Here is a 71,862-nt window from a genome sequence, read left to right on the forward strand (position 1 = left end):
CCCCGTTTTCTCGCTTCTCTCCGACACAGTGGCTTCGTAAGACTTCTCAAGCTCAATGCAGGTTTTACAATTCATAACCATACTGGGCTGTACCATCAGAGGATAATAGGAGACCCAAAAACAAACAAAAGAAACAAAAACAATTATCATATATTTATATATATTCATATAAGCACCTTTCATGTTGTGATTCATAAAATCTCAACTGGCCTCTCTCGCGGCAGGGAGGGAGGGGTTTCAAGAGGATGAAAAAGGGAAATCTGATTGGCCCGGTTGGCCTGCCAATCTTATCCGAGGCAGAACCTGGCAGGTGTTTTTTCACCTGTCAATCGAGGCTGAAGTGGGCGGGACTGGTGGGATCCCGTCCAAAGAAATATGGGGAACGGATGAGTCCAGCTCTACCTTTCCGAAAACTACAGCCCCCAGAATTCCCCTCGGCATAAAAATCAGGTTTAAAAGGAACACTCCGGCAATTTCCGACATAATCTTGGTCTGACGCTTCTACAGCGCAGAGTCGATTGTCACAGACGATAATTTCATCACATTTAGAAAAAGACAGAAAACAGACTGACTGGCAGCACATTTACAATAGGAGTCAATGGGCAGGTGCTGAAATCTGTAAATAAACATTAATGCAATAGGATTTTGTAAATTAAGCCTCAAATCTGTTCTTTCGGAGATGGAACTGGCTCTCCAGAGGGGAAAAATGTGGTAATTTGTCACCAGTATAGCAGGGTGGGTGGAATAGTCATGGAAACACTGAGAAAAGCAAAAGCAAGCGGAATTCTGTTGCTCCTATGTTGCAAAACTTTGTACAGCTCTGGCAGGACATTCTCATCTTAACACCAGGATCATTTACAGATCAACATCTGAAGGTTTGAAAGTTGTTGGAAGGTTTATGCAACTAGTTGCAGGCTGCTTGCAACATCATTTTGGTGCAACTTGTCAGCTACAAAAAAGCAATACAAAAACAATCAAAAGTCGCAGTTACATGCAACTAGTTGCGAGTTGCCTGTGACATCATTCAGGTGCACACTGACAGTTGCACAAAAACAATACAGAATCAAAAGTTGCATGCAGCTGGTAGCAGCTTGTCTGCAACATCTTTCAGGTGCACCCTGACAGTTACACAAAAGCATTACAAAAACAAAGGTTGCATGCAACTAGTTGTGGGTTGCCTGCAACATCACATTTAGATGCAAGCTGACAGCTACACCAAAGCGATACAAAAACAAAAGTTGCATGCAAATAGTTGCAGGTTGCCTGCAAAATCATGTAGGTGCAACCTGATTGTTACACAAAACCAATACAAAAATAAAAGTTGCATGCAATGCATTACCTCACTAAGTCCAATTTAGCAAGTCATATTCTTTCAGTCAGGGGGAGAAAACAATTTTTTCTTGTTCACTAATCCAGTGAAATGAATGATTTCATCTGTTTCCATTGACTGTTTCAACAAGTTGGCACGCTTTGCAGATGTTGCGACAGTTTCAAGTCGAGTGCAAATAAGTTTCAAGCAGGTTATATGCAACTGAATTTGCTTGAAACCTACATGAAACTTGTTTCATGTGTGCAAAGCCAGCCTCACTGGCAGAATTCAGCAACTGCCTACAGACTTCTTTAATAAATGAGTTTCAAGTAAACAGGTTTTCTCGTCTTATCCAAGCACAAAGAAATGGAGCCAGAATTAGCGTCCATGTTAATCAACTGAACCCTGCAGACTCGGCAGACAGAGATAAAATTATAATTTAAAAAAAAAAAAAAAAAAGGGAAAAAGAAAACAAAAATGCTAGAGTGCTCCTTAAAGTGTTTTAACAACTTTAACAACGCGCCTCTGCTTCATAGACGACCCTGTAAACGAATGAAATGCTGAATAAAGACTCTTGGATCTTCCAAAGTTCCTCTTATACCTGAATATTTACACAGATTCATGTCAGCCAAACTTCTGCATGGGTTTCGTGTGAATCCCAGCACGAAACCCAACTGCTGTAGTGATCGTTCGATGAACATGTGGGAATGCAAGTGCTAAGAAATCATGTGTACCGACACATAACACAGTATGTGCAATAATAATATTAATAATAATAATAATAATAATAATAATAATAATAATAATAACGTTCATATATAAATATAAAGGTATAAGGGGCACCATTTCATACATACTCGCAGTCCAGCCTTAAGACACTTGCACTCTAACGAAACGAACCCAAATAATGGAAGGGCAGCCGGAGTAGTCAAAGGGATTGCGACCAAACGTCCACCCGGTTCGATCGTTAGCTCTTTTCCGTGGATGCCCGTAAAAAGGAATGTCAGAGTTTGCGCCTCGTCGTGCCATGAGGTCATCGGACTGAACCGCAGATCTACGGAAACGGCGGCCTGAACAGATCCAAGAAATCCTGCCTCCCCAGAGATTCTTCATCACAGAACAACAACACTAAATTAAGATGCTGGTAACAAAAGTCTTCATCAACAAACGGCCGGCGGCGATGCGTTCGCAGCTTTAGAAGTGTCTGTGTCGCCCTTGGAAATGGAAACGAAAATGAAAGATTATTAAAAACAAAATAAAAATAATAAATCGGTCAACGGAATTCACAAAGTGCCCAAAAGCTTCTCATGCAGCGTGTCAGTACGGAGGGGCAGGAAGTGTGTCTGAAGGTGAACCGGCGTTTCGCCAACTGTCGCGTTTGCGTGTGAACGTCAGGCTACAAGCCCTTAGAACCAGCACCGTTCATTGGCTCCCCTCTGAATCCCACACAGAGCAGAGAGGCCACCGGCTCCTCCGCTCCCTTCACCCCTTGACCCCTTGCTCACTTGCCCTTACAGCTTCAAACAAGGCTGGACAGATTTTCACTGCAGTGCGTCTGCGGACGCGTGAGAACGTCGCCCTCACGCGTTTCTTAGGCGTCAACTACACATAAATTGCGGTTCTTCAAGGGTTCTTTAGTAAACATAAAAGCTCTCTGTAGAACCATGAACAAAGAACCCTCTCTGCATTGTTAAAAGTTCTTCAGACTGATGGAGAACGTGCCACACATGGTTCTATATAAAACCTTTTCGAAAGGCTTGTAATAATAGAAGAGCCCTTTAAAGGTGCTTTATAGAACCCTTTTCAAAAAAGGTTCTATATCGAACCAGCTGCAGTACATTCTCTAACAGTCTGAAGAATTCCTGCATGAATTAAAGGGTTCTTTGTATTGTGGAAAGGTTCTTGTGCTGTAGATGGTTCTATATAGAGAGACTTGTATAGCACCTAAAAGGGCTCTTCTATTACAATGTTAAGCTTGTGAAGAGCCCTTTTAGGTGCTATACAGAACCCTATATAGAAAAAGGCTCTCTATCTTTTGGTGCTACATAGAACCCTTTTCAAAAAAGGTTCTTTATAGAACCAGCTGCAGCACATTCTCCATCAGTCTAAAGAAGCCTTTGAATGATCAAAGGGTTCTTTGCGTCGCAAAAGTGTCCTCCAGATTGATGGTTCTGCATAGAAACTTTCTGAAATGGTTCTACATAGCACCAAAACAAGTTCTTCTATTATTACAAGCTTTTTGGTGCTAGACAGAACCTTATACACACTCCCCAGAACCATTTCACAATGTCAAAGAACCATTTAATGACGCAGAGGGTTCTTCAGACTGATGGAGATTGTGAAGCAGATGGTTCTACACAAAGCCTTTTTTTGAAAATGGTTCTATGCAGCATCAAAAACGGTTCTGGTACCGCAAGCTTGACATCATAACAGAAGAACCCTTTTTGGTGCTTTACAGAACCATATACGGTTCATTTTCCTTACAAATGAAGAACTCTTTCACAATGCAAAGAACCATTTGACCATGCAAAGCTTTGACTGTTGATGGTTCTATATAGAACCATTTTTTTAATAACAAACCCCTGAAGAACCATCAATAAGAGTGTAGGGGTGGGCAATATGACATTTTATCACCATCAAGAAATCGTTTTACGATGTGTCACGCTTTTCAGAGCATGTCGTGGACGCCGTCGGTGCTTAAAGAACGCGGAACAACTGCACGTCGGGTTACAAACAGAACACAACTAGTCCTGCTGAACGGGATCTGTCGCAGTGCAGTGAAAGAAAACGTTCAATAAGTCACAATATTCAGATTTTGATCGTATTTGGCACCACTGGTTCCTTTACAAGTGCACCAACTCCTCAAAGCTCCAAAAAACTAATGGCACCACGAATACAGCGTATCGTGAATAGCAGTACAGTAGCATCGCGATACGGCACTCGTCATATCGCCCAGCCCGAATGTCCACGTGATCGATGGAGTGCACGGCGTTAAGCATTCAAGCCAGATTGTGCGTGAAAACGAAGATGAACGAAGAACGCCTGATGTTTCTCCTCTCTCTCCACAAACGAACGCCCACCTCACTGGTCGATGCTACAGGACGGCGATCGCTTGACGGAGAGCTCGACAGATCTGAACACCCCCCGCAAATGACACGTTTTGTTGATTTTCGGAGAGAAAATTAGTAAAAACGTCCTCTACAGAAAACACACTTAAATCGGACTTTACATTTTAGTGCACAGATTCCGTTCCTTTGCTATGGGGGGGTTAAAAAAAAAAAAAAAAACATGGCATGGGCTTTATGTCTCGTTTTCCGCCGAATTAGTTCAATTTAGCAAACGAACAGTAATTCTGCCTCATTCATGCTTACAAAATCAACAAAAGCACGGAATTCACCAGGGGGCGCCAAAACTTTTGCACACGCCTGCGGGCATAAACCTCCCTTTGGGCGACGACCCTCCCGTCATGCCAGCAAAGCCATTCGTCGGCTCAGCCGCGCGCGCTGACGTTAGAAACGCTGCTTACGATCAACGAAAGCTAGTGACGATCAACCGGCATCGCACGAGTGCACAAAACGACAGGGGCCCCGACGTCGTGAGCGAAAGGAAGGGAGCGAGGGACAGCGAGCGAAGAGAAGGGAACCTGGACGATGCTCTCTTCCTCTGTGTGAACGGGAGCGAGAGCGCCTCCCTCAGGCTGTTGGAGGCAGTTCTACAGGAGGACGCTAAGCAGCTTCAGCACACTACGCCTCCTCCCCCCCTCATATAATAGTCATCTGTATTCCATTTATAATAAACTTAGTTAAGTATAATAAAGTAGAAAAATATCAAGAGAACATGTACACAGTTAGTTTTTTGTCATTTCTTTTTTCTTTTGTAGTGACTCGTGTTGCTTTGCTTAGTTTTTTTTTTCCTCCTTTGTTTGTTTAGCATATATGTATGTTCTGGGGGCCGTGGGCACCGAACGCATGACTCGGTTGCAAAGTGAAGTGTGAGATTGCAAAATTCCTTTTTCCATTGCTTTTTATTTTCATATTGTTGATGTTCTGTCCATTCCATCTGGGGGAGAGAGAGAGAGAGAGAGAGAGGGAGAGGGAGAGGGAGAAGGAGAAGGAGAAGGAGAAGGAGAGGGAGAAGGAGAGGGAGAAGGAGAGGGAGAGGGAGAAGGAGAGGGAGAAGGAGAGGGAGAAGGAGAGGGAGAAGGAGAGGGAGAAGGAGAGGGAGAAGGAGAGGGAGAGAGAGAGAGAGAGAGAGAGAGAGAGAGAGAGAGAGAGAGAGAGAGAGAGAGAGAGAGAGAGAGAGAGAGAGAGAGAGAGAGAGAGAGAGAGAGAGAGAGAGAATTAGTATGATCTCTAAAAACAAATTTAAAAGCTGTAATCTGTTTCTTAAAGGGGAATTCCACCAATTTTTTCTAAATTTCTGCATAATTCAGTGTGTGAGGTGTAAACAGAGAGATTCCGAGTGGTTTAGTGTGAAATGGTTCAGACGTCTTTACAGTGATGGTGATGGGAACCAGACGTCGCCATGACGACAACACAAATACAGACATTTTATTTACAACCCAGAACCACCAGAGAACCTACACGAGTCTCCTGAGTTTATATGGAATGTTGATGATGGAAAAATAGCGGAAAATCTGCCTCAAAACGCCCTTTAGTATCTCACAGTGGAGTTCCCCTTTAAATCTCGTTTGTCCCAAGTTAAGTTCAGACAAGTTCAAGATAAAACATTTTTCAAAAATTCGTATCACAGAAGTCATCATTCATTATGAGCATGTAAACGCTAATAGTGCTGGTTACTTCCACTGAACTTGCTGTAACAGCTTCCTTAAAACAATTATATTCCGTTTTCAACAGAACGGCTGAAGAGACGGAAAGACAGAAGTTGAGACACTGTTGCGGTTTTCTTTAAAGTTAGTTGAGCGTTTAGAAAATGATGCCTAGTCAAACGCATTAATTATGGAGGCCCTGAATGGGAAAATGGAAGAAATTAAAAAAAAAAAAAATTAGTTCAAGATCCACGATATTCCTCTTTTTCTGCTTGTATAATCAAAAACAGCTGGATAAAATATTTTATCATAACCTTTTACAATTTCAGCCTTTAAAAACCTGCTTTTCTACCTCACTGGTTTTCAGTGCTGTATGAAATAAATGGGAAACGCTCAGCACGTTATACCAGCTTTGACCAGTGGGGGCAGCTCTTAAATGAACCAGGAAAAGGAAAGAAAAAAAAAAAAAAAAAAAAAAAAGTACTGGGGGCCTAATTGGCAAACCATTAGCATGCTAATGCTAAGTATTTCAAACCCCCACCTCATCCTCAGATGGTTATGTTTTTAAAAAACCTTCAGGGCTTCTGTATGAAGTACGATTTTCTTCTGTGGAGCTATTGGATTAGATTATGAAGTTACAGTTGATCTGTAGCAGCTACATAAACTCAGTTCTAACTGAAGTCGTCACGGTGACCAAACAGATCAGACGCCCGACTTATGATGCGTCTGTAATACGGTCAGAAGGTCTGAGGCGGCGGCTGGCCGTACCCTCTAAGGCGTGCTCCGTCATACTGAGGCACAGTGACTCCAGCGTGGGGTTGATCTCCAGATCCGTCCCTGGAACCTGGCATTCTGGAAAAGAAAGGCAAAAGCAAAGCGGTCAGGGAAAGAAAGAGGAGTGCGGAGAGACCGTGCGTTCTGGGAGTCACTGTATTGTTATTTTATTATACAATAATACAACGTATATTTAGATACAAACACACTACATCCCAAAAGGTGCTTTGAGATTTATGATCTACGCACGTATATAAGGCCACGTTTACACAGCAGGTAAAAGTGGCCCGAATCTGATTTGTTTGGCTGTTCAGCTCGTCTTTTAAATGTGGTCTGTATGTGACCGTCTGAACAGATCAGCTCCTAAACTGAGTCGCAAGCACAAAAGAGCAATGCTTCATGTGGCTCGTTCGGAGGTAAACAACGATGACAACTAGCGAACACCAGTTGCTCCCGGTTTCATCTTTGCCAGCATCTCAGGAGCGATTATGAAGTTCCACTGGTTGACAGCTGGACTCATCACCCACAGTGTGTTCGAGTTTGCAGTAAAAAGGGCGCGTTATTCGGCCTCGGCCACTTCTTTGGATCGTGTCCTTGGATTCTGTGAGCTGTTCTCTGACGCTGCAGCCTCGGGCACCTCCGGCCGCGCTCGGCTGTTTCGTTCGAAACCTCGTCAAACTTGGAGCGGCTGCGAAAAGTCACCTCTAATTTTTTGGTACAGAAACATCAGCCTGAATGTTTGAGACTCAGCAGCGTGAAATGATGACGAATGTCGAGTTGGACTGACGTAAAAGTCGCATGAATTCCGATCTGGCTGTTCAGACGGAGCCGCACTGCCGCAGGTCGGATACGGATCGGATTTCAGTTCCACATATGAAAGAGTCTCAAATCGGAATTGAAAATGTCAGATTCAGTGTGTTTATCTGTTCACACTGACACACATGAGGAAGAAGATCGGATCTGGGCCACTTTTACCTGCTGTGTAAACGCAGCCTGGTGAAAACATAATACGCTGTAATTATCTATTTAAAACAAAAAAAATATGAAACTAATTAGAGCCTTAAAACTAGTGAAATAGCTTTGAATGTCACAGGCAGCCAGTGTCATGTTGTCTTTATTAGGATCTGCGCTGCTGCTTTGTACAAGTTGGAAAGGAAGTACTGTTTTCTTAGAAAGTCCAGTAAGAAGACCATTACAGTGATCAACTCTGCTTCTAACAAATGCATGAACAAGTTTCTCTGCATCGCTCTAAGAGAGAAGAGGCTGAACTTTGGCGACATTTCTCAAATAATAAAAAGCTACTTTAGTGACTGTTTACATGCAGATAAAACAGATCTCAGAGTCTAAAATCGCACCCAGGTTTCCTACTGCGAAGCCTCTCATAAAGCAGCTTTATCTAAATTTGAGCACCAATAATGAGCATTTAGACTGTAGAAAGTTGTGTGTCTTCCCTGAGAAATATCCGGCACACAGCTGAGAGTTTGATTTTGATGGATGTGTCTCCTAATGACACCGGCCTTATATATTACTGTAAATGCTGATCTGAGCTGCGGGTGGTGGGACGAGCGCTCAGAGAGCGTCAGCGTGACTGTACCTGGTTGCTGGAACAGAAGCATGGTCTGTGGGGACGTGTGTACTGGTAGAGAATGTGTTCTCTGTACGGAGCTGCGGCTCTGGCTGGGCATGCTGTTACTGCCTCCAGGGTTACCGAACCACAGGTTCTGAAACACAAAATAAACACACACTTTAACAAACTTCACCAGATTTATACGCTTACACAGTCAAGTCTGACTTCACTCTGCAAAAATCGGACGAATCCCATTCAAGGAGCAAGTTGTGTATCTGACCTGTCGGCCCTGCCCTGTGAGCGCGGTGGGGTTGGCGAGCGTGTGCCGCGGCGATGCTCCGGTGATGCCCCCGGGGGTCATGAGGCCAATGCGGGTGGGGGGCAGCGCGCCGCGCGGGGGGATGGGGAACTGCCTCTGCCCCCGTCGGCCCAAACCTCCGCTCACAGAGCCCGCTGTGGGCAGAGAGTTTGAGCCGTATGCCCATCTGCAGCAAGGAGGAGAAAAAAGATCATTTTAAATGCAGTTAATATTATAGAATAATTTGTTATGAGAATAATTAGACAGTATGAGAGGAAAAAAAGGGCCAAAATTAAGAATGTATGAAAGAAAAAGAAAACCAAGAGAAAAATGGACAAAAGAGGGCAATAAATACATTAAAAAAATTGAATGTAAATGTAAAAAATGTAAAAAAGAAGAGAAAAATACGAAAGAATGGAGCAAATAAAGAATTCTAAAAAGAAAAAAGGAAGCGACAAAAAGAAAAATGAACAAAAATTAAAAAAGGAGGAAAAAGAAATTTAAGAATGAAGGGGGAAAAATAGATATGATAAAAATGAGACCTAACGTAAAACAAACGTAAAAAGAAAGACAGGATCGATTGAGACGGACCCTTTCTGACGGTACATGGGCATGTCCAGCATGGCTTTCCGTGGGAAGAGGCGGAGCAACTTCAGCATCTGCTGTTTCCACGACGCCAGCCGCTTCTTCTGCGTCTCTGTGAACGCCTGCAATGACAGAGGACACGTCCCAAATCACAGAGACTGATCATAAACCACATTACAGGTCATTGTGATTTTACAGTGAATGAAGTAATTAGATGTGATATTAAAAACTACATTAAATTGAATTGAACTGCATAATTTAACCATAAGGATATAATTTACACTGAGAGTGGTTTGGTGTGAAATGCTCAGAATTGTTCACAGTGGTGGTGATAGGAACAAGATGTCCACCTCTAAAAGCTCCTCAGAGAAAGTTCCTACATGAAATGGCTACAAATTCACTGCCTGATCACTAAGACACTGTTTTATGATAGTTTTGAGAAAATTTTGGTCTATAATCTAGTTGTAAGGCAATATAGTCCCAATTATTTCAGATTTTCCACTGTTTTCCATCATCAACATTCTATATAATCTATATAATATATCAATATAAACTCAGGAGACTCATGTAGGTTCTCTGGTGGTTCTGGATGGTAAATAAAGTGTCTATATCTGTGTTGTCGTCATGGCAACCCCTGGTTCCCATCACCACCATTGTAAAGACATCTGAACCGTTTCACACCAAACCACCATGAACCTCTCTGCTCACGTCACACACTGAGTTATGGAGGAACTTTTAAAATTCGGTGGAGTTCCCCTTCAATTTCAACATTCATGTGATTGCCCCACAGAAGACTCACCTCATGTGTTAGACACTTCTCTATGAGCTGCAGGTAGCAGCTGATGTTCTCCTCGTCCGGCCTGGACACCAGAAGCTGAGTACACACTGAAACACACAGCCGACTTCATGCAGTGAGCAATACGGTCCAAAACTGTCACAACACACTTTCTAAATGATTCAATGCACATTCATATACGACGTACATTACTGATGCCTATTATACACATTGGATGCTGCTAATTCTGCATGTCACGCAAGCAGCAACTGTTGTTAATTCCAAATATTGCATTTTATGAGTTTATATTCATGCCTGAATCGCTTCTGAACCAGGCAGCTGTTTACTATATGATTCACTCTAAGCAGGTGTGCAACTCAGCACTCAACATGCATCTGGACAGTCTCTTCTTTACAGCAGGCAAGGCAGCAAAAACTGTTTCACTGCAATTTGAAATAAAAAAACATTTGAAATACAACATCCTAATCTTATCATAGTCATGGGGCAAAACTTTGTGATGAGATATAAATCGTGGTCTGGAGGTGAGGGGAACCAGCCCTGTGAGGGGAACCAGCCCTGTGAGGGGAACCAGCCCTGGATGGCTCGAGCATCTCGGCTGACAGTCCATAGCTGAAGAGCCCTTGAGAAAGACACCTAACCCCCAGTTGCTCCCCAGGCGCGGTGGATAGGGCTGCCCACCTCTCTGGGCAAGTGTTCTCACAATAAAGGTTTTATTGTCACAGTGTGTTAACACTGACAAATGGTTCTTAATTCCTAATAATAAATGTATAATTCATTATTAACTAAAATCACAAACTAATGATTTAAAATATTAGTGCAAGTCTGGGAGACCCAGATTAAAGCTAGTCACGAGTCTCCTGACAGGCCGTGACTGAGGTGTCCTTGAGCAAGACACCTAACCCCCAATCGCTCCCCGGGCGCGGTGGATAGGGCTGCCCACCTCTCTGGGCAAGTGTGCTCACTGCCCCCTAGTGTGTGTGTGTTTCACTGCACGGATGGGTTAAATGCAGAGGTCTAATTCCACACAGCTGGCAAAATGGTTCTAAATCTGTATTTATTTATGAAGATGCTCCACGTCGCCATGACATTTTATGACTAGTTTCCCGACTGCTGGAAAACTATTCTTTCACAGTAACCATGGCAACGTTTGAGTTCAGAACACTGCCACCATTTAAAGTGGAACTGGGAAATTTGAACCAGAAGGTGGTGAAGCCAGCTTCAGCCTCGTCCTCTTGTGAACCCAAATATACGATGACCTACATGTTCTGGGGCTCAGTCCTAGTTAGTACTACTGAATAACAGGCTGAGCATCTTACATTCAGGAGATATTCACTGTATATTTAACAAATGCGCGTTTCACAGTGAAGTATAAGTGCGTCTGATGAAGCCGAAGCGCCTCAAAATTGTCCATTTTTGTTTCAGGGCACGCCTTTTTTTAACCAACCAATCAGAGGCTTTGTCACATAGCGCCTTCCTCCACGGAGCTCGTTCAGCTGCCATGTGCACGACACAGTGAATGAACCACTGCGCAATTACGGCATCTCCGCAAGAAACATGCTGAGGTGTTAAAGACAGAGAGGAGACTGCAGGAGTACAGTGAAGTTGTTTACGGTGCCACGGCTACTCCATCGACTCCAAAACACCCACACAGTCCTAACTAGATAGAGAAGCCAAGTTAGGGTTTATTTAGACAACAGATCTGCACCGAGAGTTAATGTTGGAAACATGGTTATAGAACTCAAATCACAAACCGCCGAGCAAAAAGAAACAACCCGGTCGTCGGTCACACTTCGGACCGGGTTCTCAAAAAAGCTGCACACAAAAACCCGAAATCTGAGTTTTCAACCATCTCCAGTCTGGAGAGCCCTTTCAAAAACCTCCGTTTTCAGTGGATGAAAAACGTGTTTCCGTGTGGATGGAAGGCCAAATCAAATCACAGAGGAAAAAACATTTTTAAAAATACATACGCATGCACATCCGCAAGCCTAAGGCACTTTGCTTCCTCACCTTACGATAAGGCCAGCGACAGAAACCTTCTCATCAGAGAGAAACTGCCCCATCTTGTGGACTCAGACTGAAATGCTGTTTGGTAAAGCCTTGGGTTTAAAGATCACAACAGACTGGGAGCCTCACACTGTCCGATTGGTTTGGGCAACTGAAATATCAGGGGGTCCACACTAAACGACTGGGGGTCATGCACTACTCAACTGGGGGCAGTCGTGGGCTGGAGGTTAGGGAACCGGCCCTGTGACCAGAAGGTCGCCGGTTCGATCCCCAGAGGTGACAGTCCATGACTGAGATGTCCTTGAACAAGACACCTAACCCCCAACTGCTCCCCGGGCACTGTGGATAGGGCTGCCCACCGCTCTGGGCAAGCTGCCCACCGCTCTCACTACACCTAGTGTGTGTGTTCACTAGTGTGTATGTGGTGTTTCCCTGCACGGATGGGTTAAATGCAGAGGTGAAATTTCCCTGTTGTGGGAGTAATAAAGGTCACTTAAAAAAAAGAAAAAAAAAATAAATAAATAAATAAAAAAATTAAAAAAAACACGTTACTGGGAGCCCCAAATAAACAAACGTGAAGTGCCTCACTGCCGTTTATGCTGAAATATTAAAAAAAGCAGCAGGTAAACATGTTCAAGTGAGTCTCATGGATTCAAAAATGTGTCCAGTTGGCATTTTTAGAGTTTTAAATGTACATAAACTCAATCATGCCTTAAACTGCGCTCATTAAAAAGCTTCGCTCCACACGCGAGAGACTCCTCTGCGTTTTTCTTTGCTTACTTGCTGCTCCTGCTCTCCGTTTTATTGAGCTGAGGCACAATCGAGTTTCACTTAAAACATGTTCACCTACCGCTTCTTTACTGCGTCAGTGCAAACTGCAGAGAAAGCAGCAGCAGCAGCAGCTCATGTTTGTTTACTTGCGTCTCCTATTAACAGGAGAACGGGAGACTGAGAATCAGGGCTAAAACTGGGGTAGGAGTCGTGTAGTGTAACCCTGGCTTAATGCATCAGTCTAACTGCGGTCAGAATAAACGTTAAATGTTAATAAACCTCAATACTTGAGTCTCTATGAGTGGACAGTAATTCTAAAGCTAAAACCCAGCCATGTTATGCCGTGTTGATGTTTCCCTCCCACCCTCAGTCACTGCCCCCTACCTTTCCCCATCACTCGAGTGAACTGTCCCGGAATATCTCCTTCTGAAATCGGTGTCGTCGACGACTCCCCGTCACACGGAGGAGGATTATGCGTTTGGAATCCCTCCACAGACGTGTCCTTATCTTCCACGGGATTGGCTGCTTTGTCGGTGGGCGTGGCTCCAGGCTCCGCCTCCCTCTGGGCAGCAGTGGGGGGGGTGTAAGCTTTGATTGGGGTAATGATGATCTGCTGCAGCTCCTGCAAAGCGTTCCGAACGTTCCCACCTTCTAGAATATCCTGTAAGAAATGAAATTATGTTAACTGTGACTGTTCTGAAGAAATTTCTTCAAAAAGACACAAGAAAGGAAGGCCTGACTGGAACCAAGGCTGCACAATTTGGACAAAACACTCGTACTGTCACATTCAACATGTCTTACAATATGTTTGAAGTCACTAATAAATCAATTATGCGACATGGTTAAAGTTTTTTTTTTTCTCCACTTAATAAAATAACTGACTTTCAGGTTACACGAGCAAGTTAACTCATTAAAACATCAAAAAATATATATTTCTGAGACAGTGACTGTAAAAACGGAGCCTTCTGCCACATCAGTATTGTGAGAATCAGTATTGAGGTAATGAATATCAAACATCATGCAGCCCTGGTTGGTTTGTGGACGTTGTTGAGTTTGTTTCACCTTCTCGAGGGACTTGAGGACACTTTGCCGCTCCCGCAGCTTCTGGATGCTCAGTGCGATCTTGTGCCGGGCGCCTTTGGTCACGTTCTACAACAGAACATGTAGCACAATTTCAAACAACACTGAGGCAGTGTGATGATGGAAAGCCAAGACTATTACATAAAAAAAATTTAAAAAAAAAAGGATGGTTCTTTAGGGTTCTACAGTATAGAAGATGGTTCTATGGGAACCATAAACACACTCAAAGAACCCACTGCACAATTAAAGGATTCTTTAGATTGATTGAGAATGTGTTTTGTATGGTTCTAAATAGAACCTTTTCGAAAAGGGTTCCTATATCATGACAAGCTTGACATCATTACAGTGGAAGAACCCCTTTTTGGTGCTTTTCAAAAAGGTTCTATATCGGACAGAGGAGGGAATCACTATTACTATTTATTCATAGACATTTTATTTACTCTTTAAAAAAAAAAAAAAAAAAAAGATGGTTCTTCAAGGGTTCTTTAGTAAAGACAATGGTTCTATAAAACATTCACAAAAGCATCTGCATGTTTAAAAGGTTCTCTGCTGGTGAAATAGTTCTTGAGACTGATGGAGAATGTGTTCTATACAGCATCAAAAAGGGTTCTTCTATTGTTTACAAACCTGATACTGTAACAACACTTTTTGGTTCTGTACAGAACCATTTTCGAAAAAGTTCTACATACAGTACGTTCTCCATTAATCTGAAGAACCATTTAATCAAGGGTTGTCTGAGTGTTCATGGTTCTATAGAGAACTACTGTCTTTACTAAAGAACTCTTGAAGAACCATCTTTTTTTGAGTGTAGAAGAGAAAATTAACTAATTTTCTCCTGAATAATTCTGTCTTCCCACAAGGGGGCGCTCAATGAGTATTTTTTCTGCGATCCACACCAACAATAATGCAAATATGGGTGGAGTCATACATTTGAAAAGTAGTAATAATCTAAATCAGCCTAATGATAAAACAGCATACAGACAGAATACAGGCCAAAAATAGCAAACTCAACATCTGGATTTGTTCTCTTATTATTCATATTAGTTAATGGCCTACCGTTTCTGTAAACACAAGAGCCGGTGTCGCAGCTCGTAGCGCAAAGTTAACTCTAACCTGAAGCGAAAGTACCTCTGATCCTCGTCTATGGCCGGTGTTCTCAGAAAAAGGCAATAAATAAATGTCAAATTAACACAATGTTTTATTTACTTTTACTCTTAAAACGTTGAGTGAAATGGGGTCTTTAAAAGCTCTGGTACCATTAACTGCCCAATGTCTCCGCTGTATGGGAGTAAAATGCGCAGTATTTTCTGTACAGATTGTGTCCCACTGGTTAGTTAAATTACACTTACAACACTGCTGTAACGACAGAAAACTCCTTTTAGAGTGGGCAGCGCTTGGGCATGGCTCAGGAAATCACTTGCAGACTGATGTTTCTCCAGCAGGGAGAACTATCACCACATAAGTGTCCACGAATACACGTCAGAAGTTCACGGACGCGCGTTTGCAGTAACGTTTATTACACCAATGATGAAACAATTTTCAGAAGATGTCTGTTTACCCAGCATATTATTTAACAAGTGTACCTTTTATTAAAGATTTTCATTAAAATGGTTACAAAAAGCACATAAAACACAAAAAAAACAAGCAAGTCCAAGCTGCCGAGGGCCACGAGTATCTTTGAGTTCTTTTTTTTGTGTGGAGTGGCAATATTATCAATGATAGCCTGATATTTTTCAGTGAAAATATAGCAAATTATTTTTAGATATTGCCCGGGTCTAGTACACGTGCACACATGAAGGTCTGGAAATTTGCACAACGTACCGCCGAACACACCAGAAGATCGTCTGAGCGTTTCCGTTTGCTGACATGAGTCAGTGGGCGAAGCTCACCTGTGACTCGAGATGCTGTTCAGTCAGGACCATCATCTCCTCGTAGCTCATCTGGGAGAAAAGCGAGGCGTACTTGTGTAGGCGGAGACTCTTCAACCACGTCGGCACGTCTATCAGAGCACATACAGACACCATCACTTTAACCGGTTCAATCTGAAAACTGGCCTCTGTTTTTAGCGCATGTCCTAATGGCATTTACATTCACGGCATTTGGCTGACGCTCTTATCCAGAGAGACTTACAATTTGATTATTTTACACAGGCAGGCCAAGGTGGTGTTAGGAGTCTTGCCCAAGAGGGAGTCTACTGTTACTATTGGTATAGTGTAGGGTGGTTACCCTGGTGGGGGATTGAACCCCAGTCTACAGTGTAGAAGGCAGATGTGTTATCCACTACGCTAACCAACCCAACCACTACTACACTAACCAACCCAACCACTACTACACTATACCAACCCAACCACTACTACACTATACCAACCCAACCACTACTACACTATACCAACCCAACCACTACTACACTAACCAACCCAACCACTACTACACTATACCAACCCAACCACTACTACACTATACCAACCCAATGGCATTAAGCACCATTTACCACACACAACGTGAAAACTAAAAATTCTTTGTTACCTTCCATTAAAACATTGACAGTGCTCAACAATGAATATGCAAATGAATATTATATTTAAACATGATGCTCTCTGACCTTTCATGCCGCTGCCGTCCTCCTGGAAGGTGTTGCGTGTGTTGGTCTGCTCCTCTGTCTGTTCGCTGCCCGATGATGCCACGCTGCCCTGCGGCGAGAGAGGGGCGTGTTCGGCACCGCCCACGCCTTGCCGCACGCCCATGTCATCCTGGCTCAGCCAATCGGAGCCACAGCCCGGCTGAGTGGCGGGAATGAGGGACATGGAGCGCTTCAGAGGGCTCGGCTGCACCTGACCGGGGAGGCCTGAGGAAGCAGTTGATCAGAGAAAACCACAAAAACATAAAAAGCAGAATAACGTTTAACGAACAATTTCTCACTAAAGCGGAAAATGTTTTTAACATGAGGTTAAACGAATAAATAAAAATAAAACGCAAAATAATGAGCGCTGTTGTGAGTGAATGGCTAGACTAGTGTGCAAAAGCTACGCAGCGCCACCCAGTGCTGATCAGATTACTGACAAAATCTGATTTCCTGCAGTGATCGGATTATTAAGTGCATGTAAACATGCTCCTTTTCCATTTATCAGCCAATTCTTCTGCCTCCACATTATTTAATTTTCCAAACTATGCACACACGGTCCCCCACACTACTGACCCGTGCTGTTGCTGATACTGATTGGCGAGGGCACCCCGCCCGTGCCCGGGAAAGCCATGTGCCCGTTCTGTCCGGCAGGCGAGCTGCAGGTCGAGGGGGGCTTATCGTGCCAGCCGTGCGCCTCCAGAGACTCTGTGGGACCGGGCCACTCGTCCGAGCCCTGCCGGGCGTGGTGGTACGGTCCGGGGGGAGGGGGCGGGCGGGCCGACAAATGCTCCTCCAGGTGGTTGAGCCAGAGGGCGAGGTTGGTGCGGTCGTCCAGCGTGGTGGCCGGGTGAATGAGGGCGTACGAGAGCAGCTGGCGGCTTTCCTCCACGAACAGGCTGCTCTCGATGGTGTGGCTCAGCACCTTCTGCAGCAGGTTCATGTACTCGCACTTCGCCTCGCTGTTCCGCGGCTGCAGCAACGGCAGGTGAGACAGCAGCAGAGAGACGGCCTTCTCCTTCGGCTCCTGCTGCCACTGACTGACGATGGCTGGAGGAGGCAGGGTTGAAGGAGAGGAGATGAGAAAGAGAGAGATAAACATTCAGTAATAGATTCAGTATTAAAGACCAAAGAGATTGACCTCACTGGACAAGGATTTCCAATCCTGGGTATCGAAATTACACACTTCTATAGAGGCAGGTGATTTGGAAAAAATATCACTCCAAAAATTTTTTCAGGATACACAATGTCTCTATATATTTGTTTTCTCAGAAAATGATACATAATTAATCACGGTAATGATATACTGCTCAGTCATACTTAGACTGAACAATTTGGTGGTGGGGGGCAAACAAAAAAAATAATTAATGAGTTGGAACAGATGAAACAGAACCTGTAATGACACAAAAAGAGGCTGTAATATTACTTCTACTACTAAAGATAGTAATTATAGCAATAATAATAATAATAATAATAATAATAGCAACAACAACAAATTATTTTTCTCCAGTGTTTCACAAACTGCACTGCACTAAATCCAATCAGGCCCAATTCTGCTCCCTCTGTAATGAAATATGCAGTCAGTGTTCTTTAAGTACCAATACTTAAACATCGACATGCTCAGAAAAGTGTATTGTGGCATACTTTAATGTGATAAGACCTTTCTTGGCCAAAAAGACCAGCACTTTCAGCCCTCATGACAACATTCGTTGTAAAAAGTGCTACAAAAACAAAACAACCAATGCCTTTAGGAAATAAACATGTCATGAAATTACACTGCAGTTACCGAGACACTGTTAAAGAAATATCACAGCCAAGGTGCAGCGTGCAGAAAGAAATATGTTGCTATATTAGTAATCAAGTAATTACACTTTGTTTTGCCATGAATAAAACAATCACAGTTTCAAAAAAGGCCAGGAAAGCTGCACACAGCCTTTCAAAGAACCTACAACAGTTAAAGAGGAAACTACGAAGCCTTTAGAATGACATCGCTGAAATATAAAAATACGAAAAATATGAGAAAACCAGGTCAACGGTTCATATAAATGGCTGTGTGGATCGTAACACATCGAATTACTGTGATGATATATTTTTGCCACCCCATATATCATCACATAAATCATGGACTAATCACTGCCAATTCATCCAGGCTTATTATTAATTTTCTTAATCAAGTTCAATCGTGACAGTCTAATAAACCCCTTTACCTGCATTGTTGGCTTCGGCCTCCAGCAAGTGTATCTCGGTGCAGTCCGCCAGCCAGTGCTCCAGGCAGATGTGCAGGAAGCGCGCCTGTGTCCGCGACACCCTCTTGAGCAGCGACAGCAGCGCCACCGTCTGTTCGCACTCATTCCAGCCTTTAAACCAGTCCGTCAGAATCCCCACCTGGTCCCGGAACATCATGGCTAGCCCTCGACGCTAACGGAAAGCTCTCAGGGGGCGGGGTTAAGGGCCTTTAGTGTAGATGGGGTTTGGGGCGGAGTCTCTGCTCAGGCAGGAGTTAAACAGGGAGCCCCCTACAGGTCTGGAGGGGGGCGTTACCGCAATAGTCCTACAGTCCACTCAGAGCTGCATAAGAAGGGCTTCACATGGTTCTGGCCCGATGCGAAGGGCCACCAGCGCAGGGAGGAGCAGTGAGGTCAACGTCACAGTGCCAAAGGTGAAGTGTTAAGATGTTATCCAGCAAGTGGAACGTCGAAGGCTCTCCTCTATTGCATCTCAGAGACGAAGCCACAGCGACAAGGAGAAAGGCTGGCCAGGGGCTGAAGAGAAGAACGCAGAGAAATTACAAACACAGCCCTATTCGCTGATTAAACACATGGATGTTACGTACAAGAACACAGCCAGTCCAGCACACAGTACCAAAGGTGAAGCGGAAATGAAAGCACGGAAAGGTAAAACTGCATGACCGATACACGCCTCACTCCCTTAGGAGCATCTCTTATTTACGTTTTTTTTGTGGAAACCACAATGATCAAAACTAGGCATCTGGTGGAGCCTATCAGAATAAACTGGGAGGGGAGGGGTGAGACCAAGGCCCAATCCCATTTCACCCCTCACCCTACCTACGTCTTGGGGTGGTGATAAATAATTGCCCCCCTCTTCCCCTCTTTGAAGGCGTATGATCCCTAAATGTAACTAAAGCCCAGCAGTGAGGACCTGAACTTTCCCCTCCTCTGCTGTCCCTGCAGACGGGCAGGGTCGCCTACAGAGCAGCGCTGGTAGCTGTTAATGAAGTGATGCTCTTTGATCAGAGGGTCTCATTTGAGAGGGAAGATCTCAACCACTGCCCTGTAACTCAGTTCCAAGGGAAGAGGGGACACTCAAAAACAAGGGATAGGGGTAAAATTAAGAAATGGGTTTGGGCCTTATGCTGGGGACACACCCACTCTCAAAAGAGTCTTACAAACTCTACGGCGGAGTGGTGAAATGTGACCCTGGAGGGTCGGCGCCCGGCTCAGTTTGGCGATTTTCCTGCTCTTAACACACCTACTGAATCTGGCAATTAGCTGCTGAGTTTAATCAGGAGCGCACAAGTTGGAAAGCCATCAAACGGTGCAGGTGGTGCTACAGGTGCAATTTCTGGGGTTTATTTAGTTAGAAAGCGGCTTCTACTGGAGAACGTGCATTTATATCACAGCCAAACCGCTCTGTGTAAAGAACGAGAGCAGATAAAACAACGAGAATCAATTAAATCTCAGAATGAAAATCGTATCAAACCTAAGAGCATCCATCGCTACACCTGTCGTAACATAACACACATCTGCTCTTCACTCAGTCACACGACTTATCACACAATATATTCCTTATCCTGCTTCCAAAAGGAAAATCATTTACACTTTTGGACTTAAACACGTTTTGGTGACCTAATTAATTTAATTTATCCACATTTGATGTTTAAATAAAGCAGTTTGCAGCAACGTGTTAGCACAGCTTAAGCCCTATTCAGTCAATGCAACTGACACACTGATGTCATGAAAACCAGCCAAAGTACACATCATCAATTCAGTCTACATCAGTTCAGCCCCACCCACTCGGGCTGAAGTTATACGGAGTGTTTCAGCTTGGACTGCTTTTTGAACGAGGCACAGCCAATCAGAACAGAGCTCATATACATGTAACAGTCTTAAAGGTACAGCAACAAAAAGAGCACGTTTGGGGCTCCTGAGTGGCACCAGTGTCTAAGCGTTGGCCCCACCATCAGGGATTGAACTCACAACCTCCTGGTGATGCCACAGCCATCTGTGGCCAGGAGTCCAAGAGATCACAACTGGGTGAGCAGGATGGCCCCCCGTCTTCCCCACCGCTCAGCGTGATGTTAGTCAGCGCAGGCGTCCGCTGTCTGGAGTAACAGATCTGGCGGATGTCGTTTTCCTGCGAGCGCCTTCTGCTGCCCAATCACGCTGTGTTAGCAGCAGTTCCTAAAGATGCAGTAGAGCTTCACAGCTCTTGGTGCCTTTGTGTAATTGGGGGAGTCCTATCGTGTGGTTGGGGGAGTCCTAATTAGCGGGTGGAATTGGAGAAAACTGAGGACCAAAAAAAAAAAAAGGTTTTATAACTCATAAAAAAATTTAAATAATACATAATAATAATAAGGCACACTTGCCCTTTAAGCAATTTTTGTTAACTTTCTATTTATCTTTATAGTTAACACTGCATATCAATACCAACATAAGGACTGGAGGTCAGGGCTCAAAAATAATTGTATACATAAATAAGTAAAAAGTAGACAATATAAAAATATTCGGTGTAAGCAGAGCATCAGTTTAGGCTGCTGTCATGACCGTTCTGTGTTGTACACTATACAACACCCAACACCATTCGCCAAACAAAACGGGCTGTAAGAAGCTTTACAGACCGGCTGGAACAAAACAACATTAATACTGATCTGGAGAAACTGACCAAACTGAGCTGAACCTGATATTGGGTCAGTTTTATGGCTCAGTCTGATCTGGTCAGACTCTGAAGATCAGACACGTCTGGCGAATGGTGTTGGGCTCATTTCTGGCTGAGTCCAGGTTGTTCACCTGTTCTTCTGTCACAGCTGCCGACTGAAAAGCTGCTCAGTGGTGACGACAGTTTGGGAATTTGGTGTCGTTTCTTCTTCAGAGTCTGACCAAATCGGCTGTCTTTTTTTATGGTTCTAGATAGAACCATTTTCTTTAGCAAAGATTCCTTGAAGAACCACATTTGTTTTAGAGTGAAGAATATTAACGAAGTCAAGGTCTAGAATTCCTAATAGGTGGATTACAGACTGAAGATGATTTGGTAGTTTAAGGGTCAGTGACTAGAATCTCAAGAAATACCAGACAAACACCATCATCATCATCATCACCATCATCATCATCCTTCTTATCCAGGTCAGATTACGGTAACACTTAATGATAATCAGCTTCAATGCAAATGAAACCAAGCACCTCACTGCAGACTACAGCAACTCCTAATTACAGATTAGCCTCGTCCAGCAAACCATTCAGCCTCACAGACTAATGACAGATCACACTGTAACCTGAGCTTCATTAATACAGTCAGCATAATGATTCACAATATCACCCGGTTCACAGACACACAGCCCACAAGCTGTCCTCTATTTGATCTTTCCCCTGTCAAATTATAAAATGTGTGTACATTCATCCATAAAAACAGTCATAAATCACTTACAGGTGACTATTTTCACCCTTGAGAACTGAGCGGGTTAGAGACTAGTACACTCACCGGTCACTTTATTAGGTACACCTTGCTAGTAAAAGGTTTGACCCCTTTTTGCCTTCAGAACTGCCTTAATTCTTCTTGGCAGACTTTCAACAAGGTGTTGGAAACGTCCCTCAGAGATTTTGGTTGGTTATTTGAGTTCCTGTTGCCTTTCTATCTGGAACCAGTCTGCCCATTCTCCTCTGACCTCTCACACCAACAAGGCATTTTCATCCACACAACTGACCGCTCACTGGATATTTCCTCTTTTTCGGACTGTTCTCTGTAAACCCTAGAGATGGTTGTGTGTGAGAATCCCAGGAGATCAGCAGTTTCTGAAATACTCAGACCAGCCCGTCTGGCACCAACAACCACGCCACGTTCAAGGTCCCTTAAATCCCCTTTCTTCCCTGTTCTGATGCTCGGTCTGCACTTCAGCAAGTTGTCTTGACCACCTCTACATGCCTAAATGCACTGAGTTGCGGCCGTGTGATTGGCTGATTAGCTATTTGTGTTAACAAGCAACTGAACACCTAATACAACTGTACCTAATAAAGTGGCCCATGAGTGTATATGTAAATTAGCTTTGTTCTGACTGGCTCTGCTTCACTGACAAAACAGTCAGTGCACTCCTTATACTCCTTATACACTCCTTATAACTTCAGTGTGAGCGGGTGGAGCTAAATTGCTGTAGGCTGAATACACGGATCTAACCCAGAGGGATCATGAAGCTTCAGTTGCCACGTTTACATGCAGCCTAATGAACCATAATGAATTCAACTAATTGCTCAATCGAAACAGAACACGTCCATGTATACGTCTCAATCGGAACAGACTAGTCTGACTGAGGCCATTTGAAATACAACTGTCTGACTGAACGAGGTGCGTAATCCTGTAAACAATCCATTAAATAGAAGAATAATATCCGTGTAAACGTCTGTATCTGATTACATTCCCTATCGGAAAGTTTAAGTCCGTTCTGCATGTGCGTCGCGTCATAGTGAGAGTTTGTACCGTTCAACACCGCAGAGCGGAAACTGGTCTACAGAGGAGACGAAGTTCATGCTCTGATCTTTAAAAGACGGCGGTGGGACGGACGTCCAGCTTTAAGACATCTCAGATGACGACGTCTTCCTCTCAGCCTTCTTTAATAAGGACATGTGAAGGACGTTTTCCTGAGTCTGCCGTCAGTTTAAAGTAATCAAAAACACAAGTACTGCTCACTGCTGCTCATCTCACTCTGACTGGACTCATGCGATGCTGGCTGTCATGGTAACGTCTACGCTAAGCGGTTCTCCACATGTGTTTTTGGATCAGATTACTTCACGTGAGCACATAAACGAAGATTTTCATCAGATTCAGAATCAGAATCCTTTACTGATCCCAGAGGGGAACTGCATGTTGAGTGGATTGTTGAGCAGAGTGAGAATAAACACCTCAGTCTTAATCTATAATCGGAATGTGTTCAATCAGACTGGAGAAAATCTTTGCACGTCAATACAGACACTGACTGACAGTTGGGATCATCATCCAGAACGTGTTGGAGCTCACCTTAAAAGTGACGCGATGACATCTTTGGTTCACGTTCTCGGATTCTTTAAACTTTTGGCTTTTGACTGTTATCTGACGCTGCAGCCTCGTTCTCCTATGGTCATATTTGGCCATTTCTGCCAAAATCTCCTCAAACACGGAGGGTTTGAAGAGTCTCTCCTAATTTTTTGGTACAGAAACATCAGCCCAAATGTTTATGAGTCTCAGCAGCGCGAAATAATGAATGTGGAGTTGGATTGACGTATGAATCCTGATCAGGCTGTCTAGACAGAGTTGCACTGCCACAGATCGGATACGTATCGGAGGAGAAAAGACGTTGAAACATCGTTATTTCGTTTAGCCCATTCACCTCGCCGTTTTAAGTGAATGCAGCGCTTCATTTGCACTGTTAGTGTAGGAACTCACAGCAAAGGGTCAACTGCGGCACATAAAATGAAACGTTTTTGTTCTGAATTTCCAGGTAAGACAGGACAGTATCGTTATACATCGGCCTGATTTTAGTCACAGAGAACAACGAGGCTGCAGTCGTCCACCTGTTCGCAGCTTCTTGCTGAAATTTTTCCGTTCCACCTTAAATGGTTACCGTCTAGGGCCTCAGAGTTATAATAAGTGTGGTTGGTTAGTGTGGTGGTTAACACCTCTGCCTTCTACACTGTAGACTGGGGTTCAGTCCCCCACCAGGGTAAGCACCCTACACTATACCAATAAGAGCAAGGGCAAGACTCCTAACACCGCCTTCACCTGCCTGTGTAAAATGATCAAACTGTAAGTCACTTTGGACAAGAGCGTCTGTCAAATGCCATAAACGTAAATGTGTGGAAGCGGAAAACTCCGATAAGAAGCTGAACTGAGCTTCGCCAGGGAACCCAAGCGACAGTGTTTTTACCGACATGTCGATTCACACAGGATTAACATAACCTGAGGTCGCTCTGCGGTTTGTTTTATAGAAGGTAAAGGCGCTGGAATCTCTACAGACCCAGTCAGTAAGAACGACCGACAAGGCGCATTCAGACAGGACTACGATCACTGAAGGCGCAGGTGATAATTACATTACCCACCTCCTCATGTCAGCTAATAGGGCTCCCGTCTCCATATATGGACCCGACGTTTTGCACAGAGAGCACGTTTTTAATGTCTGAAGCGCTTTAAAACTAACAAACTATTCCAAAGAAAGTGAGGAATTTTTTTACCTACTTTCGATTTTCACAAGAATTCTGAGTGATTTCCCTTAGAAAAGTACAAAAAGGAGCTTCACTGCATGTATAAAACAACAGGGAAGCATATCGGTATCGGCAGATCACGGGTCTAAAAAGTCAAACGCATCAGAAAAGCACTTGCTGCATTTACTGTAGCCTGGAAGTGCAGAACGTTTACTACCTGGTTACTGAGCTTAAATGTCTGCATTGTCTTATTTTTATTTTCGATGAATTTACTTCAATTGAATTATTTTCTGCACTTGTAATTTTTACAAATAAACGTTCAGTTTTCCCATAATGCTAATCCAAAAAGTGACCCTTCGTTTACACAGATTAGCTGATTTTTACTAAACTTTTTTCCAAATCTGAAACTCACTGTGAGTAACTTTTTATTAGCCGCGATATGAACTAAACGAATAGACGAATCAAATTAAAAGCAACATCAAACAGTAACCCTTCGTTTACACCGGCGGCAACACGATGCAGCAAAGCGGCCGGAAGTCACTCAATTCCAGTAAGAGCAATGACTCCGGCACCACGTGGCAGCGCAAACACCGGAGACACAAAGTGAAGGTGTGACAAAGTTGAACTTTATGCAAATTAGGTCTGAAGCGAGGTGCTGATAACCAATGGGAAATGAGCCGGGCGGTACCGGGTTCATCTCGCACCATCATGCAGGGCTACGTTAACAGAAAACCGACCCCTCTCCAGGAATTTCATTTATAGTGGGAATGCTTTGTGGAGAGAACTGCGCGGGAAGGTATCTAAAGCACGGCGTAGTGCCGTGGCATAAACTTGGCATCGGTGAAACCATGTCAACCAGTGGGCAGCCAGGTCCTAAAAGCGCGAATACAGAGTGTTACTGACTATTCGGTGCAACAAGGCGTGTATTATTGCGCTACAAAACGTTGGTCACGGTGCAGCAGCAGCCGCCAAATACAGCACAAGCGCATTTACCCACCTCACGTCATGTACACTGGAGCTGGTCAGTAGGATCTTCATATCATGACAGATAACATTACAGGACGTCACAGCACACCTTTCTGAGAATATGAGGGAAAATCACCAGCACTGAAGAAACCGCATGTTTGATTAAAAAGAGGGCAAAATTAATCCTGTTTAAGTGGATTTTTTCCACAGATGGGCTTCCTTCGTTCAAACTTATCAGATGGAAACTTATCAGTTATGCAAAAATGGCATATTACTGTATATTGTAAAAACCTCTATCCCATATCACCTAAAATACCGCAAAAAAAAGCAACACAGCCAACCCAAACTGCCAAATTCATGTTTTTAGAAAAATCGAGAGTGACTGTACAAAAATCTCAAAGCACAAACACGTATATCACTGCTGTCAGAGGAAAACCTTGTATCTCCATTTTTGGCATAATTTGAAAGTACCTGTTGTCCTTTACACTGTATGTAAATTCCATGAAGAACAGACCAAAATAAGTGGCCCAAAATGACTTGGGAAAATGTCTGTTTCCACCGACTTACATTAAAAGTGAAGTGCGTTTTTTCCTTCTCCTGTAAAGTCACCACTTTGGAGACACGAGGTTTTCTTCCAACAACAGCAATAAACCAGATTAAAGCAACACTATGAAAGATTTGGGGATTTGGAGCCCTCTGTGGTGGAAACATGTAACCGCACCGTGCAGAAGAACGTTTTGTACCGTCGGTTGTGCTCTGGACCCCCACAAGCAGACGAATCTGACTTTTCTGAGCGCATTTAAAGAGAATCCGAAGAGAACTCCATCAAAACTCGGTCGCATCTTCCGAGGACGTGAGCGAACTCTCTACTTACGTCACATCTTCATCTGTATGATGTTGATTTTGAGATCATTCGAGGCCTAAACGCTGAGCCGGACCTTCTTCTGAGTGGCGCGTGTGGGGCGTTAATACATAAAGACGTGCGACGAGGTGTGAAAACTCCCCCTGACTTTTACGCGACTATTTCAGGCTTTACAGGGCAACTCGCAGCAGCGCCGCTCACCACATTTCACCCTGCTTTTATTCTCCTCACAGAGTAATGAGACTTTTTCAGTTTTAACTGAAATATTAGACAGTCCAGCTTCTCTACATGTGAGCACGACTGAAAATTAGGCCCATCTGGGCCAGATAAACAGAGCCGTTCGGCCTCGGTGACTTGACAGCGACGTCCACGACGCTGACGGAGAAGGAAACACCCCTACTGACCCGCTGATCTTCCCGTTTAGAAACTCAGAAGCTGAAGAAAGTGAAATAGTTTTAGTTATTTCAGCTCAACAGTGAGAAATATCTGGGTTAGCCGGCTCTGGACACCACCTCATGTCAGGAGGTGTGGAAAAAAACAAACCGTAAAGTTAGTACAAGTGCAAATCAGGGAAGAAATGCACTGAATTTTCACATGCAAATGTTGCAATCTCGTATTTTTCTGGATTATTTTTTATTTTTTTTCTACTGAAGAGGGCTGGGCACCATTCATCGAAACATTTTTTCCTCTCTCTCTCTCACTCCCTCTCTCTGCAGGCCACCCCTCCCTTTTTCCCAGCTCGCAGACTGGCTGCAAGAAAAAATAGGCATATAATAACCAAATTCAATAAACCAGCACTGCCAAATTAACAATAACACCCAATACTGTACTCTTGGTGAAAAAGGGCGAAACCTGTGACTGCAGTAAAGCCAAAATAAGCACAGAAAGGCTGCGATAGCCAGCACTGCTAACGCTGCTACATAGACTTTAGGCTCAATAAATGACCAAATTAAGCAGTTTTGGCTCTTAAACCAGTGTGAATTTATTACAGACCACGCAAATTCAGACATCGGAGCTGTTTAAACGAAGCTGGTAGGCTGAAATGTTAAATGTGGCTGCTTGAGCTTCCAACTCGGCAGCGACTGTTTCGAATTTTCCCGTTCCACCTTAAATGGTGCAGCAGTTCCATTCTGGCGGCTCAGGCGCCAGAATGGAACTGCTGCACCATTTAAGGTGGAACGGGAAAATTCGAAAAAGTCGTGAGCTGTCAGTCTGTCTGCTTAGCTTCTGCGCTAACGGCCTGCTGCTCACTAAACCGAAAAGCCACAGCAAATATAACCGGTGTTTTAACGAGTGGCGAGCAGATAAATAAGAAATAAGCAATATAAAAACTGACCGTTGAGATTTTGGAGGAAAGCGGCGATACGTGCCTTTATCCTAGCCAGCGTTAGCTTAGCTACCGTTACGTTAGCCGCACAGAATGTCCAAAAAAGACAACGTTTGAGCAAAATATGAACCGAAAAGGGTCTCAGTGTGGCTGGAAGACAGCAGGGAGGAAAACGTGGGGGATATTTGAGTCAACTTACCAGACAGACGGATGGAAATCCGCAGGGTTCGCGTTAGCTTAGCCTAGCCTGAGTTTATTTACCTCACAATAACCTGCTCCCTCCGAGCCTCGGAAAAACGGCTTTTCTTCCCGAAGTGAGGCACGAGTCGAGTTGTCGATGGAAGAAATTATTATCGAGACGAGTGCAGTGCCGATAAAAACCAAAAAGCGCACACATATAGGCTTTAAATCGCGTTTTAGTCGCCTGTAGAAAATAGGGACTTGGCTGTGAAACGGTAAAACCTGGTTTGGATTCACCGGCGCTGGAGTGGATTCGTGTTGGCGGCTCGTTGGAAAGCCCGGACGTGGATTTAAAGGCCAAACGTACTATTTTTCAATTTTGCCTCACTTTTTTTTAAAAAATGATGCAATACGTGATGAGTGCAGGGCAGGATATACGCACTGACAACGTTTCAAATCATATCTTTTTTTGACGCTCCTGAAACAAAAACACGCCTGCAGTTTTAGACCCGCCCACTCACGCTGAAGTTGTAAGGAGTGCTGTGGAGATGATGGGAGCCAATCAGAACATCGCCCGTTTGCATATGTCAGTGGTAAAGGCAGCACAAGTTAAAAAAAAAAGGCATAAAAATTAATTATGGCTATATTTGTTATAGGAAACCACATATATGTGGTTTATAACACCATAATAAATATAAGTGGACCTCAGGGGGAGGAATACAATGTGAAAAACGTAGGATATGGGCACTTGAAGGAATTTGGAATAGGAAATCAAGGATCACGTGCAGCGAAAAAAAAAAGCACTTAATTATGAATTATTTATTTATTTCGCTCTTTATCAGCCAAACAGTTACTGTTGCAGGGTTTTCTGATGCTATAAACAGTGATGTTTTGGGAATGGATGCCAGCTAAATGCGGAATTATGTTGCATTCGTGCTCCTTGTTCCACCCATGTTGATTGAAGTGGCGGAGCTTAATAAATAACGACAAACGACTCTTTAATCATTAAAAATGCCTTACGGCCTGTTCACACTAAACAATATGATTCGGTTTGTGAAACTGATTTAAAGCTAAAAGGGGTTTTATTGTCAGACTGCCCCCGAAACTCTCGAAAATGATGGTTCTTTACGGGTTCCTTACTAAAGGCATTGGTTTAATGTACCATGAACACCATGAATTTGCATGCTGAAATGGTTCCTTGCATGGATAAATGGTTCTTCAGATTGAAGGAGAATGTGTTGTATATGGTTCTGTATAGAACCTTTTTTTGAAAACTGTTCAAGCACCAAAAAGGGTCCTTCTGTTGTTATAAGCTTGACGTTGGATCAACAGAAGAACCCTTTATGGTGCTATACAGATGCACATGGTTCTCTGAATGTTCATGGTTTAACATAGAACCCCTTGCCTTTACTGAAGAACCCTTCAAGAACCATCTTTTTTAAGAGTTATAAGACTTAATTAGAGAAATTTAATCTCTTACGTTGAATAATTCAATGAGATGAATTTCAGCTATACTGTAAAGTCTTTTGAGGTTTGTAAAAAAGTCTGAGAAAGTAAATAAACAGGTTCGTCTCAAATGAAACCAAGAGAAAAAGGACAGAAAGAAGCCCAGAGGGAAGAGTGTGGGTCAGTTCCACCCCCTGGTGGTCACCCTCTGTCACTGCAGCCTGTGTTAAATAGCAGAGGTTTTTTTAAACCTAGACCTTGAGTACAAATCTGGTAGCAGTGACACAGGACTGCGCTGAGAACGGTATCTGGACAACAGCTGTTCTGTGGTCAGTGGCCAGTTAGTGGAAGTACAAGGTAGGTGTTTCTAATAAAGTGGCCAGTCAGTGGAAGCACTAGGTAGGTGTTTCTGATAAAGTGGCCAGTTAGTGGAAGCACCAGGCAGATGTTTCTAATAAAGTGGCCAGTTAGTGGAAGCACCAGGGAGGTGTTTCTAATAAAGTGGCCAGTTAATGCAAGTACAAGGTGGGTGTTTCTAATAAAGTGGCCAGTTAGTGGAAGCACCAGGTAGGTGTTTTTAATAAAGTGGCCAGTTAGTGCAAGTACAAGGTAGCCTAATAAAGTGGCCAGTTAGTAGAAGCACAAGGTGGGTGTTTCTAATAAAGTGGCCAGTTAATGCAAGTACAAGGTGGGTGTTTCTAATAAAGTGGCCAGTTAGTGCAAGTACAAGGTAGCCTAATAAAGTGGCCAGTTAGTGGAAGCACAAGGTGGGTGTTTCTAATAAAGTGGCCAGTGAGTGGAAGCCCAAGGTGGGTGTTTCTAATAAAGTGGCCAGTGAGTGGAAGCCCAAGGTGGGTGTTTCTAATAAAGTAACTGACGTGTTTAATGTGCTGGTTAAGTCTGTTTAAATAACACTGCCCCTGTCAGCCTCGAGTCAGTGCCCTCCCCGTTCTGTGTGCAGTCTGGGATGTCAGCAGCAGCAGCATCCTGTCACAAGCTTGCCATCAAAGGAGGAACTACGTTGGCCTGCGACGCAGAACACAGCGTGCACAATGGTAAGAGACGGTGCTTTACCTTTCAGACTCAGTCTAGAACATTGTGGACCATGTGGAACAAATATTAAAGCTAATAAAGTGTGTGTTCTGCAGACTTAACCCTCTAGAGAGCTTATTTGGTAGTAATTTCAGTGCAGTCGCCCTCGTTCCCCGCCTTGTTTTCAACTGTAGAGGAAGTTTCGACAGCAGTAACATTTCCTGCTGCACTGTTTAACTGACACAGCGAACATATTCACTTCAATAATGCATCTCCAGCACATACATTATTCAGAAGGCCTGCGCTGCTGTCGGTGGCCAAGGAAAGCTGTGATGGATGGTATTTTTGCTCCCTGGAAGGTTCTTTGTTAAATTTTTGGAGGGATTTTAAATCTTTTATTATTTAAAAGCTGTTTTATCTACATTTTAACAAAATGTCTCTAAACACTCATTTAAGTGATGCAGTTTACCTCTCGGCCTTCGTTCTGCTTTCTTTTTGCAGATAAAATGAACGGTGTGCATTCTGTCACATCACTGTCATCTCTTGACTTTCATTACCTATAGCTGGCAACCCATAGCAGATATTAAAGGGCGCATATCATGGAAAACTCAACCTTTTTTTTTTCGAACAAAAAATTAGGATGTACTTAGTTTCGCAACTCAAAATTTCACTTCCCAGTCCTCAGAGCCCATATATGGAAGGTAAAGTTGCGAAAACAATTGTGCACTGTGGCTGTGACATCACAACCATGAATAGATTTACCTATGACAGCCAGTTCAATGCCTGCGCTAGTCTAGCCCCGCCCATTCCCGCTGAAGTGAATGTTGCTCCAGCCTGATGTACATTTTCAGTCTAAGCTGAAGTGTTTGTTTTGTACATGACAGGACAGCCAATAAGAATAGAGCTCATTTGCATATATACAACTATTAAAGGAATGGTTTAGTGAAAAAAACCCAATTTATACAAATTTTCCAATTTTTCCAAATGTTGCATCTTTACTTTAGTGCTGGAGTTGCAAAGATTGTTGCTAACACTAGAAGTCAATAGTCACCCAAATCTTTTCTAAAAGAAAACAAAAGAATGACAATTTGGACAACTAACACGACTTGCTTGTCTGGCTGCTGTGAGCAAATAAAATGCTTTTTAAAAGCTCGTATGAGAGGGTTACAAAGTTGTTAAGTCAGTGCTTTATGTTCTGTGATATCAGTCTAATACAATATCCCTTCTGTAATATCTGTTTATTATAATATCCCTTCTGTGATATCTGTTTATTATAATATCCCTTCTGTGATATCAGTCTAATACGATATCCCTTCTGAACACAGTGAACATGTCAAAATTGTGCCCAGTTATGTTGTTGTCCCTCCCTGATGTCTACTGGCCACTGGATATTCAACATGGCACCTCATGGCATAGAACTCTGAGGATGTGAGGAATAGAATTGTTGCTCTCCACAAAGATGGTCTAGGCTATAAGAAGATTGCTAACACCCTGAAACTGAGCTGTAGCACGGTGGCCAAGGTCATACAGTGGTTTTCCAGGACAGGTTCCACTCAGAACAGGCCTCGCCAGGGTCAAACAAAGAAGTTGAGTCCACGTGTTCAGCATTGTATCCAGAGGTTGGCTTCAAAAAATAGACACATGAGTGCTGCCAGCATTGCTGCAGAGGTTGAAGAAGTGGGAGGTGAGCCTATCAGTGCTCAGACCATATGCCACACAATGCATCAACTCGGTCTGCATGGCCGTCGTCCCAGAAAGAAGCCTCTTCTGAAGTTGATTCACAAGAAAGCCCACAAACAGTTTGCTGAAGACAAGCAGTCCAAGAACATGGATTACTGGAACCATGTCCTGTGGTCTGACGAGACCAAGATAAACTTGTTTGGCTCAGATGGTGTCCAGCATGTGTGGCGGCGTCCTGGTGAGGAATACCAAGACAACTGTCTCTTGCCTACAATCAAGCATGGTGGTGGTAGCATCATGGTCTGGAGCTGCATGAGTGCTGCTGGCACTGGGGAGCTGCGGTGCATTGAGGGAAACATGAATTCCAACATGTACTGTGACATTCTGAAGCAGAGCACGATCCCCTCCCTTCGGAAACTGCGCTGCATGTTTTCCAACACAACAACCCCAAACACACCTCCAAGATGACAACTGCCTTGCTGAAGGTAAAGGTGATGAACTCGTCAAGTATGTCTCCAGACCTAAACCAAGTTGAGCACCTGTGTGGTGTCCTCAAGCGGAAGGAGGAGGAGCGCAAGGTGTCTAACATCCACCAGCTCCGTGACGTCATCATGGAGGAGTGGAAGAGGATTCCAGTAGCAACCTGTGTAGCTCTGGTGAATTCCATGGCCAAGAGGGTTCAGGCAGTGTTAGATAATAAATGGCGGTCAGACAAAATATTGACACTTTGAGCACAATTTGGACATGTTCACTGTGAGGTGGACTCACTCGTGCTGCCAGCTATTTAGACATTAATGTCTGTGTGTTGAGTTCTTTTCAGAGTAAATCTGCACGGCTATACAAGCTGCACACTGACCACTTTAAGTTATATCCAAGTTTCATTTCTATAGTGTCGTCCAATAAAAAGCTATAATAAAATATTTGCAGAAATGTGAGGGGTGCACTCACTTTTGTGAGATACTGCATAAGTTGGATGGGCGTTTGAATGGATTATTTCTACTTGCGAGTCAGAAAATTCATGAATGCAACATAAGTGCGGAAATGTATAAATTTGACCAAAACGTTGTAAAAATGTTCATGAAATTAAAGGAAAAAATAAAACATAAGAACATTTTTAAATATGGGCCTCATGATACCTTCAGCTTTGAACAACTTACAGATTAAAAAATGTAACAGTGATGCATTTTTATGCCATTTCAGTCGAGCTCACTGGTCGTGTGTGAAGTGGATCCAAGCCTGAAAGAAAAACTGAAGAAGTTTCGCTTTCGGAAGGAGACCACCAACGCCGCCATACTGAGTAGGTGTCAGCAACAAAAGTCCTAAATTTGGAGGAAATCTGTGTTTTTCAGCTCTCTACAGCACCAGTCACTGGAACATCTGTTTAGTGCCTGATATCCTGAAGGGAAACTGAAGTGGAGCCGTCAGGAGCTCCATTCCTGCTCCACGGATCTGAGATGTTATGGATCTGAACATGCAGTTCATACTGGGTTTGCCTACACAACCATAAAGAAGCTCTTTTGAGAAAACAGTTTGGCAGAAAAATCACAATTTAATCCCAAAAGTGGTCGGGCGAAAACATGGTGTCTGACGTTTGCTTGGTCCTCGTTTACAGATAACAGTGTTTGATGTCAAAAAATACCATAAGTAATAAAATACCAAATACCAAAAGTCCATAATTAGGTCTATTAGAGAATAACAAACAACTACAACACATGATAATTTAAGCCCTCAGTTAGCACAATGCTAATAGGTGAGGTATTAGCTTCCATTGCATTTTAGCCATCTTAGCCTTGCAGCTTCTGTGCTAAAACGACAGAAGTAAACTCCAGACATCAAACAAGTCTTGACCGATTAACTACATTTAAGAGGTTAAAATGTGTAAAAGAAATATTCATTTAACTATTGCTGCTGCACAACATTAAAATAAGACAGTAAAACTAAATAGAGATTCTTTTTTTCTCAGTGAAAATTGATATGGAAAAACAACTGGTCATCTTAGAAGAGGAGTATGAGGTATGTTCGTGACCCCCCTTCAATCTGAGGAATTTGGTATATCACTTTGTTCCAATATACATTTATGATATTCCTTCTGTAATTTCAGTCGGTTACAATATCCCATCTGTAATTTCAGTCTGTTACAATACCCCATCCGTAATTTCAGTCTGTTACAATATCCCATCTGTAATTTCAGTCTGTTACAATATCCCATCCGTAATTTCAGTCTGTTACAAAATCCCTTCTGTTATTTCAGTCTGTTACAATATCCCATCCATAATTTCAGTCTGTTACAATATCCCATCTGTAATTTCAGTCTTTTACAATACCCCTTCTGTAATTTCAGTCTTTTACAATACCCCTTCTGTAATTTCAGTCTGTTACAATATCCCTTCTGTAATTTCAGTCTGTTACAATACCCCATCCGTAATTTCAGTCTGTTACAATATCCCATCTGTAATTTCAGTCTGTTACAATATCCCATCCGTAATTTCAGTCTGTTACAAAATCCCTTCTGTTATTTCAGTCTGTTACAATATCCCATCCATAATTTCAGTCTGTTACAATATCCCATCTGTAATTTCAGTCTTTTACAATACCCCTTCTGTAATTTCAGTCTTTTACAATACCCCTTCTGTAATTTCAGTCTGTTACAATATCCCATCTGTAATTTCAGTCTTTTACAATACCCCTTCTGTAATTTCAGTCTGTTACAATATCCCATCTGTAATTTCAGTCTGTTACAATATCCCATCCATAATTTTAGTCTGTTACAATATCCCATCCGTAATTTCAGTCTGTTACAATATCCCATCTGTTATTTCAGTCTGTTACAATATCCCATCCGTAATTTCAGTCTGTTACAATATCCCATCTGTAATTTCAGTCTGTTACAATATCCCATCCGTAATTTCAGTCTGTTACAATATCCCATCTGTTATTTCAGTCTGTTACAATATCCCATCTGTAATTTCAGTCTGTTACAATATCCCATCTGTAATTTTAGTCTGTTACAATACGCCATCTGTAATTTCAGTCTGTTACAATATCCCATCTGTAATTTCAGTCTGTTACAATATCCCATCCGTAATTTCAGTCTGTTACAATATCCCATCTGTAATTTCTGTCTGTTACAATATCCCTTCTGTAATTTCAGTCTGTTACAATATCCCACCCGTTATTTCAGTCTGTTACAATATCCCTTCTGTAATTTCAGTCTGTTACAATATCCCATCTGTAATTTCAGTCTGTTACAATACCCCATCCGTAATTTCAGTCTGTTACAATACCCCTTCTGTAATTTCAGTCTGTTACAAAATCACATTTGTAATTTTAGTCTGTTACAATATCCCATCCGTAATTTCAGTCTGTTACAATATCCCTTCTGTTATTTCAGTCTGTTACAATATCCCTTCTGTAATTTCAGTCTGTTACAATGTCCCATCCATAATTTCAGTCTGTTACAATATCCCATCTGTAATTTCAGTCTTTTACAATACCCCTTCTGTAATTTCAGTCTGTTACAATATCCCATCTGTAATTTCAGTCTGTTACAATATCCCATCCGTAATTTTAGTCTGTTACAATATCCCATCCGTAATTTCAGTCTGTTACAATATCCCATCTGTTATTTCAATCTGTTACAATACGCCCTCTGTAATTTCAGTCTGTTACAATATCCCATCCGTAATTTCAGTCTGTTACAATATCCCACCCGTTATTTCACTCTGTTACAATATCCCTTCTGTAATTTCAGTCTGTTACAATATCCCATCCATAATTTCAGTCTGTTACAATATCCCTTCTGTAATTTCAGTCTGTTACAATATCCCATCTGTAATTTCTGTCTGTTACAATACCCCATCCGTAATTTCAGTCTGTTACAATATCCCATCCGTTATTTCAGTCTGTTACAATACGCCCTCTGTAATTTCAGTCTGTTACAATATCCCATCCGTAATTTCAGTCTGTTACAATATCCCACCCGTTATTTCACTCTGTTACAATATCCCTTCTGTAATTTCAGTCTGTTACAATATCCCATCCATAATTTCAGTCTGTTACAATATCCCTTCTGTAATTTCAGTCTGTTACAATATCCCATCTGTAATTTCAGTCTGTTACAATACCCCATCCGTAATTTCAGTCTGTTACAATATCCCATCTGTAATTTCAGTCTGTTACAATATCCCATCCGTAATTTCAGTCTGTTACAAAATCCCTTCTGTTATTTCAGTCTGTTACAATATCCCATCCATAATTTCAGTCTGTTACAATATCCCATCTGTAATTTCAGTCTTTTACAATACCCCTTCTGTAATTTCAGTCTTTTACAATACCCCTTCTGTAATTTCAGTCTGTTACAATATCCCTTCTGTAATTTCAGTCTGTTACAATATCCCATCCATAATTTCAGTCTGTTACAATATCCCATCTGTAATTTCAGTCTTTTACAATACCCCTTCTGTAATTTCAGTCTGTTACAATATCCCATCTGTAATTTCAGTCTGTTACAATATCCCATCCATAATTTTAGTCTGTTACAATATCCCATCCGTAATTTCAGTCTGTTACAATATCCCATCTGTTATTTCAGTCTGTTACAATATCCCATCCGTAATTTCAGTCTGTTACAATATCCCATCTGTAATTTCAGTCTGTTACAATATCCCATCCGTAATTTCAGTCTGTTACAATATCCCATCCGTTATTTCAGTCTGTTACAATATCCCATCTGTAATTTCAGTCTGTTACAATATCCCATCTGTAATTTTAGTCTGTTACAATACGCCATCTGTAATTTCAGTCTGTTACAATATCCCATCTGTAATTTCAGTCTGTTACAATATCCCATCCGTAATTTCAGTCTGTTACAATATCCCATCTGTAATTTCTGTCTGTTACAATATCCCTTCTGTAATTTCAGTCTGTTACAATATCCCACCTGTTATTTCAGTCTGTTACAATATCCCTTCTGTAATTTCAGTCTGTTACAATATCCCATCTGTAATTTCAGTCTGTTACAATACCCCATCCGTAATTTCAGTCTGTTACAATACCCCTTCTGTAATTTCAGTCTGTTACAAAATCACATTTGTAATTTTAGTCTGTTACAATATCCCATCTGTAATTTCTGTCTGTTACAATACCCCTTCTGTAATTTCAGTCTTTTACAATACCCCTTCTGTAATTTCAGTCTGTTACAATATCCCACCTGTTATTTCAGTCTGTTACAATATCCCTTCTGTAATTTCAGTCTGTTACAATATCCCATCTGTAATTTCAGTCTGTTACAATACCCCATCCGTAATTTCAGTCTGTTACAATACCCCTTCTGTAATTTCAGTCTGTTACAAAATCACATTTGTAATTTTAGTCTGTTACAATATCCCATCCGTAATTTCAGTCTGTTACAATATCCCTTCTGTTATTTCAGTCTGTTACAATATCCCTTCTGTAATTTCAGTCTGTTACAATGTCCCATCCATAATTTCAGTCTGTTACAATATCCCATCTGTAATTTCAGTCTTTTACAATACCCCTTCTGTAATTTCAGTCTGTTACAATATCCCATCTGTAATTTCAGTCTGTTACAATATCCCATCCATAATTTTAGTCTGTTACAATATCCCATCCGTAATTTCAGTCTGTTACAATATCCCATCTGTTATTTCAGTCTGTTACAATACGCCCTCTGTAATTTCAGTCTGTTACAATTTCCCATCCGTAATTTCAGTCTGTTACAATATCCCACCCGTTATTTCACTCTGTTACAATATCCCTTCTGTAATTTCAGTCTGTTACAATATCCCATCCATAATTTCAGTCTGTTACAATATCCCTTCTGTAATTTCAGTCTGTTACAATATCCCATCTGTAATTTCTGTCTGTTACAATATCCCTTCTGTAATTTCTGTCTGTTACAATATCCCTTCTGTAATTTCTGTCTGTTACAATACCCCATCCGTAATTTCAGTCTGTTACAATATCCCATCTGTAATTTCAGTCTGTTACAATATAGCTTCTGTAATTTCAGTGTTACAATATACATTTATGATATCCCTCCTGTAATATTAGGCTCTTACAATATCTCTTCTATAATCTCAGCATATAATATCCCTTCTCTAATATCAGTCTGATAGGATATCCCTCCTTTAATATTAGTCTGTTACAATATCCCTTCTGTTATATCAGCCTGTTAAAAACTCACTCCTGTAATATCAGTTACTATAAATTTTTCTGTATTATCAGTCCCTTATGATATCCCTTTTATAACAGCCAGCAAAAAAAAACTGTAATAACTGTCACAATATCCCATCTATTATGAGCCTTTTACGATATTCCTTTTCTAATCTAGTCTTATATCTTCTGTGAATCATAATCATAAGATTATAACATTATTATTCACTCTATTACAATGTTCCTTATATAAAATCTATGATGATATCTATTCTGTAAGCTTAGTTACTATTAACGTATCCCTTTATGTAGCTTTTTACAGTGACCGCTGTCTAATATTGGTTTTCTAATTGTGAGATATTTAATGTTGCAGGATATCTCACTGGATGACCTGAAGGAGGAGCTTCCAGAGCGACAGCCCAGATATCCTTACCATTTTGATATATAAAGAAATTTGTTATATGAATATGAATTTCATATAACAAAGAACATCATCTTTGTGGTGAGCCGTAGGTTTAATAAAGCTTGCAGTGTGATATTAATATAGGCAGATACAAACCAGCATATACTGTACAACTTAATTCTCTTTTCAAATTAAACTGAGTCATTTAATGAAAATACATGAGTACAGGTGTTTCTTATAAAGTGGCCAATTAGGGAAAATGCAAAGTATGTGTTTCTAAAAAAGTGGCCAGTGTGTGGACATAGTAAGTAGGTAATAAAGTGTCCAGTCAGTGGAAGTACAAGGTAGGTGTTTCTAATAATGTGGCCTTTGTGTGGACTTACTAGGTAGGTGTTTCTAATAAAGTGGCCAGTCAGTGGAAGTACAAGGTAGGTGTTTCTAATAAAGCGGCCAGTGAGTGGAAGTACAAGGTAGGCGTTTCGAATAAAGTGGCCAGTGAGTGACCTTGACTGAAGTGCACATACATAGTGTACAGTTACAAGCTGACACACGCAGATGGGCGAGTTTCCTATCCGCTGTGCTTCATCTTCTCCAGCCCTGTAGGTGAGTCTGACCTTCTGCACTTCACCATCACTCCATCATTAATCCACTTTGTTTCACTTTAGCCTGGTTTAAGAAGAGAAATGATGGGAAATGATGCAGAAATACATCTTCAATGCTTCATATCATATACAGATCAGATCATAACTCAGGAATGTTGATGGTTTCCCAGAAGAACAAGAAACTTTTGTAAACTGAACCTCGTTGTGAAACAGAGTCTCTCTTTGTAATAAATGTCGTCTTCCAAACAGGCTGCAAACCGGAACAGCAGATGATGTACGCCGGCAGCAAAAACAGGCTGGTCCAATCAGCAGAGCTCACCAAGGTAAACATCCCTAATTTCCAGCCTGGTACAACAAGGGAGGAGTTTGAATGATCAAAGTCATTAACGTTTTTAAAAAGGAACAGTAGATCAGAATTTTTGACAAGCAGTGTAGCTTCTCGCTAACGTTACACATTCTCATATTTGAGAACCATGAGGCATCTGAATTCCTCTGCTAGTGGGCAGTTCATGGCCATTCACAGGTGCACAGAAAGACTACTGCAGCCGTCCAAACACTGCAAAAGGAGCAGCATGAAGCTTCAGTGTTTTTGGGGTAATTTTTAAACCCAGTTCAAACAATGAGTGTGTTTACACGCACCTAATAATCTGAAAACTGTAGAAAATCAGATTTTATCAGTAATCCGATCAACATGTTTACATACACTTGAGTAATCAGATAATGGGGAAACTCCGGGTCTAAAAGAGTTAAACAGTGATCAGATTTCTGCTTTACAGCCAGCCAATAAACTCAAACGTAATGTAAAATTCAAACTTAATGCCAAGGCTTTTTTATTAAAACATCGCACCACTTTACCTGAAAATATGAACATATATCACCTAGAAGATGGAGAATATTTAAATCCTTCTTTTAGTCAAGAATGTATTTGGTTTCAACCGCTGCTCGCTCATTTCCAGTACCGCCGTCTGTTCTGTCCATGTGCAGACAGAGAAACGAAAGAAATCAGAGTAATCAGAGTTCACATGCACTGAGAAATCTGATTACTGAGGTGAGAGAAATCAGAGTAAGAGTTCACATGTACTGAGAAATCTGATTACTGAGTGAAAGAAATCAGAGTAAGAGTTCACATGTACTGAGAAATCTGATTACTGGGTGAAAGAAATCAGAGTAAGAGCTCACATGCACTGAGAAATCTGATTACTGGGTGAAAGAAATCAGAGTAAGAGCTCACATGCACTGAGAAATCTGATTACTGAGTGAAAGAAATCAGAGTAAGAGTTCACATGCACTGAGAAATCTGATTACTGAGTGAAAGAAATCAGAGTAAGAGTTCACATGTACTGAGAAATCTGATTACTGAATGAAAGAAATCAGAGTAAGAGCTCACATGCACTGAGAAATCTGATTACTGAGTGAAAGAAATCAGAGTAAGAGTTCACATGCACTGAGAAATCTGATTACTGAGTGAAAGAAATCAGAGTAAGAGTTCACATGCACAATCTGATTACTGAGTTAAAATCCAGCCTCTTTATCGGATTTCCAGATCGGGGTATCTTATCAGATTATTAAGATTATATATATATATAAGATTATTATTAATCTTATCAGATTATTAAGATTATATATGAGATTATTATTAATCTTATCAGATTATTAAGTGTATGTAAATGCACTCATCGCGTCCTGATTTTAAAAAACGACTTATTTCCCAGCTCTAATTACATTTACATTTATGGCATTTGGCCGACGCTATTATCCAGAGCGACTTACAATTTGATGATTTTACACAGGTAGGCAAAGACAGTGTTTGGTGTCTTGCCCAAGGACTCTTATCAGTCAACACATTGATCATCTTTCCATTTCCACCACCTGCTCAGAGCGACACCTCCCAAAATCGGGCGTTGGTGCTTGGACCCCTAATTACACAAAGCTTGCTAGATCATCCATTCAGGTTCAGCCCACTGACGCTCCTTCTTCCTCCGCAGGTGTTTGAGACCCGGAATGCAGATGACCTGTCTGAGGAGTGGCTGAAAGAAAAACTGTCTTTCTTTCGCTGATTTGTTCTGTTCATCATCAGAGGAGCTGACTGGGATTCATTTTAACGTCGACTTTTATGTTTTTGGTACCCGTTTTGTGGAAACCAACATTTTTCTGAGACTTTTGTTCAATTGTGAAGGTGCTGTTCACTGCTTGGCCCAAAGCTGCAAAAACAAACTGCATGGAATTCTTTGTTTGTTTTTGTTGTTATTTTTTGTGACATCACAAAAACCAATGCATTTACACATCTACATCCGCCTATTCAGCCTACAGCTGTTTAGCCCCGCCCACTCACACAGACATCATCAGGAGCGTTTTGGCTCAGACTACTTCTGGAATCAAACTCAATACAGAGCAGCCTATCAAAACAGAGCTCATTTACATATATTAGACTTAAAGGCACAGCCTGTTTATTCCAAATTGATAGAGATTAAAAATTGTTTAAAACGTTAGAAAAACGACTGCTTGCGGTATGAAAGAAGAAAAATAACAGTGATTAGGTTCCTTTAACAATGCAGATGTTTTACGGTTATGAATTGACATGACTGTTTTTCTTGTTGATTGAAAATGATTAATTAATTAAGGTTAAATACCCTGAAAACAAGACTCCATGAAGAGTCTGTGGATTCAGCACTTCATTACACTGATACACAGGCCGAGTTAGTATAACACATCACAGCAGGGAGGGAACTTTCTGCCACGCCTGCATTTCCAGCATCAAACAAGCTCTTGCTTTCTTCTATTACTTTGGAATCTCAGATGTTTTTTTATATTTTGCAGTGTAAAATTAACAATAAATTGAGTGCTCTCTGAACTGACCCATTCATCCATTTCATATTCTGTCCATTTCCCGTCTGTCTGTTTGGGTCATTCTCACAAAAAAGGTAAACACTGAGACCAAACTTGAAATGAAATGACAGTTTTCTGTGGACACCCTAGGTAATTATTGAGTTCAGGTGTATAAAATCAAGCACATAGCCTTGCAGTCTTCTTGCTGGCTGTAGAATGGGCCGTACTGAGAGTGACTTTAAACATGGCACAGTCATAGAAACCTCTGCTACAACTAAGCTCTCTTGTTAACATAATGAATTATAAGTAGTGTTCATAAATTATAAGAGCTCATAAGCTGTATTAGTCCGCTCTAAGTAAAGTGAAGTGTACTGGACTAAAGCCTCCTCCAGGGTTTACTGAAGGATTTACTGAAACACTAAAACACAATAAAGCTCATTACAGGCTTCAAATGTCAGAGTTTAAACTAGAGCTGCCCTCAGTGTTTCACCCAATGTGGGAAAGTCAATGTACACCACTGATAATGTGCACCACCGTTAGCCTGGCACTGACTCAACACTGCAGATCCAATAGGACGCCAGCAGAAATTAGCATTCCTGTAGTGTAGTGTGATGTTAGAGTGAAGGGTTCTAGCACTTGACGTTAGAACCTGTGAGGGAACAAATTACAATGACAGCACAATGACAAATGAATTTCCTTTCATTTATCACACGTGTGATACGGTGTGATGTGGTCTTTTATAGAAGCTTTAACAAGGACATTTTAGGCAGCAGAAAGCCACACTATGTACATTTTCAAAAAATGTTTTGTAAAGTCTTTGGAGACCCCTCTGGTGGAAATGTGTAACTGCATGAAACATGAAGAGCAACATTTTGTAATGGGAGCTGTGCTCCAGACCCCTTCGCCAAGCAGACGAATATAAGTGAGTGTTTGAAGAGACCTAGATAGAAAACCTCCATTTTTTGTTTTTCCACTCGTTTTACATAATTAGGAAATTTGCATTGTGTTAAAATTTCATGTCGAACAGGCCAACGGAAAAGTCTGCTTACGTTAACTTCCATTCTTTGGTTACTATTCCGGAATAACCAGGTTTTGTTCCGATAACGACAATATATTGATACTCTTAAGTGTATAAACTAAACACGCTAATAAGGGCTTTTTTAAACAAAAACACTAGTTTATCTTTATTTACAGCAGTTTATACAGCAAAGTGACCATGTATCACCATGACGTTACAATCTACAGCTACTAAAATAACAACTAAATTAACAAAACAGTCCACAAATTAGATGATGATGATCTTTGGATCGTAACATAGAAAACAGCATAATTAGCCCTCAAAGCTTGACATCAGGGTGGCGCAAGTCCGGTCCTGGAGGGACGGCCTCCTGCACAGTTTGGTAGCTGCCCTCCTTAAAACACTCATTAAACCTGGCAATTAACAGAGGGGCTGAATGAGGTGTGTATGATGGGCGAGATCTCGAAAGAGTGCTGGACGCTGGCCCTCCAGGGCCGGAGTTCTGCGTGAAACAGTTGCTTCAACGGTCGTGAGGAGAAGTGATTTCATCAAACAGAAAAAAAGCAAAAAGGGAAAAGAAGAACTGGAGAAATCTGGCCAGAAGGGCTCATATAAAGCAGAAGGTATTGTGAAATAATCGCAACACCAAAGAAGCGCCTGAACACCGCCTAGTACTGCAGCATCCACCTCAGTGTCCTGCAGCCTTGCAGTTTCAGTCATCTACTTTCATTTGGCGAGACATGTTGAGCAGAGTCTCAGTTATGGGCCGTATTAAAGGGGACAAGATGTACACATTCAGAGTGGGTTGGAATGAAAGGGTTAACCAGACAGACGCGGACCCTGCATGCCCCTCGTTGCCATCAATCGGTTTTGTAAACACATTTTTAGCCCAAATCCTTTCCTAAAAACTACCGTAAAACAGCATCTCAGTCATCAGGCAGTGAATTCATAACTATTTCATGTAGGAGCTTTTCGAGGTGGACGTCTGGCTCATATCACCACCACTGTGAGCAGTTCTGACTCGGTGAGTTTATCTAGAACGGAGAGTTTCACTCCAAACTGCTGTGAACGACTCTGTTTACATCGTGACTTTTTAATGAACTGAAAAATGTTGGTGGAATTCCTCTTGATGAAATAATGTGGATAGTCATAGTAAAATTTGAAGACAGAAGTGGGTAAACGGTATTTTAAGCATTAATTAAGTGTGCAGGGCATGAGAACAGCTTCAGCTCAGTTCATCGGTTCCCATGATGCTGGTCAACTTGCAGGACTACTTAAAAAAATGGAAAAATAATGGAAAAATAATGGAAAAAAATAAAAAATGACCAAAAAAACTATTTTTGTTCATCTCCTTCTCCAAACATTAAACAGAGCAACAAGTGCAATAGAGAAAATGAGTGAGGAATCTGGGACAGATGGGGATGATGGGAGTTGTAGTCCTTAACAGAGGGGAAGAACCATGAGAGCGGAGTTGTAATTGTAGTTCTTTTAAGCGGGCAAAGAAACAGAACAGCTGAGGATGATGGTAGCTGTAGTTCTCTTCAGTGGGCGAGGAAACAGAACAGCTGGGGATCATGGGAGCTGTAGTTTCTCCAGTGGCTGGGGAACTGGGACAGCCAGGTATGATGGGTGTTGTAGTCCTCCTATTAGGTATGGCACCACAACCAAACAGAGCACATGAGGAAATTAAGGACAGAACTAGGAAAAAGCCAGAGATGATGGGAGTTGTAGTCCCCCCAGCGTGTTTCTCATTCACTGTCGCTGCCGTCGCTGGAGTCCGACGCCCTCTCGCTGCCGCTGTGCTGGCCGGCCTCTGAGTGGCCGCTGCTACTGTGAGCCGGAGAGGCGCTGCCGCTTCTCCTTCCTCCTCCCTCACCCTCCTCCTCGTCCTCACTGCCGCTGCGCCGTCCTCCGTCCTCCTCCTCGCTGTCGTCGTCACTGCCGAAGATCTCTTCCTCGTCCCGGGCCTGCCGGTCCTCTCCGCTCTCGCTGCCGCTCCCGCTGACCTTCCTCTCCCGCCGCTTCCCTCCTTCCTCGTCCTCCTCATCCTCATCCTCCTCGCCTCGCCGCTCTTCATCCTCGCGGTCCGAATCGCTCTCCGAATTCTCGCTCTCGCTGCCTTTCTCCTTCTCATCACCTGCACGGAGACGGAGAGGTGTAGGTGTTTAGGATATCATGCAGGTGAGGTGCATTCACATCAGCCTTGTTTCATTATTTTCCTCCCACATTTGGTCTTTGTGCCTTTTTTACACATAATCTTGTCGGTCAAACACACCCAATTCATAATCTCTTACTATGTAAACATAACTATGAAAGCTAACAACTGTGACAGGCCTGGTCCAACATATGATTCAGTTTAATAATCATTTTTAAAAAAGGGTTAATTACGATCTGACCGCTGTCATTATGGTCACAGTGGACATGTAGGTGCTCTACGAGTACCCAAGTGAACTTCTCTCTAAATCGCTGCCGCTGTTCTTTGAAAGCCTGAGCTGTTGCAGTCCTAAGACTGGCCCACTGCAGACTGCAGCCTTTTATTTCCAGTATGATGGGTGTACTGGAGACCTGATGTATGTTACCTGAGTCCTGCATGTCTTTGTCAATGTCAATGTCCTCCTCCTCATCCTCCGGCTCGTGGTTCTCCAGCTGAGCTTTGCGAGCTTCCTGCAGGTCACAAACAGTTTCAGACACATTAGTTTTGATTTCTTTCGCTTCATTAATCCAGTTTGACTTTAATAGTGAATTATGACACATGACAAGGGTAAAGCTGCCTTCAGACGGCGGAGCGGATCTTTTGGGGCAGGATGTTCAACAGCACAACACATATCACACTAAATAGACACACTACAGAAACTTATTGTGGGGGCAGTCGTGGGCTGGCCGCTCCAGGCAAGTGTGCTCACTGCCCCCTAGTGTGTGTGTGTGGTGTTTCACTTCACGGATGGGTTAAATGCGGAGGTGGAATTTCCCCGTTAGTGGGATTGAAGAAAAAAAAAAAAAAAAGTATCACTTAACTTTACCTGCCAGCCTATGTAAACATAAGCAACGTAATCAAGTGCCTAGAACACCATAACTAAGGTAAACTACTCACCAAGGCCCAATCCTACTTCACCCCTTTCCCCTACTATTCAGCCCTACCCCTCCGTTTGGCGCGTTCACATCTCGGGGTAGGGTGTCCTGATTTTAGTTGAGATAGCGGGGTGGGGTGAAGTGTTGGGGCTACCCTGACCCTCCAAACGGAGACATTTTCAGAAACTCCAAACAGAGAGTTATGATAAAAAAAAGAAAAACTGGCAAGACGGCCGAGCAAGAGAGCAAAGAAACCCTCAAATGTGTCGATTTTCTGTTAAAAACTTTGAAAACCACCGTATTACCTCAGTTTAATGTTGGTTCAATGTACAGGGCGAGTCAAAAGTCCCAAGACAGGTTTTATTTTATCTTTTAATATCGACTTTTATCTCCGGGGTCATCTCAAACAAACTGTGTATGCTGAGAAAATCCGTAACAAACACCACCTTCAGCACCGCATCGTGGAGGCTTGTGACAGCATAAAAAATAAATAAGATAAAACGGTGTCCTGTGACTTTTGACTCTCCCTGTATTATGGCCCTTTTCTTCAATGAAATGATGAGCATTAAAATCGATAGTAGTCTTCTAATATCTTGGTATCTAGCTAGCTAATTTTCCCGTTCCACCTTAAACGGTGCAGCAGTTACATTCTGGTGCCTCAGGCATCAGAACTGCTGCTCCGTGTAAGGTGGAACGGGAAAATCCGAACAAGAAGCTGGTGAATCTCTGACTTCAGCTTCAAATCAGCGGCGCTGGTAGCTGTTAATGAAGTGATGCTCTTTGATTAGAGGGTCTCATTTCAGAGGGAAGATCTCAAGCACTGCCCTGTAACTCAGTTCCAAGGGGTGACACTCGAAAACAAGGGGTAGGGGTAAAAATAAGAAATGAGATTTGTCCCATTTCGATATTTAGCTTTATGTGAAATTCTACTTAAATAGCAAATAAGAGCAAATCTACTGTATTGCCCCGCCGTCGCTCTCCCGTTCAATTTCACCCCCCTCTTTTTTGATTGGTTATCTTGTGAAAAGTGTGATATAAAACCCAACACTTTTTAAACTCCATCCACTTTCCACGGCAGAACCAGCTGAGCCTGCCTCCTGCCACAGGATATAAAGGCCTTTTGGCTGGAATACGGCCGCCCGTCTGAATGCTGCCAAAATGTGTGTGTGTGAGGACGTGTCCATTTCCAAACCTGTGCTTCCAGCTCTTTCTCATTCATGTCTCTGTGCTTGCAGACCAGCACAGCGTTGGTGGTGGACTGAGCTCCAGCCTTTGCCCTCCTCTTACTCAGACGCACTCTGTGGAACACGCACAGGGTTAGAAAACTCATCCAGAACAAACCGGGCTTCTCTAAAGTGTTGCAGGATTAATACTATGGTCTCCAATGCCACCTGCCCCAAAATGCCTTCTTTCATAGCTTGCTGTAGGCAGGACAACGTTACAAAACGCTGAAAAACATTTCATTATAACTCTTTTTTCCCTAAATAAATAAGTTGAGTGCGTTACTAATGTCAAATGAGCTTTATTTTGCATGTATATGATAAATAAAATCTTTAGTATGCATTTTCCTTATTGCAAAATCTATTGTGAGCATAGTGACAACTTAAAAATTGACATTTCTAAACATACTGGCTTATGTGGTGTTAAGAGATTTGTGCCCAACTAGCAAGATTAGGTAGGTTAACAACACAGCTCAGTGCTTTAGGTCTGCTGAGACAAACGCCCACCTGGTCTCCAGCTCGTTGTAGTAGACGCCGTCTCCGTCTCTGAAGATGAAGAAGTAGTTCTCCTCGTAGCCTTTACTGGCCTTATTCTTCACGTTCCAGTTATACTCCCTCGCTATCTTATATTCATACCTGAAGAAAGTCCAAGACAGTGAGCTAAGCGACATAAAGATAAATTCAGATAATTAATTTCACTCACTGCTCCGCCTCAAACTCCGCCTACGAGCACAGCCACTGGCTTTTGAGCTGCTGTAATATTACTGGCTCCTGGCTGAAACATCTGCATAAATTAGGCCTCATGTAAATGGTATTTAAATGAGGTGCTGGTAGGCTGGTGCTTGATTTCACGCACTGAAGCCGACTCATCCTCTATGCCCAAATCTCAGCTCGTTTCCACATCACATCACAGTTTCATCAAACAGAGCAGCTTGTATGTCATGAAAGGCGGTAAAATCTGTTCTTTCTTTTATTCAAATTTCACATTACAGGCCTCGTCGCTCATATCCGACCTCTCTGACTCGATCGATCAGACTCGTTTAGTTAACTGACTCACGTTCATTAATGTGATGAACTGGCCTGAAATGAGCCTCATGAGCTCCTCCTACTCTGTAATGTCACGTGACTGAATCACTGCATCATCAGCACAAACTAACGAGCAGAGCGAGCTTCGCTGAGAAGATCCTTAACTCTGATCAGCTCTCAGCTTCGTTATTAGAGCCAGACGGAGGAGGAAACGGTGAGATGAGCTGCTTTTCCACCGTTTACAGGCTTTAACGTCTGTTTGGCGCTGCTGCCAGAGTAACTCTGGATGATGCGCAGTGGGAAAAAAAGCACATGGATTCTGATCTGAGCCTCACATTAAGGTCACATGGCCACGAATCGGATACGCATCCAATCTAGGACCACATATGAAAGTGGTTCAGGTCGGATTTGAAAAGATCAGATTTGTGTTCACACAGCTGAAAACACCAGATCTGAGTCACATCAGGGCAAAAGGTCGGATTCGTGGCACGTAACCTAAGATGATTGAGGGCCAACATGCTTTTCTGAGCGTATGGTGGATAGTGTCCATACTCCGAGCCAATGACCCATTGCATATTTTCTTACACGCAGCAGAACCCAGTCTAACTGGGTTTAATGCAGTGCATTAAAAATGATTATACTCAGTTTTTGATGGCTGGTGTGCACTGTGTCTGTGTCAGGATATCGTGACACATTCCGTGTATTGTGAAAATGTCTTTAAATATTGTGATATATGTTGCCATATCGTTAACCCCAGCACTTTGAGCTGTATTTCTAAATATATGCGCCTTTATTATTATTATCATCATTATATCTTACAGCTCATCAGGCATGTAGTCCAACTCCTCATCCACGTCTCTCTTTCGCTTGCGGATTGTGTCCTCGTTGGGCAGGAAATACGCCACAAACTGGTTTCCCTCTTCATCCATCATTCCCCTGCAGAGACAAACAACAGGACGCAGTCGACAACACATCAGCTACTGCTCAACCGTAACAGCAGACTAGAGCTTGACAACAGTCTGAGGACACTTACTGAGAAATGCCTCCCCGTCACTTTTCAGTTAAGTAATAAACACCTTTACAGAAGTTTAGTGATCGTAATATTAGCACATTTATTTTCAATACTCATTTTCCTTAGTATGAAAAGCTGCTTTTGCCTTAATAATGATTTGCCAGTTTTCTTTTCCAACACATATTGAAACTATTTTGGTCCAAAGCTGGTTTAAACAGCTGAAGGGTTTGTGCGCTGTGAGCTGAAAAATGTGTGGCCTTTGGTTTTATTCTCAAAGCAGGAATCCTGGCAAACCTGATCATGGCCTGAGACATCATCTCCACAGCAGCGGAGCCGGCCACCTCTTTAGGAGCCGGGTCAGAGTCGAAGATGACCTGAGCACAGGGGTTTATCCACATCTACAGCAGAAAGAAAGAGAGAGAGACGAAGAGGTAAATAAATGAATATATTTGACCTTTTTTTTGATAAAAGGCAAAACCACTGTTTATAAGCTGAGTGCAAAACTCGACGCGTGAACTGTGTATTATTAACATGAGCTTGCAGTTACCTTAAAGTCTGGAAAGACGGGCAGCACCTCCACAGGTGTAACTCTCGGTTTGCTGTAGTGCTGCGCAATCTGTGCAGAGAACAATAATAAAAATCTCTTGAATTCACTTGAAGTTCCATCTGAATAATTCACAGTACGAAATAACAGTAATTCATAGTACACAACATAATTCAGAGTAGATACCAAGTAATTTCAAGTAAATACAGATAATTAGAAGTAGATACTGAATAATGTTAGATACTAAATAATTCACAGTAGATATTGAATAACTCATACAAGACATAAAGTAACTAGGTACTATATATCAGACACCAAATAATTCATAGATGATACCAGAAACCCATGCACACCAAGTAATTCATAGTAGATTTGGAATTTCTTGTGGAGTCCCTCAAGGTTCAGCTTTAGGGCCTTCGTTTTTCTGTTTGTACTTGCTAGCTCTAGGTGATGTCATTAGGAAACATTTTTCATAGCTATGCTGATGACATGCAGTTGTGACTGCAGCTGTGTGTCAGATATTTCACAGTGGATGTCGCAAAATTTTCTACAGTTAAATCAAGAAAAAAACTCAAATACTGACAGTTGGTACAGAAACTCAGAGAAAAATTATTCATGACAAACTCGTTTCTCTAGCTTCGTAAACCAAACCTGAAGTAGGAAAGCTTATTGTGATCTTAGACTCTCTTTTATGTAAACACAGTCACTAAAGTAGCTTCTTATCATGTGAGAAATGTCACTGAAGTTCGGCCTTTTCTCTCTCAGAGCGACGCAGAGAAACTTGCTCATGCATTTACAAGCAAACTTCATTACTCATTACTTAAATACAGACTTGAATGCTGAGTAATTCATGATACTTAATATTTCACAGTAGATACCAAGGAATTCATAATACACACCAAGTCCAAAATACAATATTCAACAAATTCACAGTGGATACCGAGTAGTTCATAACAGGTACGAAACAATTAATAGTAGATACCAAATAATACAAAGTAGATACTGCGTACTAAAACACCGCTGGTTAAGAAACTCTTACAGGACTACAGTGACTGTCCTGGTACTCACATTTTTCTGGGCGTCCTCAAAGGTTTTTTCAATAGCGGCGATCTGACTGTCTCTGTCCTTGTAGATCTCCTCTTCAGTGAACTGCTGCTTGACTGACACACCAATCCTACACACACACACACACACACACACAATGAGAAGATGGATTGGTGTGTTAATGCAGAATGGCAGGAAACATCCAAAAAAGAGGCAACTTAGGCCCAGTCCCTTTTCACCCCTCGTCCCTAGCACTCAGCCGTACCCCTCTGTTCTGCATGTTCGTGTCTCGGGGTAGGTTGTCCCGATTCTTGAGATAGAGGGGTTGGGCGAAGTGTTAGGGCAACATGACCCTCCAAACGCAGATTTTTCAAATAGAAATTCTGCATTAAAATGTGCAGAAACTGCTGTGTGTGAATGAGAGAGAGAGAGAGAGAGAGAGAGAGAGAGAGAGAGAGAGAGAGAGAGAGAGAGAGAGAGAGAGAGAGAGAGAGAGAGAGAGAGAGAGAGAGAGAGAGGAGAGGAGAGGAGAGGAGAGGAGAGGAGAGGAGAGGAGAGGAGGTTTGTGTTCTACTCACTTGACCTCCACTTTGTCGTTGGAGACTCCGTATCTGTTGAACTCAGTGGAGATGTACTCCGTCTTCCTCATCCATGGGACCACCTTAGCATGCTGCTGGGACCTGTGTATGAATACACACACACACACACACACACACACACACACACACACACACACACACACACAAACACAAACACACACACACACAATGTACTGCTTGTTATAACTGTGGTTTTGTCTGTATGTAAATCCCTTTACTTTGTTTATAACCACAAGGTTTGTCTCAAAACACTGTGTCCTTCTATGCCCACTAATTTAAAGAGGAATGAAAAGTTTCTGAATAATTCAGTGTGTGAGGTGTAAACACAGAGATTCAGAGCAGTTTGGTGTGAAATGGTTCAAATGCCTTTACAGTGGTGGTGATAGGAATCAGGCGTCGCTATGACGACAACACAGATACAGACATTATATTCACCATCTAGAACCACCAGAGAACCTACACGACTATCATAAAACAGCATCTCAGACATCAGGCAGTGAATTCATAATTCCATGAATTCCTGAACCAACTCTTGGCCGCTTTGTGGACGTGGTGCCAAAATGTAGGGCTGAACTGTCTCTAATACGAACTTTTCTAACCAATATTACAATCCAAAAGCAATTACTGTACATACATTAAGCTCTAGGTCCTTTCTTTCACGCTTCCTTCAGGCTACAGGCTTCAGCGCTGTGTACAGTGTACCAGACTGTCAGTTCACAAACTCTGTATTGCTTTCCTAAATTTCAACATTTAGACTTTGACATAAAACTGACTCATTGCACTTGTAAGCAAGTGTATCTGTTTATCTCTGACCTCTTGGAGCTGGAGGGAGCCTGGATGTCCTCTTCCAGAAGCTTCTCGTCCGCAGGGTCCAGCACAACTGAATGAGGAGCAGCACAGAGTCATGATCAGATCTACACCACCCAAATCTAACTGTATAAGCACGTATGTAATAAGCACGTAGACACTTGTCTATGCAGTATGTAATAAGCATGTACACTTGTCTATGCAGTATGTAATAAGCATGTATACGTGTCTACACAGTATGTAATAGGCATGTACACTTGTCTACGCAGTATGTAATAAGCATGTATACGTGTCTACACAGTATGTAATAGGCATGTACACTTGTCTATGCAGTATGTAATAAGCATGTACACTTGTCTATGCAGTATGTAATAAGCATGTACACTTGTCTATGCAGTATGTAATAAGCATGTATACGTGTCTACACAGTATGTAATAGGCATGTACACTTGTCTATGCAGTATGTAATAAGCATGTATACGTGTCTACACAGTATGTAATAGGCATGTACACTTGTCTACGCAGTATGAAATAAGCATGTACACTTGTCTAAGCAGTATATAATAAGCATGTATACACACAGTGGTCTATTTAGTATATAATAGGCACTTACTATTGGGGTCAATGCGGTACGTGTCTGGGTTGATGAGGTCAATAGTGACCCCCAGGTCTGGCTCGGTGAGCAGTTCATGTTTGTGCTGTTTCTCCAGTGAAGTGGCTTTATACTGCACAAACCTGCAGGAGGCAAAACACAGTCAATGCATACAGACAATGAGGGCTGCGAAGGTAACAGACACAATAACAGATACAGTAACATAAGAGTCTAATTACTTACATTTACCTCATAACATCAGCCCAAGCTAACCAACATTCCTGAGCACAGCCAGCCTGGAGTTCACAGGCTTCATTTAAACAACACACATCAGGCTGAGCATCAGTAACCATTACATGTAGGAACCTTCTGTGAGGAGCTTTTAGAGGGGGACGTCTGGTTCCTATCACCACCACTGTGAACAGTTCTGGCTCGGTAAGTTTCTCTAGAGCAGAGCGTTTCACAGTAAACCGCTCTGTTTACAACTTACCAGTTTAGAAACTAACATAACAGTCCCTGGTCAAATTATTGGAAACCCCTGTACCTTGCTGGTGCACAGTGAGACTGTAGGCCAGTTTGAGTTAGCCATCCTTCATCAACAATCAGTTTCTGACCACTGAGCTGCTCTTGGCTGGATTTCAATGGCCAGCAGTGGAAAACGTGGAGTTTTATTGAGTGGTTTATTTCGTAACCGCCCTCCCTGTCTGCCTCTTCAGGCACGAGACTCTGTTCGGCACCTAAAATTCAAAAATGCTTCCCACATTGAATGAAAAACTCTGCAGAGAGTTAATGGGTTAATGGGTTAACAGGCTCCTCCAATAATATTTAGAGACCGGCTTTAAGTTGCAAGTTCCAATTTGCGAATTAAAGAATGTGTTAACTGAATGCCAGCCACAAGTTGAGTGTCTGAGCTTACAAATGCCACAAAATGTGGAGGAAAAATTTTTTTTTTATAACAAATATACACCACCACTAGCTTGGCACGAACATTACACAGAGAATCCCATAGAGTTTCTGTGGGAAATTAGCATTACACACGCTTATGAAGAAAACCACAAGCTTTCTGCATTAAGCACGGCAGACACATGTTCATGACTGACTTGGTATAAACAAATACATTTTTTTTTTAAATGTATAAATAAATCCACTTTAAGTGAATTTATATGTAAACAGCTGGAAAGACAACATCAACAAGTGTATCTTAATATCTGTCTTTTCTCAATTCTTTCATATTAGAATATATTTAGGCTTTGAAAAAAAATGACTTTGCAGGCACGGAAGCCGCCTTCAATAGAAAAACCCATAACAGGTTAAACCAAATGAGACCACTGAACTGTAGGAGCTACTGGCCCAATAGTGAAATAAAGAAAATAATATTTCAAAAAGGTTTTTCATGAATTTTATGTTTTTAAACAGCCACAGATTTCCACAGCTCCAGCGCCAACATGCCAGCCTTTCGGTCAGCCGAAGAGGAGCTCTCGTACCTGTGCTGGTCGAAGGGGTACGTGATGAACTTTGGGTCAAACGGGATGTCAGGGAGGCTGTTGCAGTACTTAACACGGCACACAACACCTGACCTGAGGGAAAGGAGAAGAAAACAGTCCGTATTAAACCTCCACCTGTAAAACCTGCTGTAAAAGCCATGATTAAACCCATCGCTGGGGTCGGCGTCTGTTAACCGATACTGAACACTGAGATATATTAACGTCAGTCATACGGTACCTTTCGGGTATGGCTCTGTGCGAAGAGCTCCTGTATCACAGGGAAAAATAAAAAGATAAACAATTAGGGCAGAAATACATCATACAGAAGATGACAAACCTGATGAGACTAACAAACAACAAAGACTGAATAAACAACCACAGAATGTCCTGAAAGTGGGAACCTAAATACCTAAATAAAGTGTGTTTTTAATACTTTACACACATATTCAGATATTTATGATTGATTACTTGCATCAGCAAGCCAGCTAAAGTCACTCTAAACTAACTGACACTAGCATATAACACAAACGCATAACGAGAGAAAATCCACGCTGAAAATATGAATATGAAGTCAAAATTGACTCTAGGCTTCATGTAAATAAAATAATTGTATTAAATTAAAAGGACTTTCAGTGTGTGAGGTGTAAACGGAGAGAGTCAGAGGGTTTGGTGTGAAATGGTTCACTCTTAACCAACAAATCATACAGAATTGTCTGTGTTTGGTATCTATAGACTTTTCAATGACTGTTACAATTAACGCCACCTATGGGCTAACACCCATATCTGCACCTACAACTGCACCCACTTGGCTTTTAGCTTAACGTTGAATAAAAGTAACCACGGGTGGTGTCTCTGTAACGCGAGTCCGTATTGATCTCAACGCAGTTTCCACATTGTGCAAATTGTTATATACACACTCACCGGCCACTTTATTAGGTACACCTTACTAGTAAAAGGTTGGACCCCCTTTTGCCTTCAGAACTGCCTTAATTCTTTGTGGCACACTTTCAACAAGGTGTTGGAAACGTTCCTCAGAGATTTTGGTTGGTTATTTGAGTTCCTGTCGCCTTTCTATCATGTGGAACCAGTCTGCCCATTCTCCTCTGACCTCTCACATCAACAAGGCATCTTCATCCACACAACTGACCGCTCACTGGATATTTCCTCTTTTTGGACCGTTCTCTGTAAACCCTAGAGATGGTTGTGTGTGAAAATCCCAGCAGATCAGCAGTTTCTGAAATACTCAGACCAGCCCGTCTGGCACCAACAACCACGCCACGTTCAAAGTCACTTAAATCCCCTTTCTTCCCCATTCTGATGCCCGGTCTGCACTTCAGCAAGTTATCTTCACCACCACTACATGCCTAAATGCAGTGAGTTGCGGCCGTGTGATTGGCTGATTAGCTGTTTGTGTTAAGAAGCAGCTGAACCGGTGTACCTAATAAAGTGGCCGGTGAGTGTGTATCGATATCGGCACGTTCGCGCATTAAAATCGAACCGAATATCGACTCTTGAATCATCACATCGGCGCAGCCGCAGTACACGTTAGCGCAGCAGGCTAGGCAGCTAGGCTAACACCTTTTGATTAACGTAGCATTAGCCAACACGCTAATGCGAGCTTAAAATGTACTTTATTCGAGCAGTTTAAGATCGAAACACTGAGTACAGAAGGCTCTGAGCACCTTTTGAGGGAAATAAACAGTTTATAGCGTTTCTTGTGTGAAAGCCTGTTTAGCGAGTAGACGCTACGTTAGCTGCTAGCGTAGCAGCCTAGCGTTAGCATCGACAACGTTTACTGAAAACACTCGGTTTAAACGCGGGATACACTGGATATATGACCCAGCACCGGCCAGATATAGGCTTACTGAGCCTGTCGTGCTCAGACAGTCTGTTAAACGAAGTAAGTTGTGTAAAAAGTGTGTTTTTGGCGAAGTGCATATCAGCGCGGTGACGCTCCGTCACTGGCCGCTCACCGGTGTCCGTCCTCCCGCTGCGCTTGAGTCTGTATCGTCGGCGCCATTTCTCGGAGAAATCCTTCCTCCGAATAAGAAATAAAAGCTTTTCCTCGGCGATCAGACGAGTTTCAGCCGAAACGAGGACTGTTTACGTCTGCCCGGCAGCACACATTCAGGCAGGACTCCTGACTGACCGCAGCTGGAGCCAATGGAGGGACAGGAAAAGCGCCTGAATCGAGGTGAAGTTCCAGTCCAGAAAGTTAAAAAATCCTGGCCAGGATTTTGTTACAACTGCCTGCCAAGTTCTGCTGGCGGTTTGCTCTAACTAGAGAAGCCAGGCCGTTGGAACAAAATCCTGGTATGGATTCTTACTTTCTGGACCTGAATTTTACGCCCGCTGACAAACACACAACAAAGTCTCTTACCATTTAACTTAACTTACTAAGGCTGTTTGTTACGGGGCCCCTAAGACCACATGGTGAGGTTAATAAGGCGTGGCCACAGATTAACATTTTTGAGGCCATGAGTTATTACGACGAGGCCTAACTACTTAAGTGAGAAATTAATATTATTGAGGTCAAAAATTAAGATATTGAGGCCACAAGTTACTATATTTGGACCACAAATTTTTTACACTGAGGCAACAAATCAATATATTCAGGCCAGAAGTTAATATATTAACATACTGAGGACACGAGTTACAATACTGGGGCCACAAATTAGCATATTGAGACCAAACAACTATACAGAGGCCACAAAGAAATATAGTGATGTCAGAAATTAATATATTGAGGCCACAAGTTACTATATTTAGGCCACAAATGTATACATTGAGACCACTAATGATCATATTAGGGTATCGAATATATCGAGGCCACAAATTAATGTATTGAAGCCATGAGTTATGAAAAACTTGCAGCCTCAATGTAGTAACTGGTGGACATGCCTGATTCAAAAATAGTCACACCCCCTTCAGGACTCCGGACGCATGCTATTAAAATAAATTTCATAATGTACTGTTTTCTCACTTTGATTAATACTTTCACATCAGCAGGAATAAATAAAGACACATCAGATCAAAAACTCCTGAAGTGCACAGAGTTCTCTTGCAGGGCTGGGCGATACCACTCATTACGATCTGATACCAAGCAATGCCAAATTGGTATCCTGATAGCGATACTTTTCAAAGTCAGGGAATTCTGTGTGTCAGAATATTGTGATTTCTACAGTAAATGTGGACATCGTGACTGATATTTGAAAACATCTGCACTAGTTTTAAATAAACAGCCACAAAAACTGACTATTTAGTGGAGTGAAATATGGACAAACATGGAAAAAAAAATGAGAGATCTGCCATTATAGAGCAACGGGACACAGAAATGTCTTTTCTATACATTTATTTGCTTTATTTTTTTATTTTTTTGCTTTAAAAGTTTCTGTTTGCCAACAGTGAAGTTTGGTGGAGGCGGGATAATGAGCTGGGGCTGTTTTTCAGGCCCCTTAGTTCCAGTGACGGGTGATGTTAATGTTACAGCACAAAGACATTTCACACAGTTTATACGCTTCCAGCTGTGTGTCAGCAGTTTGGTGAAGACCCTTTTCCTGTTCCAGCCTGATTGAACCCCTGAGCACAAAGCAGCTCCATAAAGACATGGAGCGACCAGTTTGGTGTGGAGGACCTCCAGTGGCCTGCACAGAGCCCTGACCTCAACCCCAATGAACACCACTGGGATGAACTGGAACGGAGACTGTGAGCCAGAACATCAGTATCTGACCTCACAAATGCTCTTTTGACTGAATGGACACAAATAGCCAGACACACTCAGGAAGAGTGGGGCAACTCCATATTAATGACTTTGGTTTTGGAATGGTCCAACAAGCTCATATGGGGGTGATTGAGGGTCAGTTGTCCATATACTTTTGGCCATATTGTGTATTGGAGTTCAGTCATTAGGAAATGCATAAAACAATCATAAGTAGATTTAAACAGTCATGGAAAATACTATACTAATACTAATTCAAATAATTGTTATATTATACATGCACTGGCCACTTTATTAGGTACACCTTAGTGACTACCTTGCTAGTGAAAGGTTGGACCCTCTTTTGCCTTCAGAATTGTCTTAATTCTTCATGCCACACTTTCAACAAGGTGTTGGAAACGTTCCTCAGAGATTCTGGTTGGTTATTTGAGTTCCTGTTGCCTTTCTATCATCTGGAACCAGTCTGCCCACTCTCCTCTGACCTCTCACATCAACAAGGCATTTTCGTCCACACAACTGACCGCTCACTGGATATTTCCTCTTTTTGGACCGTTCTCTGTAAACACTAGAGATGGTTGTGCGTGAAAATCCCAGTAGATCAGCAGTTTCTGAAATACTCAGACCAGCCCGTCTGGCACCAACAACCACGTTCAAAGTCCCTTAAATCTCCTTTCTTCCCCGTTCTGATGCTCGGTCTGCACTTCAGCAAGTTGTCTTGACCACCTCTACAGCCTAAATGCAGTGAGTTGCAGCCGTGCGATTGGCTGATTAGCTATTTGTGTTAACAAGCAACTGAACTGTACCTAATAAAGTGGCTGGTTGAGTGTAGATTACTATAAGAAGAATGCTACAAGAGGGGAAACATTATATTACATAATGTTATAAACCTTATAGTATTTTATCAAAGATATCTAGATGCTACTCACCTCTGCTAACGGGGGAAAAAAAAAAAAAATCAAGCAATTAATTTGCCAAATATGTTGATTTTATTGCTTAGAAAAAATATTTATGAAGGAAATTCCTAAAGAACAAAAGTCCGAAACAGTGCAAACACTGTTGCACCATCACCATGAAAAACAATCATATATCATCATCTCTACAGCTCAGTTACAAAATTCATCAAGAATCGCACGACAGGTTTAAACTTATATTCACTCATATTTAAACAGAACACATACAAAAAGGTACATGAACCAAGCGGAATGAATATTAAACGTCAGATCTCTACCTTCGCCTGACGGAAGGCCAGGACGTCTCGATCTGGACTAGATCTCTATGATCAGTGATGCTCGGATTTGTTGGCCCACCCACATTTTTGTCTCATATAGAGAGGAAATCATGCCAAGATGAAAGGTAAACACCACAGAAGGAAAACCATCCACAGACGACATTACTTTTCTGCTGATGACGTGCAGAACACCTGCCAAAATGAAAAGCGAAACCCCCACAACACTGTTTTTCACGTAGCTTGACCTCGATTTTGTATCTGCCTCACTGAAATGGAACCAAAACGGTGAAATGCAGTGCACACACGGGACTGAATTTAAGCAGCAACATGCAGAAAACACGGCAAAATGAAAAGTAAAAGATCCACTACGTCGATTTAGTACTGCATAATGCAAAGTAACACAGTCAGGCCTTTATTACGTTTCAAGGCGCATTGTTTTCAATCCTATGACGGCGTTTTAGGGCCACTTTTAATAAAAATAAAACTACGAGACTTTGAGAATAAAGTTGTGACATTTCAAGAATGAAGTTGTAATATTATGAGAAAAAAAAGTTGTGGAATTACGACATTAAAGTGGCATTAATACCAGGAAAGGTCGCAATATTGTGGCCTTTGCAGGGGGAAGGCAGCACCTCCGTGTTAAACGAAGGGCGCAGAGTTGGTGGAGTTACACTTTATCACCAGCCTGTTATTAGTATAAGAAACGGCTGAAACAGCTGAGCAAGAAACTGTTTATCTAGAATAAAGAGCCAGACGGACTCGGAGGAAACCGCCTGTCTGTGTTGTTGAAGGAGAGTCTCAGGCAGGGTCGTCTACACGACCATCTCCCCCCATTCAAAGAGGGCATGAAGTTTCCCAGACAGCAAGGATGATGATCAAAATGACCCACAGAGAGACGGGAGTGAGTGGAGCTCTGGCGCCAGTGCAGCGACCGAGACCCCAAAGTGTTAGAGCAGCCCCCCTACAGTCAGACCACTTTATCCTCCATTTACTACGACTTTATTCTCCAAGTCTTTTTTTACATTACAGTTGCCCTAAAATGCCGTCGTACAATTCTGACATTTCGTTTTTAAAATGCAAATCCTCATGCATGTTTTCCGGTACAGCGGTTAAGCGACGAAAACATAATGTTGGCACATATTCTGCACATCACCTGTGGAAAAGTGATGCTGTGGACCTTGCATTTCACATTTCTCCACTGCAGCGATTTCTCAATTCGGCACAAATTACCCTCCACAATCTCGAGGCCTGGTGTTGGAGCTAAAGCTATGTAAGATTTGGGGATTTGGAGACCCCTCTGGTGGAAACGTGTTACTGCACTCCCAACGTACAGAACATTTTGTAGCGTGTGTTCTGCTTCGGACCCCTTCTCCAAACGACTGAATCTGACGAAAGATCAGTCAAAACTGAAGGTGAAGGACGCTTCTTCCGAGGATTAGAGCTGCAACACTGAATCGATTAGCTGTTGACTATTAAATTAATCTGCAACTGCTTTGATATTTGATTGATTGGTTTGAGTAATTTTTGAAGACAAAAAAAGTTAAAATTCGGTTTCCTGCTTCTTAAATTGAAATATTTTCTGGTTTCTTTATTCCTCTGTGACACCAACCTGAATACCTTTGTGGTGTCGACGTTTTTCACCATTTTCAGACGTTTTATAAACCAAACAACTAATAAATGAATTGACAAAAAAAATAAATACAAAAAATCTACAGATCAATCAACAAAGAAAACTGTTTGTTGCAGGCGTATTGAGGATGTGAATGAATTTTGAGGTCATTTGCGACTTAAACATCGAGGCTGACCTTCTTTTTGAGACTGTATGTGTGACGATAATATGTAAAGACGTATGACGTGGAGCGAAAAATTCCCTCCGACTTTTAAATGATTATTTCAGGCTTTGCAGGGGCGACTCGCGGCATGTTTTAGCCTGTTTTTAACCCCCTGACTCAGTAGTGATGCTTCTTTTTTACATAGTGCAGCTTTAAATGATCCAGATTCTTTACTCAAGTAACTTGGTCCCTTTGTGGTTTCAAGTACTGCTGAACAACACACCGTTTGTTAATTGCTAATACTGGACTGTGCAATATTAGTAAAGCAAAAAGTTTCAATATGCAAATGAGGCCTCTATCCAATCAGTGTTTTTTTTCTATTTGTGTGCCGTAAGCATCGTGACCAATCACAGCTCCAGATGAGGTTCTGGACACCCTCAAAAATAAAGACTCCTAAATGGTTCCTGGCTTAGACGTGTGGTTCTAGGGGGGGGGGGGGGGGACTATCTAGAACCTTTAGGCTTTTTAAACATTTTATTTACAGGTATGGTCCCATTGAAAAGCTCTTAAGGGAACGGGAACCCCAAGTCGTTCTTTCTGGTTTTATGTGGCACCTTCATATTCATGTAATGCAACAAAGCAAGTTTGGTCAAAATAAGGCTAAACTTGAACTACGTTACATTATTGATTCACTAGTGTGTTTTTCTTTTAAGGCAATCGCAATAAGCATTTTTTACATTTTACATATTTCTTACTTATTTGTTCAGCCCTTGTTTCAAGCTTTCCGATTTTGAAGACGAGAACAACAGCTAAACTTTTCATTTAAGGCCCCACTTTGTACTGATCGGAGGTGAAAATGAGACTCAAAGTCTCAAACTGAGCAAAAACGTGAAGCATTACTACGGATTAACCACTGAAGGTGGAATCGAATCAGCTATAGAGCTGTTGCTTGAGTTACAGGCGAGAGCCCCCGATCTGAACCTTAACAGGATTACATACGAATTTAAAAACACCGCTTTAACACGAGGCGTGACATTACAGGAGCCCACCTTCACTAGGTCCACCTGCTCGGCCCCTAAACTGCAAGAATAACAAATCAAAAGCTGGTAGCCTTCGAAAGACGGCTTAGCAAACAATCCCGATTTGAGAACACGCCAGAACAGAGAAAACGTCCCCCAGAGATTTTTTCCGGTCCAATTCTGAGGGGACAGGAAACAGAAATGCAGGCAGAGTTCCCAATTTTATAAAACACCATGACAGATTCTACATTCACCGTGCCCATCTAAGCTCTTCAAGCTCAGCGTAAACGCTCCTATCCTCAGCCGCGGGCATCTTTAAGACACGTCACACCCAGGGCAGGTCGTTGAAAGACAGCAGAAGTGGACGGGAAGCCAATTTTCACCCCCATCGCAGTGATCCCTCTGCTGCCTGGAATGTTTTGGTCTGTTGGTTGACGTTCCCAGCTGTCCCACATCCTCAGGTCTGGGTGTGCTCAGAACGTTCCACTCTGAAAGAAGAGGACAGAAAACGGAGCCATTTGAGCCATTTAAACACAAAACATTTCTCAGGAGAATTCAGCAATGAGGACTCAACAGATTTACCCCTGAACTCTCCTCCGACCGGACAGCCCTGACTTCTGATTTAAAGCAAACAATACATTAATTAGATCACACGTATAACTGCACGGAAAGTTTCACCACCTCATTCCGGAGCTGGAGAGCTTTCGGATACAGATTGGATCTCTGGAACTCTGTTTGAGCTCCGTCTCATCCATTCTGAAGCAGAATGGGAACAAATCCACGTGATATTTGTCAAAAAGTTCCAGTTGTTGGGACAAAGTTTCGTCAGCTTGGTTGTCGCCATGCCAACTGCAGAGACAACTGTGATTGGTCAGAGAGCTCATGTCGCTGGCAGAAGTTCACAAAAATCGAACAGAGCACGAACACAATAATGCTGCACTGTCGTCATTTGAGAAATGGCCTTTGCTGGTTTGCAAAAATTAGCAGTTACATACATGCTCAAATTAATTCACTGCTCAAATAAATCTCCTTCCATGGCCTTTAGGCAACCACCCCACTGCGCTGTAGCTCAGACTCCATTTCAAAGGAGGCTTTCAATTCAAACCTTCAACTGGAGGCTGTCATCCAGCACTTGGTAGCTGCCAAACAACATCAGCTAACTTGGCAAGTGAGTTGAAAAAGTTGTTTGTGTTTATAAATTGACAGGCTACATCGATTCTTGTATGACATTTGTTTGCACTTTATATGATCTGGGGCTGTTTTACAGAAAACTCTTAAGTCTGAGATCTTATCTGCTTTGTTGTCATGGCAACTTCATTTAAGACTGAATTTAGGACAGAAGCCATTACAGTCCATAATCTCATCATTAACGCAATATAAGAAAACAGTATCACACAAACATCGTAACTAAACGAAACCTCGTAAATACTGTCCTGTATCATGTATTGTGAAAACGTCTTGTAGCATTGTGATGTTATATTTCTTGTTGTAGCATCCACCTCCACACCACACTGGAGGAATGACGCTTCCTGTGGTCGATGGTGGCCAATTCCGAATGCATCTTACTGTAGTAGCCAGCAATCAGACCAAGATGTTCGTTTACATCTGCAATTATCTACTAAAAACAGGACCATCCCACCAGCATGAGATGGCAGGGAAGGCTTTAAACTGATGCGCCGTGATGATTACCTGCTTAACATGTAGAGCATCTGACCAGGATCATCAGCAAAGACCCTGTAAAAGTGCAGAACAGAATATATTAGAACTGTAATTAGTCTTTATTAAACATTTGCTTTAATATACACTCACTGGTCACTTTATTAGGTACACCTTGCTAGTAAAAGGTTGGACCCCCTTTTGCCTTCAGAACTGCCTTAATTCTTCGTGGCAGACTTTCAACAAGGTGTTGGAAACGTTCCTCAGAGATTTTGGTTGGTTACTTGAGTTCGTGTTGCCTTTCTATCATCTGGAACCAGTCTGCCCATTCTCCTCTGACCTCTCACATCAACAAGGCATTTTCGTCTCTGTAAACCCTCGAGATGGCTGTGTGTGAAAATCCCAGTAGATCAGTAGTTTCTGAAATACTCAGACCAGCCCGTCTGGCACCAACAACCACGCCACGTTCAAAGTCCCTTAAATCCCCTTTCTTCCCCGTTCTGATGCTCGGTCTGCACTTCAGCAAGTTGTCTTGACCGCCTCTACATGCCTAAATGCAGTGAGTTGCAGCCGTGTGATTGGCTGATTAGCTATACAAGCAATTGAACATGTACCTAATAAAGTGGCTGGTGAGTGTACAACATACTGTAGACTTATTTACACATTTGAAGCAAGTGTGCATTAACTGAAGCACAGCCTTGTAGTACACAACCAATAGTGTGTATTAGATCTCCATAAACAAGGCCAGGCTGTATCTTAAAGGGGAATTCCACTAATCTTTCAAAATTTCTGCACAACTCGTAGCTGTAAGCCGAGGGATTCATGGTGGTTTAGTGTGAAATGGTTCAGACGTCTTTACAGTGGTGGTGATGGGAACCAGACGTCGCCATGACAACACAAATATAGACATTTTATTTACCATCCAGAACCACCAGAGAACCTACATGAGTCTTCTGAGTTTTATGGAATGTTGATGATGGAAAAATAGTGGGAAAAAACACTAGTTTCACACCAAACCACTCGGATTGAGTTTGATTAAATCTTAAATCATTTAATGATGCCGGAAATCTGAGAAAAGATTGGTGGAATTCCTCTTCCCGTCTACAGTATAAAGAAGCGGGGACTGCAGATGTGGGTCAGTCTGACTGGTGCTCACCCGTCACCCCAGTGGTAGAAGGCTCTGTCCTGATAGAACAGACAGAGAAACAGCCAAACGCTGATGGTCTCCACCCAGAACACGACGAACAGCAGCCACACAGAGGAGAGCAGGAGCTCGCAGACCATCCTGGCACCTGTAGAACGAGAAAAGGACTGACGTGAGGATAACCAGGATAACATTCACACACCTTCACACGTGAGATCAACAGTCAACGTTGAATCATTTTCTCTTATTTTCTCATATTCACTTATTTTCTCAAACGTTTGACTTGCGACGTCAAAAATCAGATCAATTTTTAAATTCGTATTTCAAATTAATGACTTCTTATAATTTCTTGACTTACAATGTCAATATAATGACTCATTTTCCCACAACAATGACCATCAAAGTCGCAATAATTACTCGTAACTTTGACTTAATCTCAAAATTTTTACTTACAAAGTCAAAATAATGACTTCTTTTCCCAAAATGTTGACTTGGTGTCTTAAAACATTGGCAGTGGCAAAGTAAATCACTTTCTCACACTTTTTTGACTTGCAATGTCAAAGTCATGTTTTTTCCCCAAGTTTTTGACTTCGTAACTCAAATTAAAGGTGGATTTTCTCATATTTTTTGACTTATAGCATCAATATAATGACTTATTTTCTCATGAACAATGACTGTCAACTTCTAAATAATCATTTTTCTCAAAATTTTAACTTGACATCAAAATTACTTTGTTCTTTAAAGATTTTACTTACAAAGTCAAAATAACGACTTCTCAGGAGAATGGCTGGCAAAGTCAATATAACAATATAACAAATGAGTTCAAGATTTTGAGATATTTATCTCAAGACAGCTGTGCCATGACCACAATATCATCAAATGTTGTTTTCTCAAGATCTCAAAATATTCATGCCATGATCCCAACACAAGATTCTGAATCAAACAGCGTCCGTTTTGCCTTGATAATGACACAAATGACTTGAGATGAGAAAACAACTGAAAATAACTATTGTCCATGCGAATGTGTGGCTAAGATTAAGGAACCAGACGTCCACCTCTAAAAGAAAGTCATTAGAGTAAATGGCTATGAATTTGCTGCCTGACTGAGACGGTTTATGACAGTTCTGAGGTTAAATGTTGGCCTAAAACAAATTTAAATCAATTTATTTTAATCCAATCATGGTGGAGGGATACACAAAGGGTGTTCTAAGGCAACCTAGTCCCTAAAGAAAGCTTATTATTTGATCTTTTTATCCCTATTTTACCATCATTATTACAGATAAACCCTCAGAAGACTCGTGTAGGATCGCTGGTGGCTCTGGACAGTAAATAAAATGGCTTTGTCTTGCGGTCATGGCGACCCCCGGTTCCTATCACCACCACTGTAAAGACAGCTGAGACAATGAGTTTCTCTACGAACCGAACCATTTAACACCAAACCACCCCGAATGACCATATACATCTAATCCACTAAATTATGTAGACATTTTGAAAAACTGGTGGAATTCCCCTTTAATGTAGTTTAATACACAACAACAGCAAACTTACCCCCTTTTGTTCGTGAATACGCCTCAAAAGACTTCACAACCTCCGCCGAAAAAAGGCAAACGAAGGGTTTTCTCAGTTTTACGACGTGTTTCGGGTGAAAAGTCTGAAGAAAACACTTTTCTGGGCGAAAATCGTCGCGAAGAGGAAAAAAAGACGAGCGAACTCGCTGAATCCTCACAGCGTCGTTAGCCTGTTAGCACCACAGCTAACAGCCTTTATATCGCCGATTAAACGGTTTGCGGGAGAGAATCTCGAACTAATCCGGGAAATCGTGCTCCGTAGTTACTCAAGACGACATCAGCATCGAGCTTTCGGTGAAGTATGAAGGGTGAGGTCCGCCGGAAGGAGAAGTCAGCTCGTTAGCTCGTTAGCAGCTGCAGGCCGCTGAAGCGAAACCCAAACAGTGAGGAGTTCTTCAGCGCTGAGGCGCCGCCAGTCCCGGACAGCCGCTGCTGCCGCCTGTGACCGCGCACAGGTACAGGTCCAGCTCCGGGGTCCGTTTCACGGTCCGGACTTCAGATAAACCCCACACGAGCACATAAACAAATACAGACATTTAATAAGTCAAAACAACGATTTCCATAATTATGACTTAGTATCTCATTATAATGACTTACTGAGTCATTACAGTCTCATAATTCTGATTTAGTATCTCATTATAATGACTTACTGAGTCACTACAATCTCATGATTCTGACTTAGTATCTCATTATAATGACTTACTGAGTCATTACAATCTCATAATTCTGACTTAGTATCTCATTATGACTTACTGAGTCATTACAATCTTATAATTCTGACTTAGTATCTCATTATAATGACTTACTGAGTCACTACAATCTCATAATTCTGACTTAGTATCTCATTATAATGACTTACTCATTACAATGTCATAATTCTGACTTAGTATGAAAACACAAAAACAGGACTCGTGTACCCTGCCCGGAACAGGGTTACCGGGGCTCCACCCTGGAGCCAGGCCTGGGGGAGGGGCTCGCCAGCGAGCGTCTGGTGGCTGGGTATAAGTGATACTTTTTTGATCCCACAAACGGGGAAATTCCACCTCCGCATTTAACCCATCCGTGAAGTGAAACACCACATACACACTAGTGAACACACACACTAGGGGGCAGTGAGCACACTGGAAGGAGCCTGAGTTGGTGCGGGAGGTTGAGAGATACCGGCTAGATATAGTCGGGCTCACCTCAACACACAGCTTGGGCTCTGGGTCCAATCTCCTTGAGAGGGGCTGGACTTTATTCTTTTCTGGAGTTGCCCATGGTGAGAGGTGGCGGGCAGGTGTGGGCTTTCTCAGAGCCCCTCGAGTCGGTGCCTGTATGTTGGGGTTTTCTCCGGTGGACGAGAGGGTAGCTTCCTTACGCCTTCGGGTTGGGGAACGGGTCCTGACTGTTGTCTGTGCTTATGCACCGAACAGCAGTTCAGAGTACCCAGCCTTCTTAGAGTCCTTGGGAAGGGTGCTTGAAAGTGCTCCTCCTGGAGACTCTATTGTCCTTCTGGCGGGACTTCAACGCTCACTAGCGCAATGACAGTGTGTGACCTGGAGGGGTGTGATTGGGAGGAATGGCCTCTCTGTTCTGAACCCGAGTGGTGTTCAGTTTTTGGACTTCTGTGCAAACCACAGTTTGTCCATAACGAACACCATGTTTGAACACAAGGATGTCCATAAGTGCACATGGCACCAGGACACCCTAGGCCTAGTTCAATGATTGACTTTGTAGTCGTGTCATCGGACTTGCGGCCATGTGTTTCGGAGACTCAGGTGAAGAGAGGAGCTGAGCTGTTAACTGATCACCACCTGGTGGTGAGTTGGATCAGGTGGGGGGGGGATGCCGGTCAGACCAGGCAAGCCCAAACATAGAGTGAGGGTTTGCTGGGAACGTCTAGCAGAAGAACCTGTCAGATTGATCTTCAACTCACACCTCCGTCAGAACTTTGACCAGATATCGGGGGAGGTGGGGGACATTGACTCAGAATGGGCCATGTTCCGTTCCTCCATTGCTGAAGCGGCTGACTGTAGAGCTGAAGCTGAAGAAGGAGTCCTACCGGGCATGGTTGGCCTGTGGGACACCAGAGGCAGCTGGCAGGTATCGACAGGCCAAGCGATCTGCGGCTTCAGTTGTCGCCAAGGCAAAAACCCGTGTATGGGAGGAGTTTGGTGAGGCCTTGGAAAGTGACTTTAAGTCGGCTCAGAAAAGATTCTGGCAAACCTTCAGGCGACTCAGAAGGGGAAAGCAGTGTGCCACTAGCACTGTATATAGTGGAGATGGTGTGCTGCTGACTTCGACTGAAGACGTCATTGGGCGGTGGAAGGAATACTTTGAGGACCTTCTCAATCCCACCGACACGTTCTCCAGTGAGGAGGCTGAGTCTGGGGACATGGGAATAGGCTTGTCCATTACTGAGGCCGAAGTTGCTAAGGTAGTTAAGAAGCTCCTTGGTGGCAAGGCTCCAGGGGTGGATGAGATCCGCCCTGAGTTCCTCAAGGCTCTGGATGTTGTGGGGCTGTCTTGGCTGACACGCCTTTTCAACATTGCGTGGACATCGGGGGCGGTGCCACTGGATTGGCAGACTGGGGTGGTGGTGCTTCTTTTTAAAAAAGGGGACCGGAGGGTGTGTTCCAACTACAGGGGAATCACACTCCTCAGCCTCCCTGGTAAGGTCTATGCAGGGGTACTGGAGAAGAGAGTGCGGCTTATAGTCGAACCTCGGATCCAGGAGGAGCAGTGCGGGTTCCGCCCTGGTCGTGGAACACTGGACCAACTCTTCACCCTCTCCAGGATTCTGGAGGGTCCATGGGAGTTTGCCCAACCAGTCCACATGTGCTTTGTGGATTTGGAGAAGGCATTCGACTGTGTTCCCCGGGGTATTCTGTGGGAGGTGCTTCGGGAGTATGGGGTACATGGCTCTTTGCTACGAGCCATTCAGGCCCTCTACAAACAAAGCTGGAGTGTGGTTCGCTTAGCCGGCAGTAAGTCAGACTCGTTCCCAGTCAGAGTTGGACTCCGTCAGGGCTGCCCTTTGTCACCGATTCTATTCATAATTTTTATGGATAGAATTTCTAGGTGCAGTCAAGGGATGGAGGGTGTCCGGTTTAGTGACCTCAGGGTCACATCGCTGCTGTTTGCAGTTGATGTGGTCCTATTGGGGACATCAGGCCGCGAACTTCAGCTTTCGCTGGATCGGTTTGCAGCCGAGTGTGAAGCGGCCGGGATGAGAATCAGTACCTCTAAATCCGAGACCATGGTTCTCAGGCGGAAAAGGGTGGAGAGCCCTCTCTTTGTCGGGGATAGGCTCTTGCCTCGAGTGGAGGAGTTCAAGTATCTCGGGGTCTTATTCACGAGTGATGGTACAAGGGGGCGGGAGATTGACAGGCGGATTGGTGCTGGGTCAGCAGTGATGCAGGCTCTTTACCAGTCTGTTGTGGTAAAGAAAGAGCTGAGCCATAAGGCAAGGCTCTCGATTTACCGGTCGATCTACGTTCCCACTCTCACCTATGGTCATGAGCTTTGGGTAATGACCGAAAGAATAAGATCGCGAATACAAGCGGCCGAAATGAGTTTCCTCCGCGGGGTGTCTGGACTCTCCATTAGAGATAGGGTGAGAAGTTCGGTCATCCAGGAGGGATTCGGAGTAGAGCCGCTGCTTCTTCACGGCGAGAGGAACCAGCTGAGGTGGTTCGGGCATCTGGTTAGGATGCCTCCTGGACGCCTCCCTAGGGAGGTGTCACAGGCAATTCCACGTGGGAGGAGACCCAGGGAAGACCCAGGACATGCTGGCGTGACTATATCGCCCAGCTGGCCTGGGAGCGCCTCGGAATCCCCCTTGGAGAGCTGGTGGAAGTGGCTGGGGAAAGGGAGGTCTCGGCTTCATTGCTTAGGGTGCTGCCCCCGCGACCCGAACCCCGGAAAAGCGGAAGATAATGGATGGCTGGATGGATGGATGGATGGAATTCTGACTTAGTATCTCATTATAATGACTTACTGAGTCATTACAGTCTCATATTATGACTTAGTATCTCATTATAATGACTTACTGATTCATTATAGTCTCATAATTCTGACTTAGTATCTCATTATAATGACTAACTGAGTCATTACAGTCTCATAATTCTGACTTAGTATCTCATTATAATGACTTACTGAGTCATTACAGTCTCATAATTCTGACTTAGTATCTCATTATAATGACTTACTGAGTCATTACAGTCTCATAATTCTGACTTAGTATCTCATTATAATGACTTACTGAGTCATTACAGTCTCATATTATGACTTAGTATCTCATTATGACTTACTGAGTCATTACAGTCTCATATTATGACTTAGTATCTCATTATGACTTACTGAGTCATTACAATCTCATAATTCTGACTTAGTATCTCATTATGACTTACTGAGTCATTACAATCTTATAATTCTGACTTAGTATCTCATAATAATGACTTACTGAGTCATTACTGTCTCATAATTCTGACTTAGTATCTCATTATAATGACTTACTGAGTCATTACAGTCTCATAATTCTGACTTAGTATCTCATTATAATGACTTACTGAGTCATTACAGTCTCATATTATGACTTAGTATCTCATTATGACTTACTGAGTCATTACAGTCTCATATTATGACTTAGTATCTCATTATGACTTACTGAGTCATTACAATCTCATAATTCTGACTTAGTATCTCATTATGACTTACTGAGTCATTACAATCTTATAATTCTGACTTAGTATCTCATAATAATGACTTACTGAGTCATTACTGTCTCATAATTCTGACTTAGTATCTCATTATAATGACTTACTGAGTCATTACAATCTCATAATTCTGACTTAGTATCTCATTATAATGACTTACTGAGTCATTA

General features: G+C 42.5%; 3 protein-coding genes and 2 long non-coding RNA genes across 5 annotated transcripts; 2 read left to right on the forward strand and 3 right to left on the reverse strand.

The window, feature by feature from the left end:
* Positions 1–5,174: 5,174 nt before the first annotated feature.
* On the reverse strand, positions 5,175–28,620 carry LOC108443021 (protein Smaug homolog 2). Its single transcript, XM_017723404.2, has 13 exons — positions 28,329–28,620; positions 18,780–19,334; positions 17,149–17,622; positions 16,555–16,797; positions 15,842–15,951; positions 13,935–14,021; positions 13,257–13,533; positions 10,101–10,186; positions 9,308–9,423; positions 8,699–8,903; positions 8,446–8,572; positions 6,846–6,929; positions 5,175–5,368 (listed from the first exon to the last, which is right to left on the reverse strand). Exons 2-13 carry the CDS (start codon positions 18,973–18,975, stop codon positions 5,340–5,342), a joined length of 2,034 nt encoding a protein of 677 aa, XP_017578893.2. The 5' UTR covers positions 18,976–19,334; positions 28,329–28,620; the 3' UTR covers positions 5,175–5,339.
* Positions 28,621–28,845: 225 nt separating this feature from the next.
* On the forward strand, positions 28,846–42,501 carry gmfg (glia maturation factor, gamma). The gene is made up of 8 exons (XM_017723405.2): positions 28,846–28,895; positions 30,717–30,810; positions 33,668–33,764; positions 34,431–34,480; positions 39,015–39,064; positions 39,565–39,647; positions 39,896–39,969; positions 41,632–42,501. The coding sequence occupies exons 1-8, from the start codon at positions 28,858–28,860 to the stop codon at positions 41,701–41,703; spliced, it is 558 nt and encodes a 185-aa protein (XP_017578894.2). The 5' UTR covers positions 28,846–28,857; the 3' UTR covers positions 41,704–42,501.
* Positions 42,502–43,628: 1,127 nt separating this feature from the next.
* Positions 43,629–57,077, reverse strand: paf1 (PAF1 homolog, Paf1/RNA polymerase II complex component). Its single transcript, XM_017723407.2, has 14 exons — positions 56,861–57,077; positions 55,126–55,155; positions 54,888–54,980; positions 53,425–53,546; positions 52,818–52,884; positions 51,984–52,085; positions 51,430–51,535; positions 50,365–50,433; positions 50,112–50,215; positions 49,625–49,741; positions 48,287–48,415; positions 47,752–47,857; positions 46,070–46,154; positions 43,629–45,627 (listed from the first exon to the last, which is right to left on the reverse strand). Exons 1-14 carry the CDS (start codon positions 56,905–56,907, stop codon positions 45,239–45,241), a joined length of 1,566 nt encoding a protein of 521 aa, XP_017578896.1. The 5' UTR covers positions 56,908–57,077; the 3' UTR covers positions 43,629–45,238.
* LOC119265793 lies at positions 50,166–55,324 on the forward strand. Its single transcript, XR_005131734.1, has 2 exons — positions 50,166–50,248; positions 54,820–55,324. It is a non-coding gene; the product is annotated as an uncharacterized LOC119265793 (long non-coding RNA).
* Positions 57,078–59,568: 2,491 nt separating the features above from the next.
* On the reverse strand, positions 59,569–67,458 carry LOC108443024. The gene is made up of 4 exons (XR_001859100.2): positions 66,973–67,458; positions 65,437–65,572; positions 64,314–64,358; positions 59,569–63,112 (listed from the first exon to the last, which is right to left on the reverse strand). It is a non-coding gene; the product is annotated as an uncharacterized LOC108443024 (long non-coding RNA).
* Between the last annotated feature and the right edge of the window lie 4,404 nt (positions 67,459–71,862).

This window comes from Pygocentrus nattereri, chromosome 17, assembly GCF_015220715.1.
Source record: "Pygocentrus nattereri isolate fPygNat1 chromosome 17, fPygNat1.pri, whole genome shotgun sequence".
Classification (NCBI taxonomy): Eukaryota; Metazoa; Chordata; class Actinopteri; order Characiformes; family Serrasalmidae; genus Pygocentrus; species Pygocentrus nattereri.

Excerpts from the sequence above, each read along its gene's own strand:
- gmfg (XM_017723405.2), top strand. The coding sequence starts at position 28,858 with ATGATGGGAGCCAATCAGAACATCGCCCGTTTGCATAT. Across the intron at positions 28,896-30,716 it reads AACATCGCCCGTTTGCATAT|TCTGGGATGTCAGCAGCAGC; the intron begins GTCAGTGGTAAA and ends TTCTGTGTGCAG. Across the intron at positions 39,065-39,564 it reads CTTCCAGAGCGACAGCCCAG|ATACATAGTGTACAGTTACA; the intron begins ATATCCTTACCA and ends ACTGAAGTGCAC.
- paf1 (XM_017723407.2), bottom strand. The coding sequence starts at position 56,907 with ATGGCGCCGACGATACAGACTCAAGCGCAGCGGGAGGACGGACACCG. Across the intron at positions 52,086-52,817 it reads GCTCCCTCCAGCTCCAAGAG|GTCCCAGCAGCATGCTAAGG; the intron begins GTCAGAGATAAA and ends ATTCATACACAG. Across the intron at positions 45,628-46,069 it reads CAAAGACATGCAGGACTCAG|GTGATGAGAAGGAGAAAGGC; the intron begins GTAACATACATC and ends GTCTCCGTGCAG.
- LOC108443021 (XM_017723404.2), bottom strand. The coding sequence starts at position 18,975 with ATGATGTTCCGGGACCAGGTGGGGATTCTGACGGACTGGTTTAAAGGC. Across the intron at positions 17,623-18,779 it reads GGCCGAAGCCAACAATGCAG|CCATCGTCAGTCAGTGGCAG; the intron begins GTAAAGGGGTTT and ends TGCCTCCTCCAG. Across the intron at positions 13,534-13,934 it reads TCCTCAAGTCCCTCGAGAAG|GATATTCTAGAAGGTGGGAA; the intron begins GTGAAACAAACT and ends CATTTCTTACAG.